General features: G+C 60.7%; 1 protein-coding gene across 1 annotated transcript; it reads left to right on the forward strand.

Moving 5' to 3' along the window:
* Window positions 1–2749: 2749 nt before the first annotated feature.
* On the forward strand, window positions 2750–24908 carry SUCLG1 (succinate-CoA ligase GDP/ADP-forming subunit alpha). Its single transcript, XM_054172189.1, has 9 exons — window positions 2750–2815; window positions 8926–9029; window positions 11589–11705; window positions 13744–13956; window positions 14932–14989; window positions 20303–20386; window positions 22033–22184; window positions 23213–23401; window positions 24653–24908. The coding sequence occupies exons 1-9, from the start codon at window positions 2764–2766 to the stop codon at window positions 24677–24679; spliced, it is 996 nt and encodes a 331-aa protein (XP_054028164.1). The 5' UTR covers window positions 2750–2763; the 3' UTR covers window positions 24680–24908.
* The last annotated feature ends 43007 nt before the right edge of the window (window positions 24909–67915 follow it).

Consider the following 67915-nt stretch of genomic DNA (forward strand, 5'->3'; position numbering starts at 1 on the left):
GAGGAACCTGCACTCCTTGTTGGACCTGGAGGGGAACACTGTGACTGAAGACAAGGCAAAGGCTGAGGTCCTGAACACCTTCTTTGCCTCAATGTCTAACAGCAAGGCAGGAGTTCAGGACCAGTGGCTCCTGAGCTGGGTGATAGGGTTGGGGAGCAGTGTAGTGCCCTGGAAATCCATGAGGAATTAGTTGGGGACCTGCTGAGCCACTTGGACACTCACAAGTCCATGGGACCGGATGGGATCCATCCTAGGGTGCTGAGAGAGCTGGCAGATGAGCTGCCAAGCCGCTCTCCATCACTTTCCTCCAGTCCTGGCTCCCTGGAGAGGTCCCAGGTGACTGAAACTGGCCAAGGTGGTCCCCATCCACAAGAAGGGTCGGATGGAGGAACCTGGAAACTCCAGGCCTGGCAGCCTGACCTCAGTGCCAGGGAAAGTGATGGAGCAGATTATCCTGGGGGCAATAACTGCACCTGAAGGATGGCCAAGGGCTCAGGCCCAGCCAGCAGGGATTCAGGAAGGGCAGGTCCTGCCTCTCCAACCTGATCTCCTTCTGTGCCCAGGTGACTGCCTGGTGGATGTGGGGCAGGCTGTGGATGTGGTCTGCCTGGACTGCAGCAAGACCTTTGACACCGTCCCCCACAGCAAACTCCTGGCCAAGCTGTCAGCCCCTGGCTGGGACAGCAGCTCTCTGAGCTGGGTTAGGAACTGGCTGGAGGCTGAGCCCAGAGAGTGGTGGTGAATGGTGCCACAGCCAGCTGGCAGCCAGGCACCAGGGGTGTGCCCCAGGGATCAGTGCTGGGCCCCCTCCTCTTTAACATCTTCATTGAGGATCTGGATGAGGGCATTGAGTCAGTCATCAGCAAGTTTGCAGATGACAGCAAGCTGGGGGCAGATGTTGGTCAGTTAGAGGGCAGAAGGGCTCTGCAGAGGGACCTCAACCCACTGGACAGATGGGCAGAGGCCAACAGGATGGCATTCAACAAGTCCAAGTGCCAGGGGCTGCACTTTGGCCACAGCAACCCCAGGCAGAGCTACAGGCTGGGGGCAGAGTGGCTGAGAGCTGCCAAACAGAGAGGGACCTGGGGGTGCTGATTGACAGCTGCTGAACATGAGCCAGCAGTGTGCCCAGGTGGCCAAGAAGGCCAATGGCATCCTGGCCTGCATCAGCAATAGTGTGGCCAGCAGGAGCAGGGAGGTCATTGTGCCCTGTGCTCAGCACTGGTTAGGCCACACCTTGAGTCCTGTGTCCAGTTCTGGGCCCCTCAGTTTAAGAAGGACATTGAGAGACTTGAATGTGTCCAGAGAAGGGCAACAAGGCTGGGGAGGGGTCTGGAGCACAGCCCTGTGAGGAGAGGCTGAGGGAGCTGGGGTTGCTTAGCCTGCAGAAGAGGAGGCTCAGGGGAGACCTTGCTCTCTCCAACTCCCTGCAGGGAGGTTGTAGCCAGGTGGGGGTTGGTCTCTTCTCCCAGGCACCCAGCACCAGAACAAGAGGACACAGTCTCAAGCTGTGGCAGGGGAGGTTCAGGCTGGAGGTGAGGAGAAAGCTCTTCACTGAGTGATTGCACATTGTCCCTGCCCACAGACCCAAACCTGCACTCAGGTGGTTCTGAAGGCAGCTGGGGGTGCAGGGGATGAAGTGAGCTCGGGCTGAAGCTCACCTGGAGAAGCTAAGGGATTTAACCCCCCTTGTGGGAAGCCTCATGCAGAGCTCAGTGGCTCCCTGTGGCACTGATCTAAGGTCAGTGTGCCTGTGGCTGCAAGCATTGCACATTTCTGCAGCAGGAGCTGACCTCCAGCCTCCCCCTGCTTTTCCCTACCCTCCCTCCAAGCCCCAGGCACAAACACAGCTTCTGTTTGCTCTGGAGATGCCTCTGCTGGAGCCACTCTCCCTGACTGGTGCTCTGGGGAAGGTTTGCCACAACATGGGAGCTGAGCTTTCCTTGGGGTCCATTGTCTCTCCTGAGCAAATGGCCCCTGCAGTTCAGCAGGCACACAGTGCTGTGAGGAATCACTGCAGGGGGCACAGAAAGCACAGAGCACAGCCTCAGAGCGGCCTGGGGGGATTCAAACAAGGCCAAGTGGCCATGGGGAGCCAGGGTCAGCTGCCCTGCACCATTGCCTCCACCAAGAGCATGGAGCTGAGCCTCGGGAAGGCCTTGCCAAGGCACACAGGGAATGAAGGAGTCCCAGCCCTGCCCTGGCACAGAGCAGCTCTGCCCAGCCCTGTCCCAGCCCTGCCCCAGACCCGTCCCTGCCCAGCCCCAGACCCACCCCTGCCCTGCCCCAGCCCCGCCCCAGCCCTGCCCCAGCCTTGCCCCAGCCTTGCCCCTGCCCTGCCCCTGCTCCTCCCCAGCCCTGCCCCAGCCTTGCCCCTGCCCTGCCCCTGCTCCTCCCCAGCCTTGCCCCAGCACTGTCCCTGCCCTGCCCCAGCTCTGCCCCAGCTCTGGCCCAACGCTGGCCCAGCCCTGCCCTTGCTCTTCCCCAGCCCTGCCCTTGCTCTTCCCCTGCCCTGCCCGTGTCCTGCCCCTGCCCTGCCCGTGCCCTGCCCCTGCCCTGCCTCCTCCCCGCCACACTACCGCCCCCACAATGCACCGCGGCGCCGGCCGCTCCCGGCATGCTCGGTTTTGATTGGCTGCCGCGGGCAGGAGGGGTCCTGCGGCTCGGGCTGCCCTGGCCGTGCCGGTGCGCAGCGCTCAGGGCCGCGCAGTGCTGCTCAGGCGCCGCGCAGGCTGCCCGGCCGCTGCCATTGCCGCGGGGACGATGTCTCGGTGCGGCCGCGCCGCCGCCCGCCTCCTGGGCCGCTTCCTGCGCCGTGAGTACCGAGCCGCCCCTAGGCGGCTAGGCCGCGGGGGCTGCCGGGGGAGCCGGCCGCCGGCGGCTCCGATCGCCCGCGGCGGGGCAAGGTCACCCCAGGGCCTGTCCCGGCCGGCAGCGGGCCTCGGGGCGCGGGGGTGCTGCGAGCTGCAGGGAGCAGCTCCGGAGGAGGGCACGGAGGCCATCAGGGGCTGGGAGCGGCTCTGCTGCGCGGACAGGAGGGGGCAGCCTGGCGCCGGTGCCCCTGCCCCTGCCCGTGCCCCTGCCCCTGCCCGTGCCCGTGCCCCTGCCCGTGCCCCTGCCCGTGCCCCTGCCCGTGCCCCTGCCCCTGCCCGTGCCCCTGCCCGTGCCCCGTCCCCTGGGCCTGCCCCTGCCCCTGCCCGTGCCCCTGCCCCTGCCCGTGCCCGTGCCCCTGCCCCTGCCCCTGCCCGTGCCCCTGCCCCTGCCCCTGCCCGTGCCCCTGCCCCTGCCCCTGCCCCTGCCCCTGCCCCTGCCCCTGCCCCTGCCCCTGCCCGCCTTAGCAGGGGCTCTCTGCAGCCTTCCTGCGGGCCCTCTGCTCGTACGAGAAGGTTGTTATTAGGTCTCCCCGGAGCCTTCTCTTCCGCAGGCTGAGCAGCCCCAGCAAGGGCTGCGGGCGGCGCTGGGCTGCTCAGGCTCGGTGCGGAAGGCCGAGGAGGGCTCAGCTGCTCCTCGTCCGAAGCGGGAGGTGCGGGGGACAGGAGGCAGGCTGTGCTCCGGGGCACGGGGCAGGGCAGAGGGCACACGCGGCTGCATGGGAGGCTGTGTCAAAGTCAGGAAGAGGTTAGGCACGGGGGGTGGTCAGGCACGGCTGTGAGCACCCAGGAAAGTTGTGCTCCCCAGTGCAGCCCCGGAAAGGAAACTCCACAAGGCCCAGAGGAAGCTGATAGAGTTGGATCTGTCACTTAGAGTGGTGTTTGGGCCAGAGACAGCTGAGACCCCAGGGGTGGTTTGGTTTGAGACAGCTGAGACCCCAGGGGTCCCAGTGGTGTTGTGTTGTCCTGTGGTGAGCAGGAGCACTGTGACCCTAACCCTTCAGTCTGCAGGTGTCTCTGTGTGCTGTTCTGAAGCCCCCCATGAAGAGCCAAGTGCCTTTTGGTTTCCTGTTCCCTGTTGTGTTCTCTGCAGTGTGGATTTGTGTGTGTGCAGGGAATGCTTCAGCCTCTGCTGCAACCCTTTGCAGTAAGGGTGAAAGGCATTCTAGCCCACTGGCAGGAAGTGTGGGGGCACTCTGGAACTGCTTGCCCAGGGAGGTTGTGGATTCCCCCTGCCTAGAGGGGTTCAGGGCCAGCTGGATGAGGCCTGGAGCAGCCTGTGCTGGTGGGAGGTGTCCCTGCCCATGGCAGGGGGCTGGAGCTGGATGATCTTGAAGGTCCTTTCCAACCCAACCCATTCCATGAATCCCTGAGCACTTTCTCTCCTGGAGCTCCTCACAAGCCAGAAGCAATCAAAGCCTTCCAAGCACCTCTCTCCAGAGCCACCTCTGCCAGAAGCCCCACAGTGCTAACCAGACTGAGCTTGGATGTGAGGAACAAGCTCTGCCCCAGGAGGCTGCTGGAACACTGCAGCAGGTTGCCCAGGGAGGTGGTTGAGGCTCCAGCCCTGGAGCTATTCCAGGTGAGGCTGGGCAGGGCTGTGGGCAGCCTGCTCCAGTGGAGGATGTCCCTGCTGAGTGCAGGGGGTTGGACTGGATGCCCTTTGGAGCTCCCTTCCAGCCCAGCCCCTCCTGTGCTAGAAGGAACAGTTACTTTTGTGATGAGAATGGTGAGACCCTGGCCCAGGCTGCCCAGAGGCAGGAGCTGCCCCATCCCTGGAACCAGCTGAGGTTGCTGGGGGCTCTGAGCTCTGGCTGCAGGCTGCAGGGTGTTGGGTTAGCTGCCCTTGAAAGGTCCTTTCCCACCCAAACCATTCTGTGACTCTCTACCTGCTCATGAAGGCTTTTAGAGCAGCTGCTGCAAGGTGAGATCTCCTTTCCCTGGAAACCTTTCTTGGCTCTCTTTGGTGCTCTCCAGAGGCTCACAGGCTGCTGAGGCCTGGGCCTTGGGTGTGCTGTCAGTGGGAAGCTTCCCTTGGCAGCCTCAGCTCCTGAGCTTGCAGCTTGCTGTGTGGCAGAGGAGGTGCAAGGCCTTGTTGGTGCCCTGCAGGAAGCTGTGGAGCCCTCTGCAGTGTGGCCCTGCCTGGGAAGTGCCTCCCCAGAGGGCAGCTCAGGGCACTGTGTGTGGGCAGAGGCAGGAGCCTGTGCTTGGGCTGTGCAGGCAGAGCTGTGGCTGCAGGGCTGTAACCTTCCTGCTGTGTGGGAAGGCTTTGGAGAGCTTGGATGGAGAGATTGCAGTGAGTGCTGTGAGTGCCCCTGGCAAGGAGCTGCAGCAGCAGTAGCAATCCAGGCTCACAGTGTGGGGGCTGTGGTGCCAGCAGGCTGCTGGGGGGGATCCTGCAGTGGTTTGGGTTGGAAGGACCTTACAGACCATCCAGTTCCTACCCCCCTGCTGTGGCAAGGACACCTCCTCTTAGATGGGGCTGCTCAAGGCCTCACCCAGCCTGCCTTTCAACACTGCCAGGCTTGCAGCCTCCACAGCTCCTCAGGGCAGCCTGTTCCAGTGCCTCACCACCCTCATGGGGAAGGGTTTCCTCCTCATGTCTCATCTCAATCCAGCTGCTTCCAGTTTGAAGCCATTGTGCCTTGGCCTGGCACTGCCAGCCTTTGTAAAGCCTCCCCAGCTCTCCTGCAGCCCTTCAGCTACTGGAAGCTGCTCTGAGGTCTGCCTGGAGCCTTCTCTTCAGGCTGAACAGCCCCAGCTCTCCCAGCCTGGCCCCACAGGGGAGGTTCTGCAGCCTCTGCTCACCTTGGTGGCCTCCTCTGGAGCCTCTCCAGCAGCTCCAGGTCCTCCCTGTGCTGGGCCCCCAGAGCTGGAGGCAGTGCTGCAGGTGGGGGCTGAGCAGGGCAGGGCAGAGGGGCAGAATCCCCTCCCTGTGCTGGGGCCCCAGAGCTGGAGGCAGTGCTGCAGGTGGGGGCTGAGCAGAGCAGAGCAGAGGGGCAGAATCCCCTCCCTGTGCTGGGGGCCAGAGCTGGAGGCAGTGCTGCAGCTGGGGGCTGAGCAGAGCAGAGCAGAGGGGCAGAATCCCCTCCCTGTGCTGGGGGCCAGAGCTGGAGGCAGTGCTGCAGCTGGGGGCTGAGCAGAGCAGAGCAGAGGGGCAGAATCCCCTCCCTGTGCTGGGGGCCAGAGCTGGAGGCAGTGCTGCAGGTGGGGGCTGAGCAGGGCAGAGCAGAGAGGCAGAATCCCCTCCCTGTGCTGGGGCCCAGAGCTGGAGGCAGTGCTGCAGCTGGGGGCTGAGCAGAGCAGAGCAGAGGGGCAGAATCCCCTCCCTGTGCTGGGGCCCAGAGCTGGAGGCAGTGCTGCAGCTGGGGGCTGAGCAGGGCAGGGCAGAGGGGCAGAATCCCCTCCCTGTGCTGGGGCCCCAGAGCTGGAGGCAGTGCTGCAGGTGGGGGCTGAGCAGAGCAGAGCAGAGAGGCAGAATCCCCTCCCTGTGCTGGGGCCCCAGAGCTGGAGGCAGTGCTGCAGCTGGGGGCTGAGCAGGGCAGGGCAGAGGGGCAGAATCCACTCCCTGTGCTGGGGCCCAGAGCTGGAGGCAGTGCTGCAGGTGGGGGCTGAGCAGGGCAGGCTCAGGAAAGCTCAGGAACCATTTCTCAGAGAGGGGAGCTGGGGCAGGGCAGTTTGTTGGCTTATGACCAGTGGTTGATGAGTGCTGAGGAGAATGTGTGAGTGACCTGCAGGGCCTCTTGGTTCACTGAGCTGCTTTACTGTGCTTCAACTTCATCAGTCTGGGAGAGAGCTCTTTCAGATCACAGCCCAGAGTGCCAGGCTGGAGGGGACCCCAGGCTCCTCTGCCCCAAGCTTTGCAGGTGGTGGTGCAGCTGAGATGAGCTGGCCCAGCACCCTGGCAAGCTGAGCCTGCAGCCTGTCCCATGCAGGGGACTCCACTGCTGCCCCTGGGAGCTGAGGCCAGGCCTGGCTGTGCTCCTGGGGTGCAATGGGAATGTCTCCAGCAGTACCCTGTGGGAGGTGTCCCTGCCCATGGCAGCAGGATTGAAGTAGGTGGCTGCTGTTTGATGATGATGAAGATGAAGGGCCCTCTCCTCAGGCAGGCTTGTCAGAGCTGGAGCACAGACAGTATCTGCCAAGCTTGGATTTGAGTGAGTTTAGTGCTGCCTGTTTGCTCTTCCCCCTGGCAGAGCCATCAGAGGCCTCCCAAACCCTGCTTCCACACTTCTGGAAGCCCAGGCCTGGCTGCTGCTCCTTGGTCACTGTTACAGGCACTGCACAAGAGTGAGCATCTCCTGCCCCTCTCAGGGCTGGCTTTCACCCTCTGGCACCCCCTGTGGTGCCAGGTAAAAGAGACTCTTCATAGAAGCAGGTAGCTCACAGCCACCTCCAGCCTGGCTGCAAACACCTCCAGGCAGGAGGCTTCCACCACCTCCCTGGGCAGCCTGTGCCAGGCTCTCACCACCCTCATGGGCAACAACTTCTTCCTCACAGCCAATCTCAATCTCCCCACTTCTAGTTTTGCTCCATCCCCCCCAGTCCTATCCCTCCCTGACACCCTCAGAAGTCCCTCCCCAGCTTTCTTGGAGCCCCCTGCAGATCCTGGAAGGCCACAATGAGGTCTCCTGGGAGCCTTCTCCTCTCCAGCCTGCACAACCCCAACTCCCTCAGTCTGTGCTCACAGCAGAGCAGCTCCAGCCCTCTGCTCCTCCTCCTGGCCCTGCTCTGGCCCTGCTCTTCACAGACCTGCACTCTTCTAGGGCTGAGGAAACCTTCAGAGCTGGCAGAGGTTGTTCAGAGTTTTCTTTTCAAAAGCATCTTGGGGCCTTTTAGCCTGGAGAGGAGAAGGCTGAGAGGGGATCCCACAGAATCACCAAGGTTGGAAGAGACCTCAAGGATCATCAAGTCCAGCCTGTCACCACAGACCTCATGACTAAACCATGGCTCCAAGTGCCACATCCAATCCCCTCTGGAACACCTCCAGGGATGGGGACTCCACCACCTCCCTGGGCAGCACATCCCAATGGCTAACAACTCTCTCTGGGAAGAACTTTCTCCTCACCTCCAGCCTAAACCTCCCCTGGCACAGCTTGAGACTGTGTCCTCTTGTTCTGGTGCTGCTTGCCTGGCAGAAGAGACCAACCCCCTCCTGGCTACAACCTCCCTTCAGGGAGTTGGAGAGAGCAAGAAGGTCTCCCCTGAGCCTCCTCTTCTCCAGGCTAAGCAACCCCAGCTCCCTCAGCCTCTCCTCACAGGGCTGTGCTCCAGACCCCTCCCCAGCTTTGTTGCCCTTCTCTGGACACCTTCCAGCAGCTCAACCTCTTTCCTAACCTGAGGGGCCCAGAACTGGGCACAGGACTCAAGGTGTGGCCTAACCAGTGCTGAGCACAGGGCACAATGACTTCCCTGCTCCTGCTGGCCACACTGTTCCTGATGCAGGCCTGGATGCCATTGGCCCTCTTGGCCTCCTGGGCACACTGCTGGCTCATGTTCAGGCAGCTGTCAATCAGCACCCCCAGGTCCCTCTCTGCCTGGCTGCTTTCAGCCACTCTGCCCCCAGCCTGTAGCACTGCCTGGGGTTGTTGTGGCCAAAGTGCAGCCCCTGGCACTTGGACTTGTTGAGTGCCATCCTGTTGGCCTCTGTGCAGCCTGGCAAGGTCCCTCTGCAGAGCCCTCCTGCCCTCTAACTGACCAACATCTGCTCCTCAGTGCTGAGCAATGCTCAGGGGTGGGTGTCAGGAGGGTGGGACCAGGCCTTGTTCAGGGGTGCCCAGTGCCAGGTGATGGGCACCAACTCAACCTGAGGATTTCCACCTAAAGATGAGCAGGAACTTCTTTAACTGAAGGGTGACAGAGCCTGCAGCAGGCTGGGCAGAGGGAGCAGAGTCTCCCATCTCTGAGACTTTCAGAGCCCTCCTGGCCACCTTCCTGTGTGACCAGCTCTAGGTGAAGCTGCCTTGGCAGGGGGGTTGCACTGGGTGATCCCCAGAGGTCCCTTGGAAGCCCTCCCACTCTGTGGCTAATGGTCTGTGCTCTCCTCTTTGTGCAGTGCAGCAGAGTGGGGTCCAGCACTGCTCCTACCTGGCCTCCAGGAAAAACCTCTATGTCACCAAAGACACCAAGGTCATCTGCCAGGGCTTCACAGGCAAGCAGGTAGGTGTGGGAACTGCTGCTGCACCACCACCCTTTAGCTGCAGGAAGGCAAAATGACACAGAGTGAGGCTGGGGAGGCCCTGGAGCAGGCTGCCCAGGGAGGCTGTGGCTGCCCCCTCCCTGGAGGGGTTCCAGGCCAGGCTGGATGAGGCCTGGAGCAGCCTGGGCTGGTGGGAGGGGTCCCTGCCCATGGCAGGGGTTGGAGCTGGCTGATCTTGAGGGTCCCTTCCAACCCAAACCCCTTACTCTGTGATGACAATGATGTGCTCCATTCACAAAGGAGGTCAGTGGCTCAGAGCTGGGAAGCCACCTGCCCAAGGCTACAAAGGAGAACAGCAAGACCTGAGCTTCCTTGTCCCATGCTTGCACTGGTGGCTCACAAACAGCACTTGTTGGCCACTGACTAGCTCCCTGCCCAGCACCAAAGGGAGAACTGGAGGCTGGTGCTGATGTGCTCTGGTTGTGTGTCCCTTCCTGCTCCAAGTGGGCCTCTGACCTCTGAGATGGTTCAGTTACTTCAAACACTGTGCCATAAGTAGCTGTTGATGAGAGAGGCCACACCTGGAGCCCTGTGTCCAGCTCTGGGCTCCTCAGGTTGGGAAAGAGGTTGAGCTGCTGGAAGGTGTCCAGAGAAGGGCAACAAAGCTGGGGAGGGGTCTGGAGCACAGCCCTGGGAGGAGAGGCTGAGGGAGCTGGGGTTGCTTAGCCTGCAGAAGAGGAGGCTCAGGGCAGACCTTCTTGCTCTCTCCAACTCCCTGCAGGGAGGTTGTAGACAGGCAGAGGTTGGTTTTTTTTCTCCCAGGCAGCCAGCAGCAGAACAAGAGGACACAGTCTCAAGCTGTGCCAGGGGAGGTTTAGGCTGGAGGTGTTGAAGGCCAGGCTGGGTGAGGCCTTGAGCAGCCTGTGCTGGTGGGAGGGGTCCCTGCCCATGGCAGGGGGTTGGAGCAGAATGATCTTGAAGCTCCCTTCCAAGCCAGCCCATGAATATAGGAGGACTCTCTGCTGGCTTTGTGGAGTTCATGCTCAGGAAGGTCCCTTCAGCACTGAAACTTCTTGCTGTGGTCCAACAGCCTTCTGCTGCCCTTGCATTCCAACAGCAGCTGTAGCTTGGCTTTTCCCTCCCTTGCCACTGGTGCTGCACTCATCTGCCTGAGATTACCCTGAAGTTTTGGGCTTCATTTTGGCCTTAAACTTTTTTACTGCATCCCAAATCCCAGCAGGGTGGGGCTGGAAGGGGCCTCTGCAGATGCTCCAGTCAGAGAATCATAGAATCAGCCAGCTTGGAGAAGACCTCAGAGCTCCTCAAGTCCAACCTATGACCTAATGCCTTACACCTCCTGACAGCTAAACCCTGGCTCCAAGTGCCACAGCCAAGGCTTTCCTGAACACCTCCAGGGATGGGGACTCCACCACCTCCCTGGGCAGCACATTCCAGTGGCCAATCTCTCTTGCTGGGAAGAATTTCTTCCTCACCACCAGCCTAAACCTCCCCTGGCACAGCCTGAGACTGTGTCCTCTTGTTCTGGTGCTGCTTGCTAGAGAGAAGAGCCCAACCCCCACCTGGCTACAACCTCCCTTCAGGGAGTTGCAGAGAGCAATGAGGTCTCCCCTGAGCCTCCTCTTCTGCAGGCTAAGCAACCCCAGCTCCCTCAGCCTCTCCTCACAGGGCTGTGCCCCAGACCCCTCCCCAGCTTTGTTGCCCTTCTCTGGACACCTTCCAGCAGCTCAACCTCTTTCCTAACCTCATGTGCCCAGAACCAGACACAGGACTCCAGGTGTGGCCTGAGCAGTGCTGAGCACAGGGCAGTGGCAGAGCTGTGCCACAGCAGCACACCCACAGCAGCTTGCCCAGGAGCCCAGTGTCCAGTGGGGTTTGAATCACAGAAGGTTAGGGGCTGGAAGGGAGCTCCAGAGCCCACCCAGCCCAACCCCTGCCAGGGCAGGGCACCCAGGGCAGGGCACCCAGGGCAGGGCACCCAGGGCAGGGCACCCAGGAGCATATCCAGGTAGGGTTTGAAGCTCTCCAGAGCAGGAGACTCCTCAAGCTCTCTGGGCAGGCTGCTCCAGGCCTCCAGCCCCCCTCAGGGAGTTTCCCTGTCAGTCCCCAGTGCCTTTGGGCACCAGTGCCTCTGCATTGAATGTCTGGCTTTGTTTGGGGCTATCTCACAGCTTCCTCACAGTCTCTGCTCCCCTTGCAGCCATGGAGGTCTCCTCTTGCTGAGACTCTCAGCTGCCCATGGGTCAGAAGCCAGTTGCTGCTGTTCCTTTGTAGTGTTTGCCCTCCTCCAGCGTTGATGTGGAGGACCAGATGTGCCCTGCTGTGTCTGCAGCAGGCACAGCTCCCTGCAGTGTGTGAGCCCAGGGCTCTGAGTCACCAGTTAGAGCCTGGCACCGTCTGGGTGCACTTCAGCCACCTTGTGTGTGTCTGGTGACAGCCTCCCTGCTCACTCCAGTCAAGGGCCAGGAGTTACCTTCAGCCTTGAAGGTAACCTCAGCTTGTTGGGTCCCTTGGATCTGCTGCCACATGCCTTCTAACTTCACTTCTTTCCTGTCTCACAGGGCACCTTCCACAGCCAGCAGGCACTGGACTATGGCACCAACCTAGTTGGAGGAACCTCTCCAGGCAAAGGGGGACAGACTCACCTGGGCCTGCCTGTCTTTAACACTGTGAAGGAGGTAATCTGCAGCTGTGAGCAGAGGGCAGGCAGCTTCCTGCTGCTGAGGGGGTCCTTAGTTCACTGCTCAGGCCTGAGGAGAGCAGGGTTTGAGCTCTCCCTGTGCATGGAGTGGAATGGAGCCTGAGGAAAGAGGCAGCTCCCCAGGTACCAGCTGGGGACTGAGCTGCTGGAGAGCAGGGAAGGGGAAAGGGACCTGGGGGTCCTGGTGGGTGGGAGGTTGACCATGAGCCAGCAATGTGCTGTGGTGGCCAAGAAGGCCAAGGGCATCCTGGGGTGGATTAGAAGGGCTGTGGTGAGCAGGTCAGAGAGGTTCTCCTCCCCCTCTACTCTGCCCTGGGGAGGCCACAGCTGGAATCTTGTGTCCAGTTCTGGGGCCCTCAGCTCAAGAAGGACCTCAGGGAACTGCCTGAGAGAGTCCAGCACAGAGCCACAGAGCTGCTGCAGGCAGTGGAAGATCTTCCTGATGAGGAGAGCCTGAGGGAGCTGAGGGCTCTGGAGCTTGGAGAGGAGCAGCCTGAGAGGTGAGCTCCTTGCTGCTGCTAAAGCTGTGCAGGGTGAGTGCCCAGAGGCTGGAGCCAGGCTCTGCTGGGGGATGCCCAATGCCAGCACAAGGGGCAGTGGTGGAAGCTGAGGCAGAGGAAGTGCCTTGGGAACAGGAGGAAGAATTTTTCCCTGTGAGGTGACAGAGGCCTGGAGCAGGCTGCCCAGGGGGGTTGTGGAGATATTCAAACCTGCCTGGATGTGTTCCTGTGTGCCCTGCCCTGGGTGCCCTGCTCTGGCAGGGGGTTGGCCTGGATGAGCCTTGGAGGTCCCTTCCAGCCCCTGGCACTCTGTGATTCTCTCAGGGGGATCAAGCATGAGTTTGGCTTCCCCTGTCAGTTCAGAGCCTGGGTGCACTTTGTGCCTGCAGCTGGTTTCTGCTGGTCTCTGGTGTGTGGATGGTGAGGTTTTAGCAGCCTGTTATGAGAGCATCACAGAAGGTTAGGGGAGGAAGGGACCTCCAGAGCTCACCCAGCCCAACCCCTGCCAGAGCAGGGGCACCCAGGGCAGGGCACACAGAACACATCCAGGGGGGGCTGGAAAGGCTCCAGAGGAGACTCCACAACCTCTCTGGGCAGCCTGCTCCAGACTCCAGCAGCCTCACACCAGAGAAGTTTCTCCTCCTGTTGAGGTGGAACCTCCTGGCTTCCAGCTTGTCCCTGTTGGTCCTTGTCCTGTCCCTGGGCACCACCAGCCAGAGCCTGGCCCCTTCCTCCTGGCCTCCAGCCCTCAGCTATTGACAGACATTGATCAGATCCCTCTCAGCCTTCTCCTCTCCACAGTACTCAGCCCCAGGGCTCTCAGCCTCTCCTCACAGCAGAGCTGTTGCAGGCTGTCTGAGGGCAGTGATGATGTTCATGGGGCAGACCCCTGCCAGGCAGTGCTTGCTTCTCAGCTCCTTAGATGCTGTGTGTCCCAGCTTCGGTGACTCAAACGCTTCCTCTGATGGCAGTGGATGAAGGCAGAGCCATTGGCTCATTAATGCCTGTGTCAGATCTCCCTCCTGCAGCACTGCCTCCAGTTCTGGGGCCCCCAGCACAAGAAGGACCTGGAAATGTTGGAGTGGGTCCAAAGGAGGCCACCAGGATGATCAGAGGCTGCAGAACCTCCCCTGTGGGGACAGGCTGGGAGAGCTGGGGCTGTGCAGCCTGGAGAAGAGAAGGCTCCAGGGAGCCCTCAGAGCTGCAGTTCAGTATCTGCAGGGCAGCTGCAGGCAGGCTGGGAGTGCCGGGAGGATAGGGAGTGTGTGGAAGCTTGAGGAGGGCAGATGGGCACTGGAGGTGAGGAGGAAATTGTTGGCAGTGGGGCTGGGGAGACTCTGGCACAGGCTGCCCAGGGAGGCTGTGGCTGCCTCCTGCCTGCAGGTGTTGAGGGCCAGGCTGGATGAGGCCCTGAGCAGGCTGTGCTGGGGGGAGGGCTCCCTGCCCCTGGCAGGGCTGGAGCTGGAGCCGGGCTTTGTGTCCCTGCCTGAGCCCCGCGCTGCGCTGCCCCCGCAGGCCAAGGAGCAGACCGGCGCCTCGGCCTCGGTGATCTACGTGCCGCCGCCCTTCGCGGCCGCGGCCATCGGCGAGGCCATCGAGGCGGAGGTGGCGCTGGTGGTGTGCATCACCGAGGGCATCCCGCAGCAGGACATGGTGCGGCTCAAGCACCGCCTGCTGCGCCAGGGCAAGACTCGCCTGGTGGGCCCCAACTGCCCCGGCCTCATCAACGTAAGTGCCTGGGGGCCGCTGCCGGCCCCGAGCCCCGGCGCTGCCCCTGCCCTGCCCCTGCCCTGCCCCGCCCCCCGCTGCCCCTGCCCTGCCCCTGCCCTGCCCGGCGCTGCCCCTGCCCTGCCCCTGCCCTGCCCCCCGCTGCCCCTGCCCTGCCCCTGCCCTGCCCCGGCGCTGCCCCTGCCCTGCCCCTGCCTTGCCCCTGCCCTGCCCCTGCCTTGCCCCTGCCCTGCCCCTGCCTTGCCCCTGCCCTGCCCCCCGCTGCCCCTGCCCTGCCCCCCGCTGCCCCTGCCCTGCCCCCCGCTGCCCCTGCCCTGCCCCTGCCCGGCCCTGCCCCTGCCCTGCCCCTGCCCTGCCCCTGCCCTGCCCGGCGCTGCCCCTGCCCTGCCCCCTGCTGCCCCTGCCCTGCCCCTGCCCTGCCCCCCACTGCCCCTGCCCTGCCCTCTCTCCCTGCCCCCCGCTGCCCCCTGCTGCCCCTGCCCTGCCCCTGCCCGGCGCTGCCCCTGCCCTGCCCGGCACTGCCCTCCCTGCCCCTGCCCTGCCCCTGCCCTGCCCCTGCCCTGCCCGGCGCTGCCCCTGCCCTGCCCCCCGCTGCCCTCCCTCCCTGCCCCCCGCTGCCCTCCCTCCCTGCCCCCCGCTGCCCTCTCTCCCTATCCCCTCCTGCCCCCCGCTGCCCTCTCTCCCTGCCCCCTCCTGCCCCCCGCTGCCCTCCCTGCCCTGGCCCCCCACTGCCCTCTCTCCCTGCCCCCCGCTGCCCTCGCTCCCCACTGCCCCTGCCCTGCCCCCCGCTGCCCTCGCTCCCTGCTGCCCCCCGCTGCCCCCCACTGCCCTGCCCCCCGCTGCCCCTCTCTCCCCGCCCTGCCCTCCGCTGCCCCCGCCCTGCCCTCCCTGCCACCCCCGCCCTGTCCTGCCCCCCACCGCCCCTCTTTCCTCCCCCCGCCGCCCTCCCCCTGACCTCTGCCGCTCTCTCCTCAGCCTGGGGAGTGCAAGATCGGCATCATGCCCGGCCACATCCACAAGAAGGGGCGGATCGGTGAGTGCCTGAGGCCCTCTGCTCCCTCTGCAGGGCCGGCTCAGCAGTGCTCCCCTGCCCGAGGCCCCTCCTGCCTGCCCTCAGGCAGCTTCCCTCTCCTTCGCCCTCCAGCTGAGCTGTGCCATTAGCGCTCCTGCAGGCCACAGCTGACCGCCAGGGGCTGCCCAGGGAGCTGGTGGAGTCCCCGTGGCTGGAGGGGTTCCAGAGCCCTGTGGCCATGGCAGCTGGGGCCATGGGCTGGTGGCCATGGTGGGGCTGGGTCACAGTTTGGACTGGGTGAGCTGAGTGGCTTTGCTGATGATGCAGAATTGGGAGGAGTGGCTGCCCCCTGCCAGGCTGTGCTGCCCCCCCAGAGACACCTGGGCAGGCTGTGCTGCCCCCCTGCCAGGCTGTGCTGCCCCCCCAGAGACACCTGGGCAGGCTGTGCTGCCCCCTGCCAGGCTGTGCTGCCCCCCCAGTGACACCTGGGCAGGCTGTGCTGCCCCCTGCCAGGCTGTGCTGCCCCCCCAGTGACACCTGGGCAGGCTGTGCTGCCCCCTGCCAGGCTGTGCTGCCCCCCCAGTGACACCTGGGCAGGCTGTGCGGCCCCCTGCCAGGCTGTGCTGCCCCCCCAGTGACACCTGGGCAGGCTGTGCTGCCCCCTGCCAGGCTGTGCTGCCCCCCCAGTGACACCTGGGCAGGCTGTGCTGCCCCCCCAGTGACACCTGGGCAGGCTGTGCTGCCCCCTCCAGGCTGTGCTGCCCCCCCAGTGACACCTGGGCAGGCTGTGCTGCCCCCCCAGTGACACCTGGGCAGGCTGTGCTGCCCCCTGCCAGGCTGTGCTGCCCCCCCAGAGACACCTGGGCAGGCTGTGCTGCCCCCTGCCAGGCTGTGCTGCCCCCCCAGTGACACCTGGGCAGGCTGTGCTGCCCCCCCAGTGACACCTGGGCAGGCTGTGCTGCCCCCTGCCAGGCTGTGCTGCCCCCCCAGTGACACCTGGGCAGGCTGTGCTGCCCCCCCAGTGACACCTGGGCAGGCTGTGCTGCCCCCTCCAGGCTGTGCTGCCCCCCCAGTGACACCTGGGCAGGCTGTGCTGCCCCCCCAGTGACACCTGGGCAGGCTGTGCTGCCCCCTGCCAGGCTGTGCTGCCCCCCCAGAGACACCTGGGCAGGCTGTGCTGCCCCCTGCCAGGCTGTGCTGCCCCCCCAGTGACACCTGGGCAGGCTGTGCTGCCCCCCCAGTGACACCTGGGCAGGCTGTGCTGCCCCCTGCCAGGCTGTGCTGCCCCCCCAGTGACACCTGGGCAGGCTGTGCTGCCCCCCCAGTGACACCTGGGCAGGCTGTGCTGCCCCCCCAGTGACACCTGGGCAGGCTGTGCTGCCCCCTCCAGGCTGTGCTGCCCCCCCAGTGACACCTGGGCAGGCTGTGCTGCCCCCCCAGTGACACCTGGGCAGGCTGTGCTGCCCCCCCAGTGACACCTGGGCAGGCTGTGCTGCCCCCCAGTGACACCTGGGCAGGCTGTGCTGCCCCCTGCCAGGCTGTGCTGCCCCCCAGAGACACCTGGGCAGGCTGTGCTGCCCCCTGCCAGGCTGTGCTGCCCCCCCAGAGACACCTGGGCAGGCTGTGCTGCCCCCCCAGAGACACCTGGGCAGGCTGTGCTGCCCCCTCCAGGCTGTGCTGCCCCCCCAGTGACACCTGGGCAGGCTGTGCTGCCCCCCCAGTGACACCTGGGCAGGCTGTGCTGCCCCCTGCCAGGCTGTGCTGCCCCCCCAGAGACACCTGGGCAGGCTGTGCTGCCCCCCCAGAGACACCTGGGCAGGCTGTGCTGCCCCCTCCAGGCTGTGCTGCCCCCCCAGTGACACCTGGGCAGGCTGTGCTGCCCCCTGCCAGGCTGTGCTGCCCCCCCAGTGACACCTGGGCAGGCTGTGCTGCCCCCTGCCAGGCAAGATGAAGCAGGCTACCTGCTGGGCAGAGATGAACCTGATGGAGTTCCACAAGGACAAGTGTAGAGTCCTGCAGCTGGGGAAGAGCAGCAGCAGCACCAGGACAGACCAGGGCTGACCTGCTGGAAAGCAGCTCCACAGAGCAGGACCTTGGAGTCCTGGTTGGTAATAAGTTCTGCATGGGACAGCAATGTGCCCTGGGGCCAAGAAGGCCAAGGGGGTCCTGGGGGGCATGCAGAGGAGTGTGTCCAGCAGAGCCAGGGAGGTTCTCCTCCCCCTCTGCTCTGCCCTGAGGAGACCTCCCCTGGAATCTTGCATCCAGCTCTGGGCTGCCCAGCTCAGGAGGGACAGGGATCTGCTGGAGAGAGTCCAAGGGAGGGCAATGAGGATGCTGAAGGGACTGCAGCACTGCCTGGGGAGGAGAGGCTGAGAGCCCTGGGGCTGTTCAGTCTGCAGAGGAGAAGGCTGAGAGGGATCTGATCAATGGCTATCAATAGCTGAGGGCTGGGGGGCAGGAGGCAGGGGCCAGGCTCTGCAGTGATGCCCAGGGACAGGATGAGAGGCAATGGATGTGAGCTCAGTCACAGGAAATTCCACCTCAACTTCTCTGGTGTGAGGCTGCTGGAGCCTGGAGCAGGCTGCCCAGAGAGGCTGTGGAGTCTCCTCTGGAGCCTTTCCAACCCCCCCTGGATGTGTTCTGTGTGCCCTGCCCTGGGTGCCCTGCCCAGGCAGTGGGTTGGATGAGCTCTGGAGCTCCCTTCCAACCCTCAGCATTCTGTGGCTCTGGTTCTGTGACTCTGATGCTAACCCCAGCAGGGCAGGCAGCAGTGGCAGCCCTTTGCACTGCTCAGACAGTGGAATTGAGGGCAGCAGGGCACTGACCTGGCCAGAACCATTTGTGGTTGTGAACCATGAGGCATGAAAAGAGGCTGGGAGAGCTGGGGCTGTGCAGCCTGGAGAAGAGAAGGCTCCAGGGAGACCTCAGAGCTGCAGTTCAATATCTGCAGGGCAGCTGCAGGCAGGCTGGGGAGGGACTGCTCAGAAGGGGCTGTGGGGATAGGCCCAGGGGCAGTGGTTTGAACCTGGAGCAGGGCAGAGTTAGGTTGGACATGAGGAGGAAGCTCTGCACAGGGAGGCTGGGGAGACACTGGCACAGGCTGCCCAGGGATGGGGTTGAGGCTCTGTCCCTGGGGACACTGAAGCTCAGCCTGGCTGTGTCCCTGGGCAGCCTGCTGGAGCTGGAGCTGTCCCTGCTGCCTGCAGGGCTTGGCCAAGCTGCCCCTGGAGGCTGCCTCCCAGCCCCTGCAGTCTGTGCCACCTCTCTTGTTGCTCCTCCAGCTGTCCCCTGGGGGTGCACAACCAGATGCCTCCAATGCCCTTTGGCCTTGCCTTGGGCTGCCAGATGTTGGCCTGAGCTCCCTCCTGATTCAAAGCCCTGTTCAGATGTGTCTAAATCTCTCCAAGGGCTCCCCTGGGGAGCTGTGCTGTTGGGTTCTGGGTGCCTGGCCTGTGAGGTGCCAAAGGACCTCTGAAAGCCTGACTCCTGCTGCCCCACCACTGCCAGAGAGCTTCCCAGTGGTACAGGGACTCAAAGTCTCTGTGGCTTTGCCCTGCCCCCTGCCTGACTCTGTGCCCTGTGGGGCCAGGCTCCCAGCCTGCTGTTCTGTGAGGCATCCCAGCAGCCCTTGGGCAATTTTGGGCTGCAGGCTGTAAGAATAGCCCCAGGGCTTGGCCTGCAGCTCCTCTGAGGCAAGCTGATCTTGGTGAGCAGCAGCAGCCCTGGGCAGGCTCAGCAGGGCAGAGCCCTTGCTGGGAGGCATCTGCAGGGGCCAGCAGTGCAGGAAACTCACCAGAGCTGGGGGCTGCTGCTGGACCCTTCCCTCCCTTCATGTGCTGTGCTCACTGTGCCCCTTCACACAGCCACACACTGCTCCAGGCTGGGAGGCAGCCTCCAAGGGCAGCTTGGCCAAGCCCTGCAGGCAGCAGGGACAGCTCCAGCTCCAGCAGGCTGCCCAGGGACACAGCCAGGCTGAGCTGGAAGGGCTCCAGGGCCTGGAGGATGAGCCCTGCTTTTCCTGGGACCCTCTCCTCTTGCAGTGCTCACAGGGGTCTTGCCTTGGAACGTGGCCAGAAAGCCAAGCAAGGGTTGTGCCCTGTCCCCAGCACCCATCCTGTGCTCAGAGCTGGGGCTGTGGGCTGGTGTAGTGCTGAGTGTGGCTGCTGCAGCAGTGAGCCACAGCAGCAAATGCCCCTTCACAGTGGCACCCTGCAGGGTACTGGCAGCCAGCTGAGCATCAGCCAGGGGGTGCCCAGGGGGGCAAGGAGGCCACCAGCAGCCTGGGCTGCAGCAGCAGTGCTGTGGGCAGCAGCAGCAGGGCAGGGATTGTGCCCCTGGGCTCAGCACTGGGGAGGCCACAGCTTGAGGGCTGGGTTCAGCTTTGGGCTCCTCACTCCCAGAAGGACATTGAGGAGCTGGAGCAGGGCCAGAGAAGGGCACCAGAGCTGGGGAAGGGTCTGGAGAAGAGGGCTGGGGAGGAGCAGCTGAGGGAGCTGGGGGGGTTTGGTGTGGAGGAGAGGAGGCTGAGGGAGACCTCCTTGCTCTCTGCAGCTCCCTGAGAGGAGGCTGCAGCCAGGGGGGTTGGGCTCTGCTCCCAGGAGCAGGACAGGATGAGATAAATGATCTCAAGTTGCCCCAGGGGAGGTTCAGGTTGGACATTAGAAGAAACTCCTTGACTGAAAGGCTTCTCCAAGCCTGGCCCAGGCTGCCCAGGCTGGTGGCTGAATGGCCATCCCTGGGGGTGTCTGAGAGGCAGAGCTGTGGTGCTGAGGGCCATGGCTCAGCCCCAGCCTGGGCAGAGGCAGAGCCTGGTTGTGCTGGCTGCTCTGGGAGGGCTTTGCCAGCCCAGGCAGTGCTGGGAGTCTCTGGTTCCATAAGAGAGAGGCTGAGGGCTGGGCCCCCTCAGCAGCCCTGCAGCCCCCACTGGCCCAGCTCCAGAAGGACCTTACCCAGCCCCAATGGTGCTGTGCTCCTCTCTCTCTGCTGTGTGAGCCAAGAGGCAGCATGGCCAGGAGCTGCTGGGGAGTTGTGCTGTGGCAGGGCCCTGGGCAGCAGCTGCCTTCTGCTGGGCAGTGCAGTCAAGGCCTTCCCCTGCCTCCAGCTGGTTTCTGGCACTGTGCTCATTGTGAGCCTGGAGGTGTTGAGGGCCAGGCTGGATGAGGCCCTGAGCAGCCAGTGCTGGGGGGAGGTGTCCCTGCCCATGGCAGGGGGCTGGAGCAGGATGATCCTGAGGGTCCCTTCCAGCCCAGCCCATTGCATGGCTCTGGGGTCAGGGTGGTGCTGGTCCCCCATGGAGCTCTGTGAGTGAAGTTTCTCTGCTTTCCTTCCCTGAAGGCATTGTGTCCAGATCAGGAACCCTGACCTATGAAGCTGTTCATCAGACAACCCAGGTGGGCCTGGGGCAGTCTCTCTGTGTGGGTAAGTTTCCCCCCAGCCTCTTGCATCTGGAGCAAGCTGCCTCTGCAGGGAGGCTGCTGGGTGGGCCCTGTGGGCAGGAGGGAGATCCCTGTGGCTCTGGGGACACACATTTCCCCAGGCAAGGTGTAGCAGTAGGCAGCAGCATGGCTGCACTGAGGGGAAATGCTGCTTGGCTCATCTGATGCCTGCAGCAGAGGGGAGCTGCAGGGCGAGCAGTGAGCATCATCTCCTTGGCTTCAGCAAGGCTCTGGGCACTGGCTCTGCACCATCCATAACCCAGGCAGGGTGGGGTGGGTGACTGGGCTGTGAGCTGGGCTGGAAACTGGCTCAGCAGCACAGCCCAGAGGGTTGTGATCAGTGGTGCAGAGCCCAGATGGAGGCCTGTGGCCAGTGGTGGTCCCCAGGGGTCCCCAGGCTTGTTCAAAATCTACATCCATGACCTGGATGGGGGCACAGAGTGGAGGCTCAGCCAGTGTGCTGAGGACACCAGGCTGGGAGGGGTGGCTGAGACCCCCTCAGGCTGTGCTGCCAGCCAGGGAGACCTGGGCAGGCTGAGAGCTGGGCAGAGAGGAACCTCCTGAGGTTCAGTAAGGACAAGGGCAGAGTCCTGCAGCTGGGCAGGAGCCACAGCAGGCACCAGTGCAGAGCAGGGGGGAGCTGCTGGGGAGCAGCTCCAGGGAGAAAGACCTTGGGGTGCTGGTGGGCAGCAAGCTCTGCATGGGACAGCAAGGAGCCCTTGGGGCCAAGAGAGCCAAAGGCATCCTGGGGGGCAGCAAGAAAAGTGAGGCCAGCAGGGCTGGGGAGGTTCTGCTGCCCCTCTGCTCTGCCCTGCTGAGACCACAGCTGCAATGCTGGAGAGAGTGCAGGGGAGGCTGTGAGGATGCTGAAGGGAGTGGAAGAGCTCTGCTGTGAAGAGAGACTGAGAGCCCTGGGGCTGAGTAGTGTGGAGAGGAGAAGGCTGAGAGGGATCTGATCAATGTCTGTCACTAGCTGAGGGCTGGGGGTCAGGAGGAAGGGGCCAGGCTCTGGCTGGTGGTGCCCAGGGACAGGACAAGGACCAACAGGGACAAGCTGGAAGCCAGGAGGTTCCACCTCAACAGGAGGAGAAACTTCTCTGGTGTGAGGCTGCTGGAGCCTGGAGCAGGCTGCCCAGAGAGGTTGTGGAGTCTCCTGCTCTGGAGCCTTTCCAACCCCACCTGGATGTGTTCTGTGTGCCCTGCCCTGGGTGCCCTGCCCTGGGTGCCCTGCTCTGGCAGGGGCTGGGCTGGCTGAGCCCTGGAGCTCCCTTCCAAGCCCTCCCCTCCTGTGGTGATAGAGGGCAGGGCACTCCTGGGCATTTCCCTGGGGATGCTGAGTCCCAGCAGGGCTCTGGGGCAGGGGTTGGTGGAGGCTCTGTGTGAGGGAGGAGAGCTTTGCTCATGGCCTGGGAGGTGACTCTGCAGCCCTCAGAGCTTTGGGTGTTTGGGGCAGGAGTCTGCCATGCTGTGAGCTGGGCAGAGGCCTGAGGGCTGCCCCTCTGCCTGCCCTTGGGGAGCACTCTGCATGCTGGGCTGGCCTGGGCCCTGCTGTGCCAGCTCCTGGCCTGGGGGCAGGCTCTGCTCCTGTCTTGGTGCTTTTAATGCCTGGGCTTTGTTTGTGTTTCTCAGGGATTGGAGGTGATCCCTTCAATGGAACTAACTTTATTGACTGCCTGGATGTCTTCCTGAAGGATCCTCACACTGAGGGCATCATCCTGATTGGGGAGATTGGGGGCAATGCTGAAGAGGATGCTGCAGCCTTTCTGAAAGAGAATAACTCTGTGAGTCCTTCAGCCTGGGGAGCTAAGCCTCACCTCTGGCCTGGCCAAGGGGGCCTCAGCTCAGCCTCTGCTCACCAGCCCCTCAGTCTTGCCTGCACTGAAGAGCTGAAGGCCTTGAGCAGCCTGTGCTGGTGGGAGGTGTCCCTGCCCATGGCAGGGGGGATGGAACCAGCTGATCCTGAAGGTCCCTCCCCACCCAGAGCATCCTGTGAGGCTCTGAAGTGAGCAGCTTGAACCAGAGCAAACCCAGCTGGAGAGCAGGGCAGCTGCAGGTGTTGGAGCCCATCAGGCTGTTTCTGCTTCTGGCAGAGCTGGCTCTGCAGAGAGGGGCTGGAAAGGCTCTGACTGCTTCTGCCTGTGAAGGGTCCCAGGAGAGGAAGTGCTCAGGGATCCAGGGGTTCATGGAATGGGTTGGGTTGGAGCTGATGGATAATGGTGGCTGAGACCTGCCTGGAGTATTCATTCATAGCAGGGGTTGGCTTGGAAGGGACCTTCAAGATCACCCAGCTCCAGCCCCCTGCCATGGGCAGGGACACCTCCCACCAGCACAGGCTGCTCCAGGCCTCATCCAGCCTGGCCCTCAACACCTGCAGGCAGGAGGCAGCCACAGCCTCCCTGGGCAGCCTGTGCCAGAGTCTCCCCAGCCTCAGTGCCAAGGATCTCTTCCTCCTCTCCAGTCTCAATCTGCCCTCCTTCAGCTTCCCTTTGACCTGTCCCTCCCAGCCCTTGTCCAGAGTCCCTCCCCAGCTCTCCTGGAGCCCCTTCAGGTACTGGAAGGCTGCTCTGAGGTCTCCCTGGAGCCTTCTCCTCTCCCCCAGCTCCCAGCCTGGCCCCCTGGGGCTGTCCTCAGCCCTCTGCACTGCTCAGCCCCTTGGCTCTGCTTTCTGACCTTTCCAGCTGGCTGAGCGCTGCGCCTGCCCAGCTGCTCTGCCCAAGGGCTGCCAGCTGGGGCTGCCTGCCCCCTCCCTGCCCCAGGTAAGGGCAGCTGTGTCCCTGCCCCGGGTAAGGGCAGCTGTGTCCTTGCCCAGGGCCCCCAGGCCAAGCCGGTGGTGTCGTTCATCGCGGGGCTGACGGCGCCGCCGGGGCGCCGCATGGGCCACGCCGGAGCCATCATCGCCGGCGGCAAGGGGGGAGCCAAGGAGAAGATAGCAGCGCTGCAGAGCGCTGGGGTGGTGGTCAGCATGTCCCCTGCCCAGCTGGGCAGCACCATGTACAAGGTGGGTAGCCTGGGGGGCGGTGCCTGTGCGCTGGGGGGGGCGGGGTGGGCGGCGCGGCGCCCCCGGCTCGGCCCAGCCGCAGGGAGCTCTGCTGGGGGGAAGGGCAGAGCCACCTGGGGGGGAGAGGCTCAGCCAGCAGCTCCTGGCCATGCTGCCTCTTGGCTCACACAGCACAGAGAGAGCAGCACAGCACCATTGGGGCTGGGTAAGGTCCTTCTGGAGCTGGGCCAGTGGGGGCTGCAGGGCTGCTGAGGGGGCTCAGCCCTCAGCCTCTCTCTTATGGAACCAGAGACTCCCAGCACTGCCTGGGCTGGCAAAGCCCTCCCAGAGCAGCCAGCACAACCAGGCTCTGCCTCTGCCCAGGCTGGGGCTGAGCCATGGCCCTCAGCACCACAGCTCTGCCTCTCAGATACCCCCAGGGATGGGCATCCAGCCACCAGCCTGGGCAGCCTGGGGCAGGCTTGGAGAAGCCTTTCAGTCAAGGATTTTCTTCTAATGTCCAACCTGAACCTCCCCTGGGGCAACTTGAGATCATTTCCTCTTGTCCTGGGAGCAGAGCCCAACCCCCCTGGCTGCAGCCTCCTCTCAGGGAGCTGCAGAGTGCAAGGAGGTCTCCCTCAGCCTCCTCTGCTCCACACCAAACCCCCCCAGCTCCCTCAGCTGCTCCTCCCCAGCCCTCTTCTCCAGACCCTTCCCCAGCTCTGGTGCCCTTCTCTGGCCCTGCTCCAGCTCCTCAATGTCCTTCTGGGAGTGAGGAGCCCAAAGCTGAACCCAGCCCTCAAGCTGTGGCCTCCCCAGTGCTGAGCCCAGGGGCACAATCCCTGCCCTGCTGCTGCTGCCCACAGCACTGCTGCTGCAGCCCAGGCTGCTGTGAGTCTGCAGCCTGAGTGCTCACTGGCTGCAGGGCTGCTGCTCACAGCTGCTTTGTGAGGTGGGAGGACAGACTCTCAGACTGCACTGGGCTGGGAGGCAGCCTCCAAGGGCAGCTTGGCCAACCCCTGCAGGCAGCAGGGACAGCTCCAGCTCCAGCAGGCTGCCCAGGGACACAGCCAGGCTGATCCTGGATGCCTCCAGGGACAGAGCCTCAACCCCATCCCTGGGCAGCAGCCTCCTCTTGCACATGTGATGGATTTTGTGTTGAGGTTTGTAGTTCAGGCAGTCAGATTTGCTGAGCCAGGCTCAGGGTTAGCATCAGGGAGCTGCAGCAGCCTTTGCTCTTTGCCCATCTGTGACTCTGTGTCCTCTTTGCAGGAGTTTGAGAAGAGGAAGCTGCTGTAGGGGGAGCCCCTTTGGAGCACTGTCTGCAGAACATCAGCACCTGGCCTCTGCTTCCCTTCTCTCTGCTGATCTTCAGCTGCCCAAGTGACTGGCAGTGGGCTGTGAATGTGACTGGGAAGCCATAAAGCTCTTGGCTGAGGCTCTTTTGCTGCCTCCCTGGTTCAGACCTGAGCAGCTCCTTGTAAATCACAGCACCTGAATAAATCTCCTACCCACCCTGCCTCACCTCTTGGATTCCTGCAGCAGAGCCATGGCTCCAGGCAGCAGCAGATCAGCCTTCTGTCACCTAAGCACTGCCCACTGGGAAGGTGAGGCTGCTTCCAGAGGTGCTTGTGAGGCCCAAGGCAGTGCCTCTGTGCACACAGCCCCCTGGGCTTCCTGCTCAGCTCTCCCAGCCCTGCCCCTTGCTGCCAGGGGGCTGTGTGCCAGCACAGGCCAAGGCTGCTGCATCTGAGCAGGCTGCTTGGGGATCCTCCTGGCTGCCTCAAGTGCAGAGCTGCTCTGCAGGGCTGCTGGGTGGTGCTGTGTGGGGAGCTGCAGGTTGTGCCTCATTTCCCATGCAGGTGCAGACTGCTCTGGCACTGGGAGGGGAGCTTGCTCTTTAGCTGCTGCCCCTTCATTTCCTCTCCATCTTAGCTGGCAGTGCAGTGCCTGTGTGCTCTGAGATCCCAAAGGCACTGGGATGTGGAGGAGGAGGAGGATTGCTCTCTGCACTGTACAAAGGGAGCTTTCCTGGTGCCCACTCCCTGCACTGCCCTGGAAAGCTCTCTCCTCTGGGCAAGGCCTCTGAGTGAGTGCTTCACCTTCCCCGAGGGAGCTGAACTCCAGGGAGCTTTCTTCAGAGAGAGGACTGAAGCCCCTGGTGCCCTGGCAGTGTCCAGAGCTCACCTCCTGTCCCATGGAGGTGCTGCTCCACCCCCCTGTGGTGGCAGCTGTGGAAACCTGCTCTTGGCTGCCTCACTCAGTGCCTGTGCACTCCCCCTGCCTCCCAGGAGCAGGAGGCAGCTCTCCTGAGCCTGCCAGCTGCACTCCTCCAGCTCAGCCCTGCTGCAGTGCTGCAGGAACAGCTCCTGGCCCTGCCACCCTCAATGCCTGCTGCTGGCTTCCCAGGCCCAGGGGCAGCTGCTGAGTCGTTCACCTTGCTGAAATAAAGCTGACAGCCTGGCCCCAGCTGCTGCAAGGGGTGTGGAGTGCTCCCTCAGCTGGCACAGCCCAGGGCAGGGGCTGGATGCTTCCCTGGGGAAAGGGCTGCCTGCTGGCCAGGCCCAGGCACTGCTGGGCAATGGAGTTAGCTCCAGTGCTGGTTGGGCACCAGTGCTGTGCCCAGGGCCCAGTGCTGGGCCAGGTCTCTGTGATGCCTTTGTCATGATCTGGGTGAGGGACTGAGGCTCCCTCAGCAAGCTTGCAGCTGGCACCAAGCTGGGTGGGAGCCTTGGATCTGCTGGAGAGACCTGGCCAGGCTGCATCCATGGGCTGAGGTTCAACAAGGCCAAGGGCTGAGTCCTGAGCTTTGGTCACTACAGCCCCAGCAAGGCTCCAGGCTTGGGGCAGAGTGGTTGGGAAGTTGCCCAGGAGAGAAGGACCTGGGGGTGCTGGGTGCCAGCAGCTGGACAGGAGCCAGGGGGTGCCCAGGTGGCCCTGCCAGGGCTCAGGGGCTGCTCAGCTCTGCCTCATGTCAGGCAGGAGCTGCTGCCAGAAGGGCTTCAGCAGCTGCAGGGCTCACAGCAAGGCTGAGCACTTGGCCTTGGGAGCAGCTCTGGGCTGCAGCCAGCCAGCTCCCACAGCATTGTCCTGCCAGGGACAGGAGAGCCAAGCACCAGGATCTGAGGGTTCAGGTAGCAGGCACAGAGCTGGGGCTGCCCCAGGCTGCTGGGCAAGGCTCTTGCAGCCCTGCTCTGCCAGGAGGCTTAGGTTGGAGGGGAGGAAAACTTCCTCTGCTGCAGGAGTGGTCAGGGCCTGGCAGAGGCTGCCCAGGGAGGTGGTGGAGTCCCCATGGCTGGAGGGGTTCCAGACCCTGTGGCCATGGCAGCTGGGGCCATGGTTTGGTGGCCATGGTGGGGTTGGGTTGGTGTTGGGCTGGGTGATCTTGGAGGGCTCCTGCAACCAAACCAATTCTCTGATGCTCTAAGTCTGATCTGTCAGGCAGGAGCCTGCTGGGGAGCTCTGAAGGCAGCTGGCAGGCAGCAGGGTCAGGGCTGTGCAGCAGGGGCTGCTCCTCCTGCAGGCTCAGTGCAGGGCAGGCAGTGCTGGGGCAGCCCCTGGCTTCCTGGGGACTGAAGGAGCTGCAGCTGGGAGGGTCCTGGCTTGATGTTTGCCACAGAAAATGCACCACCAAAACAGAATCTTTTGGATGTCAGCTTGGAGCAGTCCTCTGGCAGCTAAAAGTGAATCATTGAATCATGAAGGTTGGAAAAGCCTCCTAGGATCATCCAGTCCAGACACCAACCAACCCCACCATGGCCTCACAGAACTGCCAGGGCTGGAAGAGACCTCAAGGCTCAGCCAGCCCCAACCCCCTGCCATGGGCAGGGACACCTCACACCACAGCAGGTTGCTCACAGCCACCTCCAGCCTGGCTGCAAACACCTCCAGGCAGGAGGCTTCCACCACCTCCCTGGGCAGCCTGTGCCAGGCTCTCACCACCCTCATGGGCAACAACTTCTTCCCAACATCCAATCTGAATCTATTCACTTCTAGTTCTGCTCCATCCCCCCCAGTCCTATCCCTCCCTGACACCCTCACAAGTCCCTCCCCAGCTTTCTTGGAGCCCCCTGCAGATCCTGGAAGGCCACAATGAGGTCTCCTGGGAGCCTTCTCCTCTCCAGCCTGCACAACCCCAACTCCCTCAGTCTGTGCTCACAGCAGAGCAGCTCCAGCCCTCTGCTCCTCCTCGTGGCCCTGCTCTGGACACCTTCCAGCCCCTCCAGATCCTTCCTGGCACAGAGGCTCCAGAGCTGGCCCCAGAGCTCCAGCTGAGGTCTCAGCAGAGTGGAGCAGAGGGGCAGAATCCCCTCCCTGGCCCTGCTGGCCACACTTCTCTTGCTGCAGCCCAGGCTCTGCTTGGCTCTCTGGGCTGCAAGTGCTCCCTGCTGGCTCCTGCTGAGCTTCTCCTCCCCCAGCACCCCCAAGGCCTTTCCTTCAGGGCTGCTCTGCTGCCAGTCCCTGCCCAGCCTGGATCAGTGCCTGGGATTGCCCTGACCCAGCTGCAGGACCTTGCCCTTGGTCTTGTTGATCCTCCTGAGGTTGCCCTGGGCCCAGCTCTGCAGCCTGCCCAGGTCCCTCTGGATGGATCCTTCCCTCCAGCTGCCTGCTGCCCCACACAGCTTGGTGCCATCAGTAACTCTGCTGAAGGTGCACTCAGTGCCTCCACCAACACCAAAGATGTTACCCAAGCCTGGTCCCAGCACTGATCCCTGAGGGACTCCACTTGTCCCTGGCCTTCACCTGGACATGGACCCTTTGGGTGCAGCCCTCAAGTTCTGTACCCACTAATGGCTCATCCATGGGACCCATCCTGCCCCAGCCTGGAGCCCAGGATGTGCTGCAGGACAGTGTTGAAGGCTTTGCTCAGGTCCAGGCCAATGAAGGGAAGGAAAACAGCAATGTGAGGGTCTCCTTGGGAGCCCCTGGGCACATCCACAGAGGCACAGAGTCCAAGCACCTCCAGCCTTCCTCCCCCCACCCCCCCTAGTCCTGCACCATGTCCTGCTTTGCTTGAGGCCTGTTCCTAAGCCTTTGCAGCTGATGCTGGTCATGCAAACACCTCCTGCCTCCTGTGGGGGCATGGATCATGAGAGAGCTGTGAGGCTGCTGGAGCCTGCAGCAGGCTGCCCAGAGAGGCTGTGGAGTCTCCTGCTCTGGAGCCTTTCCAGCCCCCCCTGGATGTGCTCTGTGTGCCCTGCCCTGGGTGCCCTGCTCTGGCAGGGGTTGGGCTGGATGAGCCCTGGAGCTCCCTTCCAAGCCCCAGCACTCTGTGATCCTTCCTCACTTCATGTTCATAGCATCTTAGCCCTGACCTCCACTACATTTGGGACCAAAAGCCTTTGGCATCCCATCAGGAAGGGGTTTGGGTGGCCCAGGCTCTCCCCAGCAGACAGCCAGGGTGGTCTGGGGAAGTCCTTAGCACTGTTTGTAAGCTTCCTCAGGTCCTGTCTCCTCTACATGCTGCTGCTGCCCCTCAGAGCAGCTCACTCAGGTGCCTCTGGTGAAGGCTGGGGGCTCAGATCTACCTGAGAGCCCTGCTCCTGCCTCTGCTGCTCCTGGTTCCTGAGCAGCACTTTGTGTTTGACCTGCTGAAAAGGAATGCTTCTGCCTGCTCTGGTACAGCCCCTCAGCACTTTGATTGTGTGAGAGGAAGGGAGAGAGAAAGGAGTGACAGTGTCACCAACTAGACATCAGCTTCAAACCTGCCTGCTCTTGCACCACACAAAGCCTCACAAACCCAGCAACACTGTGCTGAGTCACAGGCTCACAGCTCACAGGCTCACAGCTCACAGGGTGTCAGGGGTTGGAAGGGACCTCTGGAGAGCTTCCAGCCCAAGCCCCTGCCAGAGCAGGAGCACAGAACCCAGCACAGGGCACACAGAACACATCCAGACAGGGCTGCAAAGGCTCCACACAAGGAGACTCCACAACCTCTCTGGGCAGCCTGCTCCAGGCCTCTGGGACCCTCACAGTGCAGAAGTTCCTCCTCATGCTGAGCTGGAACCTCCTGTGCTGCAGTTTCCATCCATTGCCTCTTGGCCTATCCCAGGGCACAGTGAGCTGAGCCTGGCCCTGTGCCCTCCCTCCTGACCCCCAGCCCTCAGCTATTGATAGCCATTGATCAGATCCCTCTCAGCCTTCTCCTCTGCAGACTGAACAGCCCCAGGGCTCTCAGCCTCTCCTCCCCAGGCAGTGCTGCAGTCCCTTCAGCATCCTTGCATCCCTCCCTTGGACTCTCTCCAGCAGATCCCTGTCCCTCCTGAGCTGGGCAGCCCAGAGCTGGATGCAAGATTCCAGGTGAGGTCTCAGCAGGGCAGAGCAGAGGGGGAGGAGAACCTCCCTGGCTCTGCTGGACACACTCCTCTGCATGCCCCCCAGGACCCCCTTGGCCTCTTGGCCCCCAGGGCACATTGCTGTCCCATGCAGAACTTGCTGCCCCCCAGCAGCACATAACAGGGGACTTGCTTCACCAGAGCCTTTGTGCTTTCTGCTCACACAATAGGCAGAGGCTTGCTCTGCACACAAGGCCTTGGGCTGCTCTGCAAGAACTGGGGTAGAGAAGTTGGACAGAATGGAAGTTGACTGCAAGCAGGTCAGGAGATTCAGCAGGAGATAACTGCCAGGCTTCCCTGGGCAGGGTCACACAAGGAGCAGTCCAGCTGCTGTTACTGTGGTGAACATGATCCTGACTCAGCAAAGCCTTACTCACACATTAATGAAATGGTCTGGCTTGGAAGCAACCTAGAAGCTCATAGAGATCCAACCCCCTGCCAGGGGCAGGGACACCTCCCACCAGCACAGGCTGCTCAGGGCCTCATCCAACCTGGCCCTGAACACCTGCAGGCAGGAGGCAGCCACAGCCTCCCTGGGCAGCCTGTGCCAGAGTCTCCCCAGCCTCACTGCCAACAATTTCTTCATCTCCATCTCTCCTCTCCCAGCTCAAAGCCATTGTTCCTCATCCTGGCACTCCCAGCCCTTGTCACAAGTCCCTCCCCAGCTCTCCTGCAGCCCTTCAGCTACTGGAAGGCTGTTCTTAGGTCTCCCTGGAGCCTTCTCCATGCTGAACAGCCCCAACTCTCCCAGCCTGGCCCCACAGGGGAGGTTCTGCAGCCTCTGAGCATCTTGGTGGCCTCCTCTGGAGCCTCTCCAGCAGTTCCAGGTCCTTCTTGTGCTGGGGGCCCAGAGCTGGAGGCAGTGCTGCAGGTGGGGGCTGAGCAGAGCAGAGCAGAGGGGCAGAATCCCCTCCCTGTGCTGGGGGCCAGAGCTGGAGGCAGTGCTGCAGGTGGGGGCTGAGCAGAGCAGAGCAGAGGGGCAGAATCCCCTCCCTGTGCTGGGCCCCCAGAGCTGGAGGCAGTGCTGCAGCTGGGGGCTGAGCAGAGCAGAGGGGCAGAATCCCCTCCCTGTGCTGGGGCCCCAGAGCTGGAGGCAGTGCTGCAGGTGGGGTCTGAGCAGAGCAGAGCAGAGGGGCAGAATCCCCTCCCTGTGCTGGGCCCCAGAGCTGGAGGCAGTGCTGCAGGTGGGGGCTGAGCAGAGCAGAGCAGAGGGGCAGAATCCCCTCCCTGTGCTGCTGCTCTCTCCCTGCTCTGGCTGCAGCTCAGCACTCAGCTGGCTCTGGGCTGCCAGGGCCCAGTGCTGGCTCCTGGGGAGTTTGTCACCACCTGACCCCCCCAAGGCCTTCTCCTGCAGCCTGGCTCTGTGCTGTATTGCTTGTTTTACAAGCCCTGCTGCCTGGGGCTCCATTAGCCTGCCAGCAGAACCCTGCTGCCTTGCCTTCTGTGCAGAGCAAATCCTGCTTCAGTGCAGGGGAATAAAACCAAAATAAATAACTCTCCAAGTTCAGACAGGCTCCAAAGAGGCCTTTTAAATAAACCCAGCTATCAGGAAGAGCCGGCACGTCCTTCAGGCAGAAGGAACGAATAACTCTGCCTCTGAGCCAGGATCGGCGCCAGGGCCCTGCCGCCCTGCCCAGGCACCGCACTGCCCTGGGCGGCCAGCAGGGGGCAGTGCGCGACAGGGGAAACGCTGCCGGCGGCGCCCGGAGGCTGCTGCGGCTGCGGGCGAGGCGGAGCCGCACGGCACAGACTGCGCCAGCATGGGAGGCACCCCCAGGGGCAGCTTGGCCAAGCCCTGCAGGCAGCAGGGACAGCTCCAGCCGGAGCAGGCTGCCCAGGGACACAGCCAGGCTGAGCTGCAGTGTCTCCAGGGACAGAGCCTCAACCCCATCCCTGGGCAGCCTGTGCCAGTGTCTCCCCAGCCTCCCTGTGCAGAGCTTCCTCCTCATGTCCAACCTAACTCTGCCCTGCTCCAGGTTCAAACCACTGCCCCTGGGCCTATCCCCACAGCCCCTTCTGAGCAGTCCCTCCCCAGCCTGCCTGCAGCTCCCCTGCAGATATTGAACTGCAGCTCTGAGGTGTCCCTGGAGCCTTCTCTTCTCCAGGCTGCACAGCCCCAGCTCTCCCAGCCTGGCCTCACAGCAGAGGTTCTGCAGCCTCTGATCATCTTTGTGGCCTCCTCTGGACCCTCTTCATCAGCTCCAGGTCTTTCTTGTGTTGGGGGTTCCACAGCTGGCCCCAGCCCTGCAGGTGAGGTCTCCCCAGAGCAGAGCAGAGGGGCAGGATCCTCTCTCCCCATCTCTGGCCACACTGCTTTGGATGCAGCCCAGGCTGCCCTTGGCCTCCTGTGCTGCCAGTGCCCATGGCTGGCTCCTGTCCAGCTTCTCCCCCCCAGCACCCCCAAGTCCTTCTCTGCAGGGCTGCTCTCAGTCTCATCACCCCCAGCCTGGACTGATAACAAGGGTTGCCCTGAGAGCAGGAATTCTAACAGGAACTGGGCTTGGCCCCTCACTGCTGCCCCCTGGCCTGGCCTGGCTCGCTGTGGGCAAGCCTTGGCCGTGCTGGTGGAGGTGAGGTCCTGCTGGTGCTGGTGGGGTGCAGGGGAATGGCTGTCTCCCAACCTCTGTGCTGCACTGGGGTCTGGTGCTGTACTTACAGCTTGGTTCATAGAGTCACAGAATGGTTTGGGTCGGAAGGGAGCTCCAAAGCTCATCCAGTCCAACCCCCTGCACTCAGCAGGGACATCCTCCAGTGGAGCAGGCTGCCCAGAGCCCTCTCCAGCCTCACCTGGAATAGCTCCAGGGATGGTGCTTCCTGGGCAGCCTTGACCTGCAGGTGTCCAGGCAAAGCATTTACTCTCAGCTTTCTGGGGTCCTGCCTCATGCACACCTCAGCTGCGACCTCTTCACACTGAGGAGAGGTCTAAACATGTCCCATCCTCCTCTCATACATGTTAGACTCCTGCCTGGAGAAGAGAAGGCTGCAGGGAGACCTTCTGGTGGCCTGTCAGTGTTTCAAGGGCTGATCAGAGAGCTGGGGACAGACTCTGGAGCAGGCCTGTTGTGCCTGGACAGGGGGGATGGCTTACAATAAAAGAGGAGAGATTTAGGCTGCACACAAGGAAGGAATTCTTTGCACTGAGGGTGGTGAAACTCAGGCCCAGGCTGCCCAGAGGGGTGGCAGATTCCCCACCCCTGGAAATAGTGCAGGTCAGCTTGCCTGGGACTCTGAGCAGCCTGCCCTGGCTGCTGACTGCTGGGGGAAGGGGGTGCCTGGATGGCCTTATTGTCCCTTCCAACCCAATCCATTCTGTGAAGCTCTGACTTGGATCCATGGCCAACGTTCCCAGGAGGAGCTTCAGCAAGGCCAAGTGCCAGGGCCTGCTCTTGGGCACAACAACCCCCAGCAGTGCTGCAGGCTTGGGGCAGTGTGGCTGGAAAGCTGCTGGCAGAAAGGGACCTGGGGGTGCTGATGGACAAGCAGCTGAACAGGAGCCAGCAGTGTGCCCAGCTGGCCAAGAAAGCCAAAGGCCTCCTGGCTGGGATCAGCAATGCTGTGGCCAGCAGCAGCAGGGAGGGGATTGTGCCCTGGGACTCAGCTCTGGGGAGGCCACACCTGCAGTGCTGGCTTCAGTTCTGGGCACCTCAGTACAAGAGAGCTGTGGAGGTGCTGGAGCCAGGGCAGAGCAGGGCAAGGGAGCTGGGAAGGGCCTGGAGAAGAAATCTGATGAGGAGAGACTGAAGGAGCTGGGGATGGTTAGTGTGAAAGAGAGGAGGCTGAGGGGAGACCTCACTGCTCTCTGCAGCTCCCTGAAAGGAGGTTGTGGAGAGGCTGCTGCTGGTCTCTGCTCACAGGGACAGAACAAGAGGCAATGGCCTCCAGCTGTGACTGGGTAGGGTTAGACTGGAGAGTAGGAGAAACTTTCCATGGCAAGAGTGGTCAGGGACTGGAATGTGCTGCCCAGGGAGGTGGGGGAGTCCCCAAGCCTGGATGTGTTTCAGGGTGGTTTGGATGTGGTGCTTGGGGCTATGGTTTAGGGTGAGCAGGGCTCTGGGTTGGACTTGGTGATCCTGAGGCTCTTTTCCAGCTTGCATGTTTCTGGGATGCTGTGATCCCACACTCCTGACCTTGGAAAGCTGCCACAGCCCACTCAGGGGTCCCCAGCCTCAGGCACAAGGGAGCAGCTGGAGGTTGTTACCCCACAGAGCAGCTGCTGCTCGGTGCCAGAGTGCCTTCAGTCAGGGCTCTCCCTAGGGGGTGGTCAGGAAGGATGTGTGGCTGGGGGCAGTGCTGGGAGCACTCCCAGCATGGCCTCCTGGCTTGTGCCGAGGTGACTCTCTCCCTGGCACTGCAGAGCAGGCTGCAGAGCGGTTGGGAAATTGCAGGGATGTGGAAGCCACCTCTGTGCTGCTGTCTCACCCAGGTACCTCTCACTGAACCACACGAGGGGCTGGGGGGGACCTCCACAGCTCACCCAGGCCAACCCCCTGCCAGAGCAGGGTCACCCAGGGCAGGGCACACAGGAGCACAGCCAGGTGGGGTTGGAATACCTCCAGGGAGGGAGACTGCACAACCCCCCTGGGCAGCCTGCTCCAGGGCTCTGTCACCTCACAGGGAAAAAGCTTTCCCTTCTGCCTAGGCAGAGCTCCCTGTGCTGCACCTTGCTCCCACTGCCCCTTTGCCTGTGGCTGGGCAGCCCTGAGTAGAGCCTGGCTCCATCCTCTAAATATTTGCCCTTCACATCTTCATCAACATGAATGAGGTCACCCCTCAGGCTCCTCCTCTTCAAGTTAAATCCTCCAGCTCCCCCAGCTCTCCCTCATAAGGGAGATGTTCCACTCCCTGCAGCAGCTCTGTGCTGGACTCTCTCAAGCAGTTCCCTGAGGTCCTTCTTGGACAGAACTGGACACAAGATTGCAGGGCAGAGCAGAGGGGGAGGAGAGCTCACTGCTCAGAATAAAGAGCAGCAGCCCCAGCAGGCAGCATCTCCCTTGTCAGCTGGGTGGCTCAGCAAAGGAGAGCTCTGCACAGCTCACCAGGGAGTGCAGCAGTCCCCTGCCTGGCCTGTAACCCGAGAGAGTGAAGCTGGGGAGCTGCTGCTGGGGGCAGCTGCTAGGGAGCCACTGTGCTGTGTGAGAGCAGCCATGGGGAGCTGCACAGCACTGCCTGCAGACTCTCTGCACTGAGTCCTGCATTGGCACCAGGCACTGACCGGGCAGGAATGATGAGGGCAGGAGCACAGAGGACTTCTGAAGGCTGTTGGGGAGCTCCTCACCAACTGCTCCCTCCCTCCAATTGATGCATCACACTCACCTGCAGGGCTGGGGCCAGCTCTGGAGCCCTCAGCACAAGGACCTGCACCTGATGGAGAGGGTCCAGAGGAGGCCACAAAAATGCTCAGGGGCTTGGAGCAGCTCTGCTCTGGGGACAGGCTGAGGGAGCTGGGGGTGTTCAGCCTGGAGAGGAGGAGGCTCCAGGGAGACTGAATAGTGGTCTGCCAGTGCCAAGGGGCTGCAAGAAGGCTGCAGAGAGACTGTTCCCAAAGGCCTGCAGGGACAGCACCAGGGGCAATGGCTTCAAAGCAGAGCAGAGCAGATTGAGATTGGATGTGAGGAACAAGTTCTGCCCCAGGAGGCTGCTGGAACACTGCAGCAGGTTGCCCAGGGAGGTGGTTGAGGCTCCATCCCTGGAGCTCTTCCAGGTGAGGCTGGACAGGGCTGTGGGCAGCCTGATCTAGAATCACAGAATCACCAAGGTGGGAAGAGACCTCAAAGCTCATCCAGTCCAAGCTGTCACCACAGACCTCAGGACTAGACCATGGCACCAAGTGCCACATCCAGTCCCCTCTGGAACACCTCCAGGGATGGGGACTCCACCACCTCCCTGGGCAGCACATCCCAAATGTCCAGAGGAGGATGTCCCTGCTGAGTGCAGAGGGTTGGACTGGATGCCCTTTGGAGCTCCCTTCCAGCCCAGCCCATTGTGTGATTCTGAGCAGTGAGCTGAGCTGTGCCCTCCCCTGAGGTCTTGGAGAAGAGCTGTGTTCTCCTCTCCCAACTTAGAGCAGGCAGCAGGGGGTAAGAATACAGCAAAGTCATTGCACCAAAGAAGGAAAAAAACAAGGAGTGAAAGAAACCTGTTCTGAGAGCAGGGTGTGCATGGAGAAGCTTTCCACTGAGATGCAGCTTGCCCTGCCCAGCACAGGGCTCCTCTTGCTTGATAGAGACATGGAGCAAAGGAACTCTGAAGCAGAAGCAAACCAGTGACAAAAAGGGAAGTGGGTGTAAAGCCTGGCACTGAGAGGTTTGAGCTGGCAATTAGAAACAAGTCCCAGTGCTGGGTCCAGCTCTGGAGCCTCTGTGCCAGGAAGGCTCTGGAGGGGCTGGAAGGTGTCCAGAGAAGGGCCATGAGGAGGAGCAGAGGGCTGGAGCTGCTCTGCTGTGAGCACAGACTGAGGGAGTTGGGGTTGTGCAGGCTGGAGAGGAGAAGGCTCCCAGGAGACCTCATTGTGGCCTTCCAGGATCTGCAGGGGGCTCCAAGAAAGCTGGGGAGGGACTTTGGAGGGTGTCAGGGAGGGATAGGACTGGGGGGGATGGAGCAAAACTAGAAGTGGGGAGATTGAGATTGGCTGTGAGGAAGAAGTTGTTGCCCATGAGGGTGGTGAGAGCCTGGCACAGGTTGCCCAGGGAGGTGGTGGAAGCCTCCTGCCTGGAGGTGTTTGCAGCCAGGCTGGAGGTGGCTGTGAGCAACCTGCTGCAGTGTGAGGTGTCCCTGGCCATGGCAGGGGGTTGGGACTGGCTGAGCCTTGAGCTCCCTTCCAGCCCTGACAGTTCTGTGAGTCTATAAATCAAGCTCCCTCTGGAGCCTGCAGAAGAGAGAGCACTCAGCCCATTAAGGCAGAGTTCCACACTGTCTGGGGAGGCTGTGAGGGGCTGGCTGTGAGGTGGTGGTGGTGAGGTGGTGGTGGTGAGGGGTGGTGAGGTGGTGGTGGTGAGGTGGTGGTGGTGAGGTGGTGGTGGTGAGGTGGTGGTTGTGAGGGGCTGGCTGTGAGGGGCTGGCTGTGATTGCAGGCAACTTGCCCCCTGAGATCCCTTCCAACCTTACACCAGTGCTCTCCAGTGCTGTCAGTGGTGTCACCACCACAAGTGAGGGCACTCAGCACTGACCTGTCCCAGATCCCCCTGCAGCAGGGAGCTGCAAGGCTCAGATCAGCTCTTCTCAGTTGCTGAAGGAGTTGGCTTAGCAGAGTCAGAGAGGAGCTCTGGGCATGGTGCCCCTGGCCTGGCTCACTTCTTCAGGAGCCATTGCTGGGAAATCAGTCAAATCCTAGGATGGCTCAGCTTGGATGGACCTCAGAGATCATCTGCTGCAACCTCCTGGCCACAGGCAGGGACCCCTCCCAACTAGATCTGGTTTCTTAAGGCCTCATCCAGCCTGGCCTTGAACACCCCCAGGCAGGAAGCAGCCACAGCCTCCCTGGGCAGCCTGTGCCAGAGTCTCAGCAGCCTCCTGCTCAATAACTTCTTCCTCAGCTCCACTCTAACCCTGCTCTGACTCAGCTCCAAACCCTTCCCCCTTGGCCTGGCTCAGACCCCCTCAGCAGAAGTCTCTCTGCAGCCTTCCTGCAGGATCCCTTCAGGTCCTGGCAGCAGCTCTGAGCTCCCCCTGGAGCCTTCTCCTCTGCAGGCTGCACAGCCCCAGCTCCCTCAGCCTGTGCCCACAGCAGAGCTGCTCCAGCCCTGGCAGCATCTTTGTGGCCTCCTCTGCACTCTCTCCAGCAGCTCTGAGTCCTTCTCCTGCTGGGGACAGCAGAGCTGGAGGCAGGGTTGGAGGTGAGGTCTGAGCAGAGCAGAGCCCAGGGGCAGAATCCCCTCTGCTGCCCTCTGCCCACCCTGCTCTGGCTGCAGCCAGCACACAGCTGCCTGAGGGCTGCAGGAGGCACTGCTGGCTCCTGGGCAGCTTCTCCTCATGCCTCCATTTCCCAGGGGACACCCAGCAAGGCCCTGCAGTAGCTGCTTTGCTTTTGCCCCCTGCTCACACCAAGAGGCTGCAGCAGGGAGTGAGGCAGGCTGCAGCAGCTCCCTTTGGGGGCATTGCAGTGACAGCAGCAGAGGCTGCTGAGCTCTCTGGCACTTCCCTCCTCCCCCAGCTGATCTGGAGCAGGGAAGGCTAACCTTCAAATGTACAAATGGCTCTGCATGCAATTTTAATAGGATTATCATATGAGACAAAGGAAAGCCATCTGTGGAAGCTGGAAGCTCTTAATGGGAGGTTTAATTGACTTCATTTGTCTAAGGAGGGATACACGTGTCTGAGGGCCTCCAGAGCAGCTAGGTAGACACCTTCTGTCTGCTAGGATGGATGGCTGGCTCCATGCAGGGTGCAGCATGCCTGAGAGATGGTAGCTGTCACAGCCCACTCCGGGCAGGAGCAAGCAAAGCTATCAATCACCTCTGTCACCAAGGTGATGCTGAGGACAGAAAGCAGAGGTCCAGCACAGGGCAGCAGAACCACTGCTGAAAGACCCAGGGGCCTCAGACCCCAAACCAAATCGGTGTGAGGAAGCAGATCAAGAGCCTGTGACTGGCCCAGGGCCATGAGGGCCAAGCTGAACACCAAACCAGTCAGGACATGGCTTTCAGAACACTTCTTGTTAGGAGCAGCTCGGGAGGGGCTCAGGGAGTTCATTAGGAAACAGCAGCAACAAACAGACCTCAGTGAGGCTGAAGCTGGTGAGAAGGTAGGAGTCAGGCTCAGGCTGCACTGGGCTGGAAGGGAGGCATCCTGTCCAAGCCCCTGCAGGCAGCAGGGACACCTCCAGCTAGAGCAGGCTGCCCAGGGACACAGCCAGGCTGAGCTTGGATGTCTCCAGGGATGTGCTGGAGGTGCCAGAGCTGGACACAGTACAGCAGAGCTGGGCAGGGGATCAGGATTCTCTCTTGACCTGTCCACCTGTGCTACACCTCTCACACAGCCAGCAGGGCCTGCAGGTCCTTAGAAGAGCAGCATCCTGGATGGACACTGGAAGGACAGAAGCATCATCAAAACTTCACCAAGAATTCATTGGAATTCTCATTTATTTTGCTTTTCAGCAATAGCAGACAGTGAGCTTTGCTCCTTCCAAGCAACCCTGCTGCCTACAGACCTGCCAAGGCCACCAGGAGCAGCCTGGATTACTTTGTCCTGTGCTTGGCTAGGGAACCTGATCAGGTTCTTTTGGTAATCACAGAAGGGTCTGGGCTGGAAGGGAGCTCCAAAGGGCATCCAGTCCAACCCCCTGCACTCAGCAGGGACATCCTTCACTGGAGCAGGCTGCCCACAGCCCTGTCCAGCCTCACCTGGAAGAGCTCCAGGGATGGAGCCTCAGCCACCTCCCTGGGCAACCTGCTGCAGTGTTCCAGCAGCCTCCTGGGGCAGAGCTTGTTCCTCACATCCAATCTCAATCTGCTCTGCTCTGGTTTGAAGCCATTGCCCCTGGTGCTGTCCCTGCAGGCCTTTGGGAACAGTCTCTCTGCAGCCTTCTTGTAGCCCCTTCAGGTCCTGGCAGGCTGCTGTTAGGTCTCCCTGGAGCCTTCTCCTCTCCAGGCTGAACACCCCCAGCTCCCTCAGCCTGTCCCCAGAGCAGAGCTGCTCCAAGCCCCTAGCATTTTTGTGGCCTACTCTAGACCTGTTCCATCAGGTCCAGGTCCTTCTGTTGAGGGCTCCAGAGCTGGACACAGCAGGTGAAGTCTCCCAAGAGCAAAGTGGCAGAATAGACTAGACTAGAATCATAGAATCAATAAGTTTGGAGAAGGCCTCAAAGATCATCAAGTCAACCTGTCACCCAGCACCACCTACTCAACTAAACCATGGCACCAAGTGCCTCATCCAGGCTCTTCCTAAACACCTCCAGGGATGGGGACTCCATCACCTCCCTGGGCAGCACATCCCAATGGCCAACAACTCTCTCTGGGAAGAATGGTGCCACAGCCAGCTGGCAGCCAGGCACCAGTGGTGTGCCCCAGGGATCAATGCTGGGCCCCAGCCTCTGTAACATCTTCATTGATGATCTGGATGAGGGCATTGAGTCAGTCATCAGCAAACTTGCAGATGACACCAAGCTGGGAGCAGATGTTGGTCAGAGGGCTGAAGGGCTCTGCAGAGGGACCTTGCCAGGCTGGACAGATGGGCAGAGGCCAACAGGATGGCATTCAACAAGTCCAAGTGCCAGGGGCTGCACTTTGGCCACAGCAACCCCAGGCAGAGCTACAGGCTGGGGTCAGAGTGGCTGAGAGCTGCCAAACAGAGAGGGACCTGGGGGTGCTGATTGACAGCTGCCTGAACATGAGCCAGCAGTGTGCCCAGGCAGCCAAGAAGGCCAATGGCATCCTGGCCTGCATCAGGAACAGTGTGGCCAGCAGGAGCAGGGAGGTCATTGTGCCCTGTGCTCAGCACTGGTTAGGCCACACCTGGAGTCCTGTGTCCAGTTCTGGGCTCCTCAGTTTAAGAAGGACATTGAGAGACTTGAAGGTGTCCAGAGAAGGGCAACAAAGCTGGGGAGGGGTCTGGAGCACAGCCCTGTGAGGAGAGGCTGAGGGAGCTGGGGTTGCTTAGCCTGCAGAAGAGGAGGCTCAGGGGAGACCTTCTTGCTCTCTCCAACTCCCTGCAGGGAGGTTGTAGCCAGGTGGGGGTTGGGCTCTTCTCCCAGGCAGCCAGCCCCAGAACAAGAGGACACAGTCTCAGGCTGTGCCAGGCGAGGTTTAGGCTGGAGGTGAGGAGAAAGTTCTTCCCAGAGAGAGTTGTTGGCCATTGGGATGTGCTGCCCAGGGAGGTGGTGGAGTCCCCATCCCTGGAGGTGTTCCAGAGGGGACTGGATGTGGCACTTGGAGCCATGGTTCAGCTGTCAGGAGGTGCTGGGTGACAGCTTGGACTTGGTGATCTCTGAGGTCTTTCCCAACCTTACTGATTCTCTGAGCCCAGGCTCAGCCCATCTGTGCCTCCCTGACTTGGTGTCCACAGCCCTTCCTGTGTCCAAACCATGAAGAATACCACAAAAAGAAGGGGGAATTCCCCAAAGCAGAGGACAGTTAGGCCTTAACTGCCTGAGCTGAGGTTCCCCTTACCCTCAGCTGCAGTGAAAGGCCAGCACAGCAGGGGATGGGTAGGTGCCACACGGCAGCTCCCTGTAGGTAGGAGCCCTTCCAGCTGGCCTGTGGAAAGAATGGATGCCTGGCTGTCCATAGGTGCACCTGGAGAGCATCCATCATCATTACCTGCCTCCTGCAGCCTCATCAGCACTCAGCTCACGGAAGGTAATGGCTAAAAAATCAATGCTGCAGGTTGAGGAGAATAGGAAGGAGGGTTTTTTTCCCCCCCTTCTTTCCTTCAAGGCTGCCTGGAAGAGAGCTCTTTGTACCTTGAAACATTGTCCAGGGGGGTGAAAAAATAAATAGGGGGGGGAAAAAAGGCAAAGAGGGGGAAAAGAGTCAGTTCCTGCTGTAAGGTGGGAGCAGCAGGCTGTGAAGTGCTGCCCTGCTCTGGTTTAGCACAGAGGAATGGCTCACAGGCAAAAGAAGAGCCAAAAGGAAGAGGCTTTCTCCAGCCTTTTGGTTTGGCCAGACAGAGTCATGGCATGGTTTAGAAAGGACCTCCAGAGGTCATCAGATGGAGAGAGGGGAATCTGCCCCTCTGCTCTGCTCTGGGGAGACCTCACCTGCAGGGCTGGAGCCCTCAGCGCAGGAAGGACATGGACCTGAGGGAGAGGGCTGAGAAGAGGGCACAAAGATGATCAGAGGGATGGAGAACCTCCCCTGTGGGGCCAGGCTGGGAGAGCTGGAGCTGTGCAGCCTGGAGAAGAGAAGGTTCCAGAGAGACCTCAGAGCTGCAGTTCAATATCTGCAGGGGAGCTGCAGCCAGGCTGGGGAGGGACTGCTCAGAAGGGGCTGTGGGGATAGGCCCAGGGGCAGTGGTTTGAACCTGGAGCAGGGCAGAGTTAGGTTGGACATGAGGAGGAAGCTCTGCACAGGGAGGCTGGGGAGACACTGGCACAGGCTGCCCAGGGATGGGGTTGAGGCTCTGTCCTTGGAGACACTGAAGCTCAGCCTGGCTGTGTCCCTGGGCAGCCTGCTGGAGCTGGAGCTGTCCCTGCTGCCTGCAGGGGTTGGACAAGATGCCCTTGGAGGCTCCCTTCCAACTCAATGTAGTCTTTGGGACATTCACCTGGATGTGTTCCTGTCTGACCTTCCCTGGATGGCCCTGCCCTGGCAGGGGGGTTGAACTGGATGGTCTCCAGAGGTCCCATCCAGCCCCTGCCATGTTGTCATTCCCAGGGACCCTGGGTGATCAAGTGGCTTTTACCTGCTAGCCAGCCAGGCACCAGTGGTGTGCCCCAGGGCTCAGTGCTGGGCCCTGTGCTCTTTAGCATCTTCATTGATGATCTGGATGAAGGCATTGAGTCCATCAGCAGTAAATGTGCAGATGACACCCAGCTGGGGGCAGGAGTTGATCTCCTGGAGGGTAGAAGAGCTCTGCAGAGGGACCTGGACAGGCTGGGCAGATGGGCAGAGGCCAAGGGCAGGAGATTGAACACAGCCAAGTGCCAGGGGCTGCACATTGGCCACAGCAACCCCAGGCAGTGCTACAGGCTGGGGGCAGAGTGGCTGAGAGCTGCCAGGCAGAGAGGGACCTGGGGGTGCTGGTTGATGGTAGGCTGAACATGAGCCAGCAGTGTGCCCAGGCAGCCAAGAAGGCCAATGGCATCCTGGCCTGCATCAGGAACAGTGTGGCCAGCAGGAGCAGGGAGGTCATTGTGCCCCTGGACACTGCACTGGTTAGGCCACACCTTGAGTCCTGTGTCCAGTTCTGGGCTCCTCAATTTAAGAAGGACATTAATGTCCAATGTGCAGCACCTGGCACTTGGATGTGTTCAGTCTCCTGCCCTTGGCCTCTGCCCATCTGCCCAGCCTGTCCAGGTCCCTCTGCAGAGCTCTCCTACCCTCCAACAGACCAACTCCTGCCCCCAGCTGGGTGTCCTCTGCAAGCTTCCTGCTGATGGACTCCATCCCCTCCTCCAGATCATCCATAAAGATATCCCAGGATTTTCCCAGCTCCCAGCACACAGCATTCAGGCACTGCAGGCCCAGGGCAGGTAACTGATGCCTTGCTTTGAGGTGTTTGCTGGGGCAGCAGAGGGCTTTGCTGGCTGCTTTATCCTGCAGGGATCATTCACAAGGCTCTGGCAGCTCTCCCAGCACAGCAGTCCTGCTTTCTGAACCTGGTCTCTGGATCTGGATTAGGAACAGCTCTGCCTTGGAGCTACTTAAAGGTGAGTTTTAAAGGGCAGGAAGGGAAGGAGAGGAAGGAGTTACAGCTGGCTTCAGGAGCGTGAGTGAAGGGCAGTGTTTGAACTTGCCCGTTCCTAGGGCAGCAGCAGCCTGCTCAGGCTGCTGATCCCTGCCTGGGGGGAGACCATTCCTGTGCCAGAGACGTGGTGGGTGGGAAGCTAATGTCAGACTAATTGTCCTCAATATGTTTGTGAGGAGCACGGCTCATTCTGCAAGGAGGGGAGGGATTAAAGCAGGGCAGCTCCCCTTGCTTGCAGGCAAAGGAGCCAACAAGGCAAACTCTTCAGTGAAGCCTTGCACCAGGCTGCTGCATCCTCCTGGGAGACACAGGCCCAGAGGACAATTTAGGAAGGACATTGAGGTACCTGAGTGTGTCCAGAGAAGGGCAACAAAGCTGGGGAGGGGTCTGGAGCACAGCCCTGTGAGGAGAGGCTGAGGGAGCTGGGGTTGTTTAGCCTGGAGAAGAGGAGGCTCAGGGGAGACCTCATTGCTCTCTCCAACTCCCTGAAGGGAGGTTGTAGCCAGGTGGGGGTTGGTCTCTTCTCTCTAGCAACCAGCACCAGAACAGGAGGACACAGTCTCAAGCTGTGCCAGGGGAGGTTTAGGCTGGAGGTGAGGAGAAAGTTCTTCCCAGCAAGAGAGATTGGCCACTGGGATGTGCTGCCCAGGGAGGTGGTGGAGTCCCCATCCCTGGAGGTGTTCCAGAGGGGACTGGATGTGGCACTTGGAGCCATGGTTTAGTTATCAGGAGGTATTGGGTGACAGCTTGGACTTGATGAGCTCTGAGGTCTTTCCCACCCTTATTGGTTCTGTGATTCTATGCTAACACACAGGACACCACAGGACACCAGTGATGCATGGGGAACAGCATGGAGCTCCACCTGGGGATGGATGAAGAGGTGGCAGAGAGCTTATGGGTGAGGTTGTAGCCAGGTGGGGGTTGGTCTCTTCTCCCAAGCAGGCAGCACCAGAACAAGAGGACACAGTCTCAAGCTGTGCCAGGGGAGGTTTAGGCTGGAGGTCAGGAGAAAGTTCTTCCCAGCAAGAGAGCTTGGCCATTGGGATGTGCTGCCCAGGGAGGTGGTGGAGTCCCCATCAAATCAGAATCAGTCAGGGTTGGAGGGGACCACAAGGATCATCCAATGCCCCTGCCATCCCTGGAGGTGTTGAAAGGCTTGGATGAGGCACTTGGAGCCAGGGTTTAGTTGTCAGGAGGTGCTGGGTGTCAGCTTGGGCTTGATGCTCTTGGAGGTCTCTTCCAACCTTTTTGGTTCTATGATTCTATGGCAAGCCCCTGGCTGCTCCCAGGCAGTGCAGCAGAGGCTCCCTGGCCCTGGGAGCTTGCAGGGCAGCTCAGCTCCATGGCTGATTCAGGCTGCCTGCTGCTGAGGCATTCCCATTTCAGGAAGCAGTCTGGAATGAGGCTTTGGTTTTTATTGCAGCATTGAAACACTCTGGGAAGATCTATTAAGGCAGAGCTAATTCAGCTGCAGGATGGGGTCAGCAGGCAGCACAGCCAGGGGAGCAGGAGGCTGTGACTGCCACAAACCATCTCCCAGCAGCAGGCACACCAGGGGTGCTGGGGAAATGGTCTCTTCACTCTGGCTCTGGTACCAAAGCCTGCAGCACACCAAGAAAAGCAATTTGTGGATGCTGCTAAAGCAGGGGGGGAGTCTGGTGTGACAAATGACAGAGCAGCTGCCCAGGGGCCCTGGGGTAGTTTGAAGACAGGGTTGAAAGAAATCCTCTCTTCAATGGATTCATCAATGACCTGGATGAGGGCACAGAGGGCACTGCCAGCAGGTTTGCTGATGGCACCAAGCTGGGAGCAGTGGCTGACACAGGAGGGCTGTGCTGCCATGCAGCCAGAGCTGGAGAGGCTGAGAGCTGGGCAGGGCCAAACTGAATGAAACCAAACAAGGGCAAGGGGAGAGTCTTGCACCTGGGAAAGAACAGCCCCATGGAGCAGGAGAGGCTGGGGACTGAGCTGCTGGAAAGCAGGGAAGGGGAAAAGGGCCTGGGGGTCCTGGTGGGTGGAAGGATGACCATGAGCCAGCAATGTGCTGTGGTGGCCAAGAAGGCCAAGGGCATCCTGGGGTGGGTTAGAAGGGCTGTGGTCAGTAGGGTGAGAGAGGTTCTCCTCCCCCTCTACTCTGCCCTGGGGAGGCCACAGCTGGAATCTTGTGTCCAGTTCTGGGCCCTCAGGTCAAGAAGGAGCTCAGGGAACTGCTTGAGAGAGTCCAGCACAGAGCCACAGAGCTGCTGCAGGCAGTGGAAGATCTTCCTCATGAGGAGAGCCTGAGGGAGCTGAGGGCTCTGGAGCTTGGAGAGGAGGAGCCTGAGAGGTGAGCTCCTTGCTGCTGCTAAAGCTGTGCAGGGTGAGTGCCCAGAGGCTGGAGCCAGGCTCTGCTGGGGGATGCCCAATGCCAGCACAAGGGGCAGTGGTGGAAGCTGAGGCAGAGGAAGTGCCATGGGAACAGGAGGAAGAATTTTTCCCCTGTGAGGTGACAGAGGCCTGGAGCAGGCTGCCCAGGGAGGTTGTGGAGTCTCCCTCTCTGGTGATATTCAAACCTGCCTGCCTGTGTTCCTGTGTGCCCTGCCCTGGGTGCCCCTGCTCTGGCAGGGGGTTGGCCTGGATGAGCCTTGGGGGTGCCTTCCAGCCCCTGAAGTTCTGTGACTCTGTGAAACCCCCATGAGCTGTGGCAAGGGAAAGCACAAAGCTGTGTTCTTGGGCTGGGGAAACCAGCTGGGAGCTGACTGCTGTCCACTGGGGAGGACCTGGGTGTAACAAGGGCTGCCTGGCACAGTATGACCCAGAAATGCACTCTTGTGATGAGTCAAGTCCTGCATGGCCAGCAAGCAGGGGAAATTCATTCCCCATGGCTGGCACTGCTGAGGCTGTGCCTGGGAAACTGCATCTGTAGATGGAGAGGGACAGGGAGAGGGTCACCATCCAGCCCAGCCTGGAGCAGATGTGCTGCAGGTGGTTGAGGGAGCTGAGCTTGCCAGTACTGGTACAGCAACAGCAGCCTGCAGCCTCTCAAAGGGCAGCTGCCAGGATGGGAGAGCTGAGGTCTGACTCACCTGGGCAGAGGAGGTAGCAGAGTCACAGAGTCATAGAATTGTCAGGGCTGGAAGGGACCCCAAGGCTCAGCCAGCCCCAACCCCCTGCCATGGGCAGGGACACCTCACACCACAGCAGGTTGCTCACAGCCACCTCCAGCCTGGCTGCAAACACCTCCAGGCAGGAGGCTTCCACCACCTCCCTGGGCAGCCTGTGCCAGGCTCTCACCACCCTCGTGGGCAACAACTTCTTCCTCACAGCCAATCTCAATCTCCCCACTTCTAGTTTTGCTCCATCCCCCCCAGTCCTATCCCTCCCTGACACCCTCAGAAGTCCCTCCCCAGCTCTCTTGGAGCCCCCTGCAGACCCTGGAAGGCCACAAGAAGGTTTCCTCAGAACCTTCTCCTCTCCAGACTGAACTGTGTGGAGCACAGCTCTAGCTGGCTGTGTCCCTGGGCAGCCTGCTCTGGCTGGAGGTGTCCCTGCTGCCTGCAGGGACTTGGACAAGATGCCCTTGGAGGATCCCTTCCAATCCAATGCAATCTTTGACTCTGTGATGTTGAAGGCCAGGCTGGATGAGGCCTTGAGCAGCCTGGGCTGATGGGAGGGGTCCCTGCCCATGGCAGGGGGTTGGAACTGAGTGGTCTTCAAGGTCCCTTACAACCCAACCCATCCTGTGGTTCTGTGATGTCAGTCTGTGAGGCATCCCAAGGGGGAGGCACAACTCCAAGTGCAGGACCTCTGAAGTGACCTGCACTGGGTGCCATCACTGGGGTCATGTTAAGCTCTCTAGACCCCTGCTGTGGTGCATTAGGACACCTCCCTGTGCTCCAGCAGGACATTGCACCTCTCTCACCAGACAGCCTGCCATGTGGAATGGAATGGAATGGAATGGAATGGAATGGAATGGAATGGAATGGAATGGAATGGAATAGAATAGAATAGAATAGAATAGAATAGAATGGAATGGAATGGAATAGAATAGAATTAGAATAGAATGGAATGGAATGGAATAGAATAGAATAGAATAGAATGGAATAGAATAGAATAGAATAGAATTAGAATAGAATGGAATGGAATGGAATGGAATAGAATAGAATGGAATAGAATAGAATAGAATTAGAATAGAATGGAATGGAATGGAATGGAATAGAATAGAAATAGAATGGAATGGAATGGAATAGAATGGAATGGAATGGAATAGAACAGAATTAGAATGGAATGGAATGGAATGGAAAAGAATAGAATAGAATAGAATGGAATGGAATGGAATAGAATAGAACAGAACAGAATTAACCAGGCTGGAAAAGACCTTCGAGATCACCAAGTCCAACCTGTCACCCAGCACCATCTAATCAACTAAACCATGGCACCAAGGGCCTCATCCAGGCTCTTCCCAAACACCTCCAGGGATGGGGACTCCACCACCTCCCTGGGCAGCACATTTGTCACTCTGCTGCCCCAGAGGCTGTCTGCTGGAGTAATTCCTTCATGTTCAAAGCCAGAGCCCAGACAGGCAAGGTGCTCTCATTCTGCTCCCTTCTGATCCATTGAGAGGAGTTTTTAGGTGAAGGCTTTTTGCCTCTCCCCTCCCAGTGCAACCAGAAGTGCATTCCATGCCATCTCTTCCTGTGGATGTGCAAAGGAGGCAGGAAAAGCAATCAGGTTCCTAAGAAGGCAGGAGCCAAGGCCTGGGCAGTCTCTGGCCAGGCTGCACATTCCAGGCAGGACCTTGCCAGAAGCTGCAGGGCAGCCAGATTCACAGAGGCAGCACTGCTGCCACCCTGGGGCAGGCAGTGCCAATGAACTTCCCTTGCTCGCAGTGATGCCTGCAAACACAACCACAGCCTCACAGAGGAGAGCAACCAGCTCTCTGCCCCAGCTGCCTCAGTCAAGAGCTTGGCCTGGGAGAGCTTTGCTGCACAGTGTGCTGGGTGCCTCAGCCTGCCCTGAGGGGAATTTACCTTCTGGATCTGCCTCAGATCAGCAGGATGCTGCTTTAGTTGAGAGGATCAAAAGCAAAGCCTAGGCTGGCACTCAGCCAGCCCTGTCCTTCCTCTCCTTGCAGCTGACTGCAGCAGTGGGGACCAGGGCACTGACATCAGCACTCAACACCTTCCAGACAGGTTTCCTCAAAGCTGCTGGTTTTATTCAGGAAGGCCAAGGCAGCTCCTTGAGGCTGTAATCAATTTTGGTTCAGGTTTTGGGGGCATGGAGGTTTTTTCCCCCCACTCAGGTGCATCATCTTCTCCATCCCCACCTCATGGTTTCTTGGCTGAGCAGGAGGCAGGAGGAGAAGGCAGCCAAGTCCTGCAGTGCTGGCCTGGGGGGCTGCAAATGGGCAGCCCTTTGATTTCATCCTTCATTGGCTTTTCCCAACCCTTTTGTCAGGAAGCAACATCCCTACAGACAGGAGCAGAGGTGTTTAGGGACCTGGTGGAGCAGCTCCAGAGGAGGCCATGGAAATGCTCAGGGGGTTGGAGCAGCTCTGCTCTGGGGACAGGCTGAGGGAGCTGGGGGTGTTCAGCCTGGAGAGGAGAAGGCTCCAGGGAGACCTAACAGCAGCCTGCCAGGACCTGAAGGGGCTACAAGGAGGCTGCAGAGAGACTGTTCCCAAAGGCCTGCAGGGACAGCACCAGGGGCAATGGCTTCAAACCAGAGCAGAGCAGATTGAGATTGGATGTGAGGAACAAGTTCTGCACCAGGAGGCTGCTGGAACACTGCAGCAGGCTGCCCATGGAGGTGGTTGAGGCTCCATCCCTGGAGCTCTTCCAGGTGAGGCTGGACAGGGCTGTGGGCAGCCTGCTCCAGTGGAGGATGTCCCTGCTGAGTGCAGGGGCTTGGACTGGATGAGCTTTGGAGCTCCCTTCCAACCCAGCCCATTCTGTGACTATGAAATGATGTCCAAGCTGTTCCCAGGGAGGGTTGGACCAGCTGATCCTTGAGGTCCTTTCCAACCTGTGTTCAAGGACTCTAAACCATTTGGCCCTGCCTTGTGTGAAGGGCAGGGTTGCTTCTGAGGCCGTGAGTGCAAGCCCTCAGATGTTCAAGCCCTCTTGTTGCCCTTCCCAAAGACCTCCTTCTTTGGTCTTCTTGTCCCCTCTGGGGCACTGCTGGCAGGAGGCTGCAGATGTCAGAGCTGTCACCAGGCACAGCCAAGCAGGCTTCTCATGCAGCTTTTCTTCTCCTCCCTAACTTGCTGCACTCCAAAGAAAAGGCTGCACTGGTGGGATGGAAAAGGCCTTCTGGGAGTCACTGCCTCCAAAGTCCATTCCCCAAACTGGAGGAGCCTGTAGGTGTTTCCCCACTCAGAGCTTTCTCTTGCTTGCTCACACACAGAGAGTGTGTGAGATGTTTGTATGTGTCCATGGTGCCTGCCAGGGAGACTCTGGAGAAGGCTGAGAGGGAGCTGATCAATGCCTACCAATACCTGAGGGGTGGGGGTCAGGAGGAAGGGGCCAGGCTGTGGTTGGTGGTGCCCAGGGACAGGACAAGGGACAATGAGTACAAACTGGAACCCAGGAGGTTCCACCTCAGCATGAGGAGAAACTTTGGAGTGAGAGTGCTGGAGCCCTGGAGCAGGCTGAGGGAGCTGGGGCTTGGAGCTGGGAGCAGAGCAGCCTGAGGGCTGCCCTCAGTGCTGGGATAGAGATGTGCAGGGCTGGAGCCAGGCTCTGCTCAGGGATGGCCAAGCACAGCACAATCATAGAAGCATAGAATCAATAAAGTTGGAAAAGACCTCAGAGATCATCAAGTCCAACCTGTCACCCAACACCTCAGGACTAACTCAACCATGGCTCCAAGTGCCACAGCCAATCCCCCTGTGAACACCTCCAGGGATGAGGACTCCACCACCTCCCTGGGCAGCACATCCCAAGGGCCAATCTCTCTTGCTGGGAAGAACTTTCTCCTCACCTCCAGCCTAAACCTCCCCTGGCACAGCCTGAGACTGTGTCCTCTTGTTCTGGTGCTGGGTGCCTAGGAGAAGAGACCAACCTCCTCCTGGCTACAACCTCCCTGCAGGGAGCTGGAGAGAGCAAGAAGGTCTCCCCTGAGCCTCCTTCTCTCCAGGCTGAGCAACCCCAGCTCCCTCAGCCACAAGGGGCACTGGGGGCAAGCTGGAGCAGAGGAGGTGCCACAGGATGAGGGAGAACTTTGTCCCTGTGAGGCTGCTGGAGCCTGGAGCAGGCTGCCCAGAGAGGTTGTGGAGTCTCCTGCTCTGGAGCCTTTCCAACCCCCCAGGATGTGTTCTGTGTGCCCTGCCCTGGGTGCCCTGCCCTGGCAGGGGGTTGGGCTGGCTCTCTGGAGGTCCCTTCCACCCCCTCCCATTCTGTGACTCTCTGCAAAGCTAGCCCCAAGTGTTGTGGATGCCCCTGCCCCCTGCCAGCCCTGCTCAGGCATCTCCCAGCTCCTGGGGCATTTTGCTGCCTTGTGGCAGGAGCTCAGAGAAAAGAACTGAAAAACAGGGCAGGGGAAAGGCAAAAGAAGGCTGCAACAGCAGCCTTGTTCGCTGCCTGCTGCTGCCTCCATCCTGCTGTTTTATCCTTTGCTCACATTGTTTCCCTTCTCCTTTTGCTTTGATGGAGACATGCCAGGCAGGCCTGATCCTCAGCTGCCTTGGTCCATAGATGTCTCTGCAGATGCTGCTGTGCTCCAAAGCAACCACAGGGCAGTTGGGGCAAACCTCCCCAGTCCATTATTAGGCCTTCTGCTCCATTAGGACAATTTCTCTTCCCCTCCCCTTTTATGTCTCCCAGAGTGGTTAGCTCAGGTCTTGTCAGAAGCCTCCTGGAGTCTCCTGGCTTTGGCCATCAATCACCCAAAGGTCTCTGGGGCATCAGAGCTGCTTCTGGTTGATTGCTTCCACAGTGCCTGGCTGCCTGGCCAGGCTCTGTGCTTTTGTGCTGTGCCTTTAATTCAAAGCACCCCACAAAGCAGTAAGCTAATCCTGACCATTTAGGGAGGGAACCCTGAGCCCCAGGGGTGGCTCTGCCCCTGGGAAGAGCTTGAGCTCTGCCTTCCACACTGTCACCTCTGCTGACCTCGTTGTTAAGAGCACCCAAAGCCTTCCCAGCTAGGCAGGAAAACCTTGTGGACTGCTGAGGCTTGAGGTCATGTCTGCAGAAAGGCTGTGTTGGGGCCCTGAGCTCCAAGCAGCCTCTGCTTGAGCCAGGCACAGGGATTTGCAGCTTCCAGAAGGAGGACAAAGCAGAGCTGCCAGCTGAGGGGGAGCTTCAGCTGGAGTCTGCCAGAGGGAGGCTGAGCCTTACCAAACCCTCTTGCAGAAGGGTGCAAGAGGCAGTACTGCCCTCACTGGTGTTCATCCCAGCCAGATGTGCCAGGCAGCAGCCACTGCTGGGACAGGGAACAGGGCCAGCAGCTGCCTGCACCCAGCTTAGTCTCCCCACAGCTTCTCTGAGGTCAGGGAACCAGGGGATTGTTTGGGTTGGAAAAGACTTCTAAGGTCACTGAGTGCAACCAGCAACCTCACACCACCATGGCCATCAAACCATGGCCCCCAGGGAGGCTTGGGCTGGGCTGCACTGTTCAGTGCCATCCACTCCAACCCCTGCAGGCAGCAGGGACAGCTGCAGCTAGAGCTGGGCTTGCTTAGCCTGGAGAGGAGGAGGCTCAGGGGAGACCTTCTTGCTCTCTACAGCTCCCTGAAGGGAGGCTGTAGCCAGGTGGGGGTTGGTCTCTTCTCCCAGGCACCCAGCACTAGAACAAGAGGACACAGTCTCAAGTTGTGCCAGGGGAGGTTTAGGCTGGAGGTGAGGAGAAAGTTCTTCCCAGCAAGAGAGATTGGCCCTTGGGATGTGCTGCCCAGGGAGGTGGTGGAGTCCCCAGCCCTGGAGGTGTTCAGGAAAGGCTTGGCTGTGGCACTGGTTTCGTTGTCAGGAGGTGCTGGGTGTTGGGTCATAGGTTGAGCTTGATGATCTCTGAGGTCTTTTCCCAGCTGGGTGATTCTGTGATGCTGTGACAGAGCAGGCTGCTCAGAGCCCCAGACAGCCTGACCTGGGATAACTCCAGTGATGGGGAATCTGCCACCTCTCTGGGCAGCCTGGGCCAGGCTCTCTCGACCCTCAGTACAAAACATTTCTTCCTTCTCTCCAGTCCAAATCTCCCTCTTTTACTCCAAACCATCACCCCTTGTCCTGTCACAACAGGGCCCTGCTAAAAATCTGTCCTATCTCTCTGGTTGGCCTCCTCAAGTACTGACAGGCAGCAGCAGGCTGCTCTTCAGCCTCCCCTCTCTCCTCTTCTGAAGCAGCCCAGCAGAGAGGCTCAACAGCAGGCAGCCAAGCAAAGGAAGGGGGCAGGCAGAGGGCTCCCAAGCTGTCACAGCCTTGCTGGCAGCAACAGGCACTTGCAGTTACTGCTGCCTGCATGTTACACGAGGCAAGAGCTCAGGAACCTCATCCACAGAGATTTCCCCTCCCCCCCCCGAGCTGGGTGCTCTGGGGAAGCCACTTGCCTGTCCTTGGCCTGCAGGTCAGGATCAGAGTTCTGCTTTCTCAAGGGTAACCACAAGTACCACTCTCCCTCTGCCCTGCTGAGGCCACAGCTGGAATCTTGTGTCCAGTTCTGGGCCCCTCAGGTCAAGAAGGACCTCAGGGAACTGCTTGAGAGAGTCCAGCCCAGAGCCCCAGAGCTGCTGCAGGCAGTGGAACATCTCCCTGTGAGCACAGCTGAGGCAGCTGGGGCTTGGAGCTGGGAGCAGAGCAGCCTGAGGGCTGCCCTCAGTGCTGGAATAAAGATGTGCAGGGCTGGAGCCAGGCTCTGCTCAGGGATGGCCAAGGACAGCACAAGGGGCACTGGGGGCAAGCTGGAGCAGAGGAGGTGCCAGGGGAACAGGAGGGAGAACTTTGTCCCTGTGAGGGTGCTGGAGGCCTGGAGCAGGCTGCCCAGAGAGGCTGTGGAGTCTCCTGCTCTGGAGCCTTTCCAGCCCCCCCTGGAGGTGTTCTGTGTGCCCTGCCCAGGGTGCCCTGCCCTGGCAGGGGCTTGGCTGGGGGACCTTTCGAGGTCCCCTCTCTGGACATGCTCCAGCACCTCCAGACCCTAAGCTGAGCAGTGAGTTTATGTTGTGGATCAGTGTGAGCAGAGCTGGGGCCCAGCCAGGCTCTGCTGGCTTGGATCCAGGTGGTTCTCAGAGCCTGAGCTGTCTGTGTGAGCTCTGCCTGCTGCAGGGCTGCAGCACCTCTGCCCCGGGGCCGGGCTGGGGGAGCTGCTGCTCTTCAGCCTGGAGATGAGAAGGCTCTGGGAGACCTTAGAGCAGCCTTGCAGCACCTGAGGCTGGGGAGGGATGTTTTACAAGGCCTAAGCTGGAAGAGGGCAGATTTGGACTGCAGATTAGGAGTAAATTCTCCCCAGTGAGGGTGGTGAGACACTGGCACAGGTTGCCCTGTGGTGGTGGATGTCTCCTCCCTGCAGGGGTTCCAGGCCAGGCTGGATGAGGCCTCGAGCAGCCTGGGCTGGTGGGAGGGGTGGCAAGGGGTTTGCAACCAGATGACCTTCAAGGTTCTTTCCAACCCAAACCGTTCCATGACCTCCATCTCCTTTGCCACAAAAGCCTTGTGACCACTCACGACCACCACCTTGTCTTGCTTCAAACCACCCTCACCCCAGCTGCGCCCCGCCGGCGCTTTCCGCCTGCGCCCCGACGTGGCGCCGGGGCCGCTGCAGCCGCCGGGGGTCAGGGCCTGCCGGGGGTCGGAGCGTGCCGGGGGTCGGAGCCTGCCGGGGGTCGGAGCGTGCCGGGGGTCGGAGCCTGCCGGGGGTCGGAGCGTGCCGGGGGTCGGAGCCTGCCGGGGGTCGGAGCGTGCCGGGGGTCGGAGCCTGCCGGGGGTCGGAGCGTGCCGGGGGTCGGAGCCTGCCGGGGGTCGGAGCGTGCCGGGGGTCGGAGCCTGCCGGGGGTCGGGGCCTGCCGGGGGTCGGGGCCTGCCGGGGGTCGGAGCCTGCCGGGGGTCGGAGCCTGCCGGGGGTCGGGGCCTGCCGGGGGGCGGGGCCTGCCGGGGGTCGGAGCCTGCCGGGGGTCGGGGCTTGCCGGGGGTCGGGGCCTGCCGGGGGTCGGGGCTTGCCGGGGGTCGGGGCCTGCCGGGGGTCGGGGCTTGCCGGGGGTCGGGGCCTGCCGGGGCCGCTGCAGCCGCCGGGGGTCGGGGCCTGCCGGGGGTCGGGGCCTGCCGGGGGTCGGGGCTTGCCGGGGGTCGGGGCTTGCCGGGGGTCGGGGCCTGCCGGGGGTCGGGGCTTGCCGGGGGTCGGGGCCTGCCGGGGCCGCTGCAGCCGCCGGGGGTCGGAGCCTGCCGGGGCCTGCCGGGGGTCGGAGCCTGCCGGGGCCGCTGCAGCCGCCGGGGGTCGGGGCCTGCCGGGGGTCGGGGTCTGCCGGGGATCGGGGCCTGCCGGGGGTCGGGGCCTGCCGGGGGTCGGGGCCTGCCGGGGGTCGGGGTCTGCCGGGGGTCGGGGCCTGCCGGGGGTCGGGGCCTGCCGGGGCCGCTGCAGCCGCCGGGGGTCGGGGCCTGCCGGGGGTCGGAGCCTGCCGGGGGTCGGAGCCTGCCGGGGCCGCTGCAGCCGCCGGGGGTCGGAGCCGCGGGTCGGGGCCTGCCGGGGGTCGGAGCCTGCCGGGGGTCGGAGCCTGTCGGGGCCGCTGCAGCCGCCGGGGGTCGGGGCCTGCCGGGGCCCCGGGGGTCGGAGCCTGCCGGGGGTCGGGGCCTGCCGGGGGTCGGGGCCTGCCGGGACCCTGTTCCGGTGAGGGCTGCGGGGCGTTAGCGGGCGGAGAAGAGGGCTGGTGTGGGACAGCCGGGGGCGGCCGCGGCTGAGGCGGCCCTGAGCGTCAGGCTGCGCCCGCGGCCAGGCCTCGGCGAGGCGCTGCTCGTAGCCCGGGGGCTGGCAGAGGCGCAGCGGGCCGCACGCAGCGCTGTGCGGCTGGGGCCGCACGGGAGGCCAGCGGGCTCTGCGGGTGCCGAGCCTCTCCCTTGGGTGGCGGCGCGGCCGCGGCCCTGCGCTGCGCTCTGGCCTCTCCCCGGAGCCGGAGCCTCCGTGAGGGCCCTGCCTGCAGCCGGGCTTGTTTTACGCGGGGAAGCCGAACTAAGGAGGTTGGTTTTCATCCCCGAAGGAAACGTTTCGGCGCCGCGGCAGCATCGCCCTGGGGTCCTCCCCGTGTCGGGAAGTCAGGCAGTGACGGCGGTTACTGCCCGCAGACGGGGCCGTAAAACCTCCAGCAGCTTTTATTGCATGCATAGAATACGTAGAATTATACATACATAGAATATCCATACAGAGAATAAACCAGGTTGGAAGAGACCTTCAAGATCACGGCGTCCAACCCATCAACCAGTCCAACACCACCTAAACAACTAACCCATGGCACCAAGCACCCCATCAAGTCTCCTCCTGAACACCTCCAGGGATGGTGACTCCACCACCTCCCCAGGCAGCCCATCCCAATGTGCAATCACTCTGTATAGAACTTTTTCCTAACATCCAGCCTGAACCTCCCCTGGCGCAGCCTGAGACTGTGTCCTCTTGTTCTGGTGCTGGCCGTCTGGGAGAAGAGACCATCATCCGTCTGTCTACAACCTCCCTTCAGGTAGTTGTAGAGAGCAAGAAGGTCTGCCCTGAGCCTCCTCTTCTCCAGGCTAAGCAACCCCAGCTCCCTCAGCCTCTCCTCACAGGGCTGTGTTCCAAACCCCTCACCAACCTTGTTGCCCTTCTCTGGACACCTTCCAGCAAGTCAACCTCCTTCCTAAACTGAGGAGCCCAGAACTGGACACAGGACTCAAGGTGTGGCCTAACCAGTGCAGTGTACAGGGGCAGAATGACCTCCCTGCTCCTGCTGGCCACACTCTTCCTGATGCAGGCCAGGATGCCATTGGCCCTCTTAGCTGCCTGGGCACACTGCAGGCTCATGTTCAGTCTACCATCAACCAGCACCCCCAGGTCCCTCCCGCCCTCACCACCCTCCCTGCTGATGCCTCGGGGGTGCTGCTGGAGCCCTTCCCTCCGGGCACCGGCTCCCGTTAGCCCGGGGGAAACGGCAATGAAACTGTCCTGCCCCCCAGTCAGCCCTGCAGAGGTTATGGAAGCTGAAGATAAATAGGGTTGAAACGAGTGCCAGCGGAGGAACTTTGGTTTCTTCTCCCAGGCAACCAGCACCAGAACAAGGGGACACAGTCTCAAGCTGTGCCAGGGGAGGTTTAGACTCGAAGTGAGGAAAAGGTTCTTCACCGAGCGAGTCGTTCGTCATTGGGATGTGCTGCCCAGGGAGGTGGTGGAGTCACCGTCCCTGGAGGTGTTCCAGAGGGGATTGGATGTGGCACTTGGTGCCATGGTCTAGTTGTGAGGTCTGTTGGGACAGGTTGGACTTGATGATCCTTGGGGTCTCTTCCAACCTCAGTTATACTGTGAGACTGTGAGTGTTAATTAGGCAAGTTGTGGGGTTTAATTGTGCACAAATATTGATGCCTAACCGGAGTAATTAATTACTCCACTTACCTTGGCTTTCTCCTGAAGTGTTTATGCTGCAAAGTCACAGCTCAGGGGGGGAAGTTCTGTAAGGTTCACAGTTCAGGGGGGAAGTTCTGTAAGGTTCAGGCTGTATTTGGGGCTTAATTTGAACAGACCTCGAGGAAAACTGCTGTAAGAGGTGGAAAGTTGTGGAGAGTTTAGGCTGCAGAGAAGGGGCAAACTCTCCAAAGGAAGCCTGAGCTGCTTGTTGAGGGTTTTAACCTGTGGATTTACCACATTACAGTCCTGTGCAAGCTCTGGAAAGGCTCAGCCTGGGGCTTGGGCTGGATGACCTCTGGAGGTCCCTTGCAAGCCCTGAGCCGCTGTGCTGCCATGCACAGAGAGGCTGCCAAATGTGGCTCAGCTGTGTGGCAGAGCTGTGGGGCTCCTGCACCCTACCCAGCCTTCCTTTGTCATGCCTGTAGTTGTTTGTTCATTCATTCTGATCTCTCCACTCAAACCCAAACCCCTTTCCATCACTTGATGGCAGCAGAGCTATGATGGAGATGTATAGGCAGTGATGCTGCATGGATGCAGGGCAGGAAGGAGCCCCCCAGCCTGATGCCTGCCCATGTGTTTTCCTGTGGGCTCTGCTGTGTGTTATGAGTTTTAAGCAGACAGAAGGCCCAGGACAGCTTTGCACTCCCAGGAGGGATTCATGCAGAGGAGATTCCACTCGTTCACAGCCAGCACAGATAACACTGGGCACAACTAAATAGCCCCAGGAGCTCCAACGTCTGCAGAAGCAAAGGCAGCTCTCCTGCTGCACTCCTGGGCACAGGATTTGTTTGCTGAAGGGAGCAGCTCCTGGAGTTGTGAGCCCAGGAGCTCTCAGGCTGCTGGCAGGGCTGCTGCTTGCTCCTTCACAGCCAAAATGAACATAATCAATGTGCCCTGGGGGGAAGGAGCTGGGAGTGCTGGGGGAGCGATGAGACTGACAAGGAGTAGGACAAGGAGCTGAGAGTGACAACAAAGGCTCAGGTTGCATAACAATAGAGCTGTGTACAGCCTGAACACCCCTGAGTGCTGGTGCCACGGGTTCTGCATGGGACAGCAATGTGCCCTGGGGGCCAAGAAGGCCAAGGGGGTCCTGGGGGGCATGCAGAGGAGTGTGTCCAGCAGAGCCAGGGAGGTTCTCCTCCCCTTCTGCTCTGCCCTGCTGAGACCTCACCTGGAATCTTGCATCCAGCTCTGGGCTGCCCAGCTCAGGAGGGACAGGGATCTGCTGGAGAGAGTCCAAGGGAGGGCAATGAGGATGCTGAAGGGACTGCAGCACTGCCTGGGGAGGAGAGGCTGAGAGCCCTGGGGCTGTTCAGTCTGCAGAGGAGAAGGCTGAGAGGGATCTGATCAATGGCTATCAATAGCTGAGGGCTCTCAGGAGGGATGGGACAGGGACAGGCTCTGCTCACTGTGCCCTGGGATAGGCCAAGGGGCACTGGATGGAAACTGCAGCACAGGAGGTTCCAGCTCAGCATGAGGAGGAACTTCTGCACTGTGAGGGTCCCAGAGGCCTGGAGCAGGCTGCCCAGAGAGGTTGTGGAGTCTCCTTCTGTGGAGCCTTTGCAGCCCTGTCTGGATGTGTTCCTGTGTGACCTGTGCTGGGTTCTCTGCTCCGGCTCTGGCAGGGGCTTGGACTGGGAGCTCTCCAGAGGTCCTTTCCAACCCCTGACACCCTGTGAGCTCTCAGGCTGCTGGCAGTGCTGCTGCTTGCTCTTCTCCAGTCAAAGTGCACACAATCAGCTCACAAACACTGCCATCAAGGTACTCTCAGCCCGGATTTCCTGCAGCTCTGACAAACAGTAAGGCTTTTGACATGAACCCAGCAAATGCCAAAGCCTCTTTGTGGCACTGATCCCACAACCCAAGATAAGCTTGGATGTAATCAAGACCATCTCCTAAACACCCTTCCTGCCTCCCCCTGGGTGCTACAGCAGGGTCTGCCTTCACCCACAGGATAACAAACCCATCCCCTTTGCCCTCTGCATCCCCTAGAGGCAAACCTGCAACCCAGCCCCCGTTTGGCTCTGCACTGGAGGCTCAGCAGTGTGGACTAAGTGCCAGACAGCTGCTATCTCAAGCAGGATCTTGTGCCTGCCATGCCTGGTGACTTCATTACCTGTGGCACAGAATCCAGGGTCTGCCTTGCCAGGACCAAGCCTTATTTTGCTGTCTAGGTACTCTGCAAGCTCCAAAACGTTTTCTTGCCTGGAGCTAGGAGCTGACAAGCTGCCCTGACCCCCTCTACACAAGGCTGCCCAGGCCCCCCCTATACAAAGCTGCCCTGACCCCCTCTACACAAGGCTGCCCAGGCCCTCCCCTATACAAAGCTGCCCTGACCCCCTCTACACAAGGCTGCCCTGACCCCCCCTACACAAAGCTGCCCTGACCCCCCCTACACAAAGCTGCCCTGACCCCCCCCTACACAAAGCTGCCCTGACCCCCCCCTACACAAGGCTGCCCTGACCCCCCCTACACAAAGCTGCCCAGACCCCTACACAAAGCTGCCCAGACCCCTACACAAAGCTGCCCAGGCCCCTACACAAAGCTGCCCAGGCCCCTACACAAAGCTGCCCTGACCCCCCCTACACAAAGCTGCCCTGACCCCCCCTACACAAGGCTGCCCTGACCCCCCCTACACAAAGCTGCCCTGACCCCCCCTACACAAAGCTGCCCTGACCCCCCCTACACAAGGCTGCCCAGATCCCCCCTACACAAAGCTGCCCTGACCCCCCCTACACAAAGCTGCCCTGACCCCCCCTACACAAAGCTGCCCAGGCCCCCCCTACACAAAGCTGCCCTGACCCCCCCTACACAAAGCTGCCCTGACCCCCCCTACACAAAGCTGCCCAGGCCCCCCCTACACAAAGCTGCCCTGACCCCCCCTACACAAAGCTGCCCAGACCCCCCCGACACAAAGCTGCCCTGACCCCCCCTACACAAAGCTGCCCAGACCCCCCCTATACAAGGCTGCCCAGACCCCTACACAAAGCTGCCCAGATCCCCCCTACACAAAGCTGCCCTGACCCCCCCCAGGCTGCCCTGACCCCCCCTACACCAGGCTGCCCTGACCCCCCCTACACCAGGCTGCCTCTGCCTTCCCGGGGCAGAAGCTCCTCCTGCCGCAGCGCTGCTTGCTCCAGGACGCTTTGCCCCTTGGCACACGTTGCTGTCCGTCAGACCAAGTGCTTTGCTTCTCCCCTCTCCGGTCTAAGTTGCAGTCCCAGGAGGCTTTGCAGAGGCAGCCTGCAGCTGCGCAGCCTGCAGCGGCTCTCTGCAGAGGCCTTGGCTGCAGCCAGCCCTGACTGGGGGCAGAGCAGTTTCACAGCAGCTTCTCTCCCCCAGCCAGGAGCTGTGCTGGCTGGCATCCCCTCCTGCCTTCTGTCACCTTCTGGCCCTCTGCAAGGGGCCAAGGGCTTGCTTGGCTCCCCGGCAGGTGGATTTCCACAGCACATACCCAACGCTCGCTGCAGGGTCAGGGACATGGACCCAGGGCTGCTCCTGTGGCCAGGGCACTGCCAGCCCCTCTGAGCCCTCCCAGGCTGAAGCTGTTCCAGGTACAACAACAGAATCAGAGCATCTCTTGGGCTGGAAAAGCCCTCTGAGATCACCCAGTGCAACCAGCACCCCAGCCCCACCATGGCCACCAAACCATGGCCCCAGCTGCCATGGCCACAGGGGTCTGCAACACCTCCAGCCATGGGGACTCCACCACCTCCCTGGGCAGCCTCTGCCAGGCCCTGACCACTCCTGCAGCAAAGAAGTTTTTCCTCCTCTCCAACCTAAGCCTCCCCTGGCACAACTCCAGGCCATTGCCTCTCCTTCTATCACCTGAGACTGGGGAGCAGAGCCCAACCCCCAGCTCACTGCAGCCTCCTCTCAGGGAGCTGCAGAGAGCAAGGAGGTCTCCCTCAGCCTCCTCTGCTCCAGCCCAGCATTGCTTTTGCTTTCTCTCTCTCACAGGTCTCTGGTTCAAGAATATTTAGCCCTACACTCTGTGGGACAGCTGAGCTGGGGCGGTGAGGGAAGTCTTGTTCCAGGCTGCATTGGCAGCCTGCTGAACAGCTCCTGAGGATGTGGAGGACACAGAGTCACTTCTCCCTTCTACACCGGGCAGAGATGGACTTGAAAATGTTTCTCATCACAGCCACAGCTTAGACACAAATGGCTTTTACCTTTCCTCCACCTGCCCAATTCAGAGAGTGCACTTTACAGCCCAGAGAGCCAAGCAGAGCCTGGGCTGCAGCAAGAGAAGTGTGGCCAGCAGGGCCAGGGAGGGGATTCTGCCCCTCTGCTCCACTCTGCTGAGACCACAGCTGGAGCTCTGGGGCCAGCTCTGGAGCCTCTGTGCCAGGAAGGATCTGGAGGTGCTGGAAGGTGTCCAGAGAAGGGCCATGAGGAGGAGCAGAGGGCTGGAGCTGCTCTGCTGTGAGGACAGACTGAGGGAGTTGGGGTTGTGCAGGCTGGAGAGGAGAAGGCTCCCAGGAGACCTCATTGTGGCCTTCCAGGATCTGCAGGGGGCTCCAAGAAAGCTGGGGAGGGACTTTTGAGGGTGTCAGGGAGGGATAGGACTGGGGGGGATGGAGCAGAACTAGAAGTGGGGAGATGGAGATTGGCTGTGAGGAAGAAGTTGTTGCCCATGAGGGTGGTGAGAGCCTGGCACAGGCTGCCCAGGGAGGTGGTGGAAGCCTCCTGCCTGGAGGTGTTTGCAGCCAGGCTGGAGGTGGCTGTGAGCAACCTGCTGCAGTGTGAGGTGTCCCTGCCCATGGCAGGGGGTTGGGGCTGGCTGAACCTTGAGGTCCCTTCCAGCCCTGACAGTTCTGTGACTGTGAGATGTGAGTTCTGCTGTCCCAGCTAACAGAGGCTCAGCACCACCACTGCCACCTCGGAGCCTTATCCCTTGTTGGAAAATGCTTTAGCAGTGCTCTTTGCAGGTTGAACCTTGAGCCTTTTCCCTTCAGGACATGAGTTCATTGCGGGGACAGAGCCAAAGTGTGCACACCACAGCACCAACCTGGTAGAGCTTCCCTCTGAGCCCTTCTGCATGCCCTGAGCTGTGTCTTCTCCTGCTGGGCTGCAAGCAATCCCCACTTAGCAGGACCCAGCCTCTACTGACCCAGAGCTCCAGCTGTGGTCTCAGCAGAGTGGAGCAGAGGGGCAGAATCCCCTCCCTGGCCCTGCTGGCCACACTTCTCTTGCTGCAGCCCAGGCTCTGCTTGGCTCTCTGGGCTGCAAGTGCTCCCTGCTGGCTCCTGCTGAGCTTCTCCTCCCCCCAGCACCCCCAAGGCCTTTTCTGCAGGGCTGCTCTCCAGCCAGTCCCTGCCCAGCCTAGCCTCTCTTATTCCCCACTGCTTTGTACAAACCACCCTTCTGCTCACTTGGAAAGGCAAAACAGGGGGGAAACCCCAACCCTTTTACACCAGGTGCAGTGTCTTTATTTCACTCCAAGGCACTTTGGCATTACTGATGTTGGGCACACTCAAACAGCAGTGCCAAAGGAATGGAGCAATATTTAACTTCATTCTCCCCTGATCTCATTACTTGTTAGAAAGCCTATTACAGAGGAACTGCTTTCTTGGTTATGAAAGGAAAAGAGGCAAAATGGCCACAATTTGAAACCCTGAAATGGCTGAAGATAACACAGAGATTATTTAACCCCCCCCAAACAATCAAAACAATCTCAGCTTTAGCCACATTAACTTTATAGGAGCTGCTGCAGCTTGTCAGCGATCTGCATTGTCTGGCTGCTGAGGACTCTTGCCATCAGTCCAGACATCTGCAGTTCCTTCATCTGTCAGAAGATGCAGTCCTGCAGAAGAGGCCTTGGGGGTGCTGAGGGAGGAGAAGATCAACAGGAGCCAGCAGGGAGCACTTGCAGCCCAGAGAGCCAAGCAGAGCCTGGGCTGCAGCAAGAGAAGTGTGGCCAGCAGGGCCAGGGAGGGGATTCTGCCCCTCTGCTCCACTCTGCTGAGACCACAGCTGGAGCTCTGGGGCCAGATCTGGAGCCTCTGTGCCAGGAAGGCTCTGGAGGTGCTGGAAGTTGTTCCCCATGAGGGTGGTGAGAGACTGGCACAGGCTGCCCAGGGAGGCTGTGGCTGTCCCCTCCCTGGAGGTGTTTGCAGCCAGGCTGGATGAGGCTGTGACCAGCCTGTGCTGGTGGGAGGTGTCCCTGCCCATGGCAGAGGGCTGGAGCTGGATGATCTTTAAGGTCCCTTCCAACCCAAATCATTCTATGAATTAATCTAGGAACAGTCCAGGCAGATCTCAGCCACCATTATCCATCAGCTCCACTCTGCTCTCATTTCCAACACTTAACTTGGGGTTGAGCCACACCTGGGTTCAGTTTTGGGCTCCTCACACCAAGAGGGACACTGAGGGGCTGAAGAAGGTCCAGGAAAGGGCAACAACGGGGCTGGGGAGGAGCAGCTGAGGGAGTTGGGGGTGTTCAGTGTGGAGAAGAGGAGCCTGAGGGAGACCTCCTTGCATTCTGCAGCTCCCTGAAAGGAGGCTGCAGTGAGCTGGGGGTTGGGCTCTGCTCCCCAGTCTCAGGTGATAGAATGAGAGGAACTGGCCTGGAATTGTGCCAGGGGAGGCTGAGGTTGGAGATGAGGAAAAGTTTCTTTGCTGCAGGAGTGGTCAGGGCCTGGCAGAGGCTGCCCAGAGAGGTGGTGGAGTCCCCATGGCTGGAGGTGTTGCAGACCCCTGTGGCCATGGCAGCTGGGGCCATGGTTTGGTGGCCATGGTGGGGTTGGGGTGCTGGCTGCACTGGGTGATCTTCAAGGGCTTTTCCAACCTAAACAGTTCTCTGATTCTATGAAAAAGCAGTTACTCAGCATCCCACTTTATTTATTGCAGCACCTTCCCCTTCAGCTCCTTTGCAGCGATGGACAGGGACACCTCTCAACTGGACTCAGCTGCTCAAGGTCTCATCCAGCCTGGCCTTGAAACACCTCCAGAGAGGGGACATCCACAACCCTTCCCCCTTGGCCTGGCTCCAGACCCCCTCAGCAGAAGTCTCTCTGCAGCCTTCCTGCAGGATCCCTTCAGGTCCTGGCAGCAGCTCTGAGCTCCCCCTGGAGCCTTCTCCTCTGCAGGCTGCACAGCCCCAGCTCCCTCAGCCTGTGCTCACAGCAGAGCTGCTCCAGCCCTGGCAGCATCTTTGTGGCCTCCTCTGGACTCTCTGCAGCAGCTCTGAGTCCTTCTCCTGCTGGGGACAGCAGAGCTGGAGGCAGGATTGGAGGTGAGGTCTGAGCAGAGCAGAGTCCAGGGGCAGAATCCCCTCTGCTGCCCTCTGCCCACCCTGCTCTGGCTGCAGCCAGCACACAGCTGCCTGAGGGCTGCAGGAGGCACTGCTGGCTCCTGGGCAGCTGCTCAGCACCCAGCATCCCCAAGGCTCTTGCTTCAGGGCTGCTCTCAGCCCACTCTGCACGCAGCCTGGATTTACCTTTCTGTTTCTGTCTGTCCCTCTCTTCCTTCTCTCCTTACTCCCGACCCAGATCACTAAACTCCTACACAGATTTAACCCTCCAAGGTACCTCACAGAGTGCTTCAGCATTCCCTGCTTACATCCCCATCCAGTTTTCAGCCCAGGGGATGGGGAGAGGGATTTGCTTCTCTCTCACATCTCTTAGAAGCCCTCTTGGCTGAAGCTCTCAGCCTCTGCTTACAATGCTCTTGCCCTTTGCTGCTGCCTTCCAAAAGCAGGCAGGAAACCCAAAGCCTGCAAAGCCTTCCCAGCAATGCCATTGCTATGCTGGTGAAGGCTCTTCTGCATCCCCAGGGACTGAGCAGGCAGAAGGTCTTGTGGCAGGCTGAGCTTTGCCTGTGGTTCAGAGTGAGCAGCTCCTTACATCAAGTCCTGTAAGAAGGGAAAACTTCAGGAGCCAAAAATGAATCTTTTCTGGGGGACTGGCCTCTTTGTGCCTGGTTTGCTGCCCCAGTGATAGAGGCCAGCCTTCCACAGCAGATCTGAGCAGCATGTGCTGTGTGCCTAGCCCTCCATCACTCCCAGCTGGAGCTGCTGCAGTTATGAGGGTTGTTAGAGGTTCAGGAGCATCTCACTGCTTCTACCTGCTCCAAACCCCAGAACGAGAATGCAGGGGACCAGCAGGTGCAGTTCTCTGGGCTACAGGCTGTGTACAGCTCTGATTTCTGTGTGCTTCTGTGCCCAGGCAAACGCCTTTCTGATGTGTGGGATCCATTTCACCCCACTGTGGTGTAGTGAAGGATGCTTATGGTCAGGATTGTGCCCCAAACATTTCTGGAACATACTCCTCTGAGGGTTAACCCTCTTTTTGTTTCCCCCTCCTTTCTGGGGGCAGCAGGGGGGATCCTGGTGCCACTGAGTCCAGGTAAACAGCCTGGGTATAGCATATACTTACGCCGTATTTGGTAGGTGTTAGTCCATTGGTTAACCTTGCGTTAGCAACAGACTGCTCATGGGGCCAGTATTCACTGGGGCAAATGGTCAATAGGGGTCGTTTGGTTAATGACCCCCCCCACATCGTGTTGGAGCCTGTGAGTGTGTGTGTGCCAGTGCTGCCGTGCTCCACCTTGCCCGAGACTCAAGCCAGTGCCCCAAGAGACCTCACGCTCCTTTGCCACCGTCACCCAGCTGTGTGCGGTGCCGTGGACAGTACCCCGTGGGATCGACCACTGCGCGATCCCTCGCTGCAGGAGGAGCGCCAGCAGCCCGTGTGAGCCAGCGTCGCTGCCCTGCCACAGCCCCCCTCGAGCGGGAGCCCTTTGTGTCCTGGGAGGAGCAGCAGCCACGCGGTGCAGCCACGCGGCCGGCGCCGCTTCCTGTCTCCGTCTCACGGCACATCCGTGCCATGTTTCTGGGCTATAGGTCTCTTCTCCCAGGCAAGCAGTACCAGAACAAGAGGACACAGTCTCAGGCTGCGCCAGGGGAGGTTCAGGCTGGATGTTAGAAAAAAGTTCTATACAGAAAGAGTGATTGCACATTGGGATGGGCTGCCTGGGGAGGTGGTGGAGTCGCCATCACTGGAGGTGTTCAGGAGAAGACTTGATGGGGTGCTTGGTGCTGTGGGTTAGTTGCTTGGGAGGTGTTGGATTGGTTGATGGGTTGGACGCGATGATCTTGAAGGTCTCTTCCAACCTGGTTTATTCTATGTATTCTATGTATGTGATAACTGAGGGGAGACCTCACGAAGTCCTCAGCTTGTAAGCCAAGCCTTTCTTTAGAGAGTCGCCAGTTAAGGTAGCGTTTGGATTGCTGCGGGTGGAGGGTTGCCGGTCACCGACCAACCCCTGCCCCGCCGCTGTCTGAATCGGTTTCGATTCCAAGTTCTGTGAATGGTTTGATTCAAGTGCCCACACACAAACATTCTGTAAAGACAGTTTCACTGACTGGACAGCGATACCTGTGAAGGGTGACTGGAAATACCCCCTCGCAGAGTTTGTAGATATAGATAAAATCAATTCGACATGTATTTCCGTTGGTGTATCTGCCGCTCACTTCTGAGGGCATATTCACAACATCTGGACACTGGAGATTCAATTCCTCAAGCCAAAACCACCTGTGTAGGCTTCCTCTGTAGTGTTTCCAGAGGGGGATGGATCTCATCTGCTCTAGGATGCTGGTCCACACCCTCCTTAATGCATCAGCCTCAGCTGTTGCAGCAGGAGAGTGATCCTATTGCCCTTCTATCAACACTGTCCTGCACCACATCCTGGTCCTCAAGCTGGTGCAGGATGGGTCCCATGGAAGGACCATTCAGTGGGTACAGAACCGGGTTGAGGGCTGTACCCAAAGGGTGGCTGGCAGTGATCCATGGCCAAGTGGAGGCCAGGGAGAAGTGGAGTCCCTCAGGGATCAGCATTGGGACCAGGCTTGTTCAACATCTGTGTTGGTGCCAGGGACAGTGGCACTGAGTGCAGCCTCAGCAGGGCTGCTGATGGCACCAAGCTGTGTGGGGCAGCAGGCAGCTGGAGGGAAGGATCCATCCAGAGGGACCTGGACAGGCTGGAGGGAAGGATCTATCCAGAGGGACCTGGGCAGGCTGCAGATCTGAGCCTAGGGCAACTTCAGGAGCTTCAACAAGACGAAGGGCAAGGTCCTGCAGCTGGGGCAGGGCAATCCCAGGCACTGATCCAGGCTGGGCAGGGACTGGCTGCAGAGCAGCCCTGAAGGAAAGGCCTTGGGGGTGCTGGGGGAGGAGAAGCTCAGCAGGAGCCAGCAGGGAGCACTTGCAGCCCAGAGAGCCAAGCAGAGGCTGGGCTGCAGCAAGAGAAGTGTGGCCAGCAGGGCCAGGGAGGGGATTCTGCCCCTCTGCTCCACTCTGCTGAGACCACAGCTGGAGCTCTGGGGCCAGCTCTGGAGCCTCTGTGCCAGGAAGGCTCTGGAGGTGCTGGAAGTTGTTCCCCATGAGGGTGGTGAGAGCCTGGCACAGGCTGCCCAGGGAGGTGGTGGCAGCCTCCTGCCTGGAGGTGTTTGCAGCCAGGCTGGAGGTGGCTGTGAGCAACCTGCTGCGGTGTGAGGTGTCCCTGGCCATGGCAGGGGGTTGGGACTGGCTGAGCCTTGAGCTCCTTTCCAACTATAACTATTTTGTGATTCTTAAATGAGCTTGGAAGAGCTCCACTAATGAAGAGGCTAAACCCCAGCCTGAAATGGCAGGTTCCAGACACCTACTGGGAGCTGGGGTCGTTTAGTCTGGAGAAGAGGAGGCTGAGGGGAGACCTTGTTGCTCTCTGGAACTCTCTGCCAGGAGCTTGGAGCGAGGTGGTGGTTGGTGCCTGGTAGCTAATGAATGGACAAGAGGCTGAAGTGGTGCCAGGGGAGGCTTAGGTTGGAGATGAGGAAAAATTCCTTTGCTGCCAGAGTGGTCAGGGCCTGGCAGAGGCTGCCCAGGGAGGTGGTGGTGGAGGTGCTCAAGAGGAGGTTGGATGTGGCACTTGGTGGCAGGGGTTAGCTGTGTGGTGGGGTTAGGGCACAGGCTGGACTGGATGATCCCAGAGGTCTTTTCCAGCCTCAGCAATCCTGTGATTGATTTTGTGGCAGAGTCACCACCCCTGGAGGTGGTCAGGAAGCTGCAGAGATGTGGTGGTCGTGGCAGCTGGGATGTGGCTGGGCACAGCGATCCTGGAGGTGTTGCCAGCCTGAATGATTCTGTTGCAGGAACAACTGCTGTGGAGCAAGAGCTGGGGCTGCCTCAGCACATCCAACAGCTTCCCCTTGCTGTTTGCCCACAGTGGCTGCAGGGCAGCCCTCTGGCATTGCTCTGGAGGCAGCAGGCCCAGGGCAGAGGCAGCACCACGGCCGGTGGTGGGCAGGCAGGGGCAGTGCCCTGGGCACACA

The sequence above is a fragment of the Dryobates pubescens genome, chromosome 23, assembly GCF_014839835.1.
Source record: "Dryobates pubescens isolate bDryPub1 chromosome 23, bDryPub1.pri, whole genome shotgun sequence".
Classification (NCBI taxonomy): Eukaryota; Metazoa; Chordata; class Aves; order Piciformes; family Picidae; genus Dryobates; species Dryobates pubescens.

Bases quoted from the DNA above. Each gene is read 5' to 3' on its own strand.
- SUCLG1 (XM_054172189.1), top strand. From the start codon at position 2,764: ATGTCTCGGTGCGGCCGCGCCGCCGCCCGCCTCCTGGGCCGCTTCCTG. The intron at 9,030-11,588 runs GTAGGTGTGGGA...CCTGTCTCACAG, and splicing joins AGGGCTTCACAGGCAAGCAG to GGCACCTTCCACAGCCAGCA. The intron at 20,387-22,032 runs GTAAGTTTCCCC...TGTGTTTCTCAG, and splicing joins GGGGCAGTCTCTCTGTGTGG to GGATTGGAGGTGATCCCTTC.